The 60,948-nt window shown below is 43.9% G+C and overlaps 4 protein-coding genes across 4 annotated transcripts; 1 reads left to right on the top strand and 3 right to left on the bottom strand.

Moving 5' to 3' along the window:
* The first annotated feature begins 6,855 nt into the window (after window positions 1–6,855).
* On the top strand, window positions 6,856–8,513 carry LOC123051075 (1-aminocyclopropane-1-carboxylate oxidase homolog 1). Its single transcript, XM_044473836.1, has 3 exons — window positions 6,856–7,656; window positions 7,790–8,111; window positions 8,207–8,513. Exons 1-3 carry the CDS (start codon window positions 6,863–6,865, stop codon window positions 8,450–8,452), a joined length of 1,362 nt encoding a protein of 453 aa, XP_044329771.1. The 5' UTR covers window positions 6,856–6,862; the 3' UTR covers window positions 8,453–8,513.
* Window positions 8,514–8,700: 187 nt separating this feature from the next.
* On the bottom strand, window positions 8,701–12,901 carry LOC123051074 (uncharacterized). The gene is made up of 8 exons (XM_044473835.1): window positions 12,766–12,901; window positions 10,834–11,322; window positions 10,611–10,752; window positions 10,055–10,500; window positions 9,834–9,966; window positions 9,278–9,723; window positions 9,032–9,183; window positions 8,701–8,937 (listed from the first exon to the last, which is right to left on the bottom strand). Exons 2-7 carry the CDS (start codon window positions 11,302–11,304, stop codon window positions 9,061–9,063), a joined length of 1,761 nt encoding a protein of 586 aa, XP_044329770.1. The 5' UTR covers window positions 11,305–11,322; window positions 12,766–12,901; the 3' UTR covers window positions 8,701–8,937; window positions 9,032–9,060.
* Window positions 12,902–47,374: 34,473 nt separating this feature from the next.
* Window positions 47,375–49,988, bottom strand: LOC123048251 (1-aminocyclopropane-1-carboxylate oxidase homolog 1). Its single transcript, XM_044471388.1, has 3 exons — window positions 49,413–49,988; window positions 47,835–48,156; window positions 47,375–47,733 (listed from the first exon to the last, which is right to left on the bottom strand). Exons 1-3 carry the CDS (start codon window positions 49,946–49,948, stop codon window positions 47,479–47,481), a joined length of 1,113 nt encoding a protein of 370 aa, XP_044327323.1. The 5' UTR covers window positions 49,949–49,988; the 3' UTR covers window positions 47,375–47,478.
* A 5,983-nt stretch (window positions 49,989–55,971) lies between these two features.
* On the bottom strand, window positions 55,972–57,529 carry LOC101290675 (putative 12-oxophytodienoate reductase 4). The gene is made up of 2 exons (XM_044473833.1): window positions 56,769–57,529; window positions 55,972–56,660 (listed from the first exon to the last, which is right to left on the bottom strand). Exons 1-2 carry the CDS (start codon window positions 57,292–57,294, stop codon window positions 56,077–56,079), a joined length of 1,110 nt encoding a protein of 369 aa, XP_044329768.1. The 5' UTR covers window positions 57,295–57,529; the 3' UTR covers window positions 55,972–56,076.
* Between the last annotated feature and the right edge of the window lie 3,419 nt (window positions 57,530–60,948).

The raw sequence follows: 60,948 nt of genomic DNA, 5'->3' as shown, positions 1-60,948 counted from the left end.
ATGATGTCTCTTATCGAATTACCACTATCGTTTATGGGTTAGGCATTAGAGACAACCGCATTCACTTTAAATAGGCACCACGCAATTCCGTTGAGACGACACCGTATGAACTATGGTTTAGAGAAACCTAAGCTGTCGTTTCTTAAAAGTTTGGGGCTGCGACGCTTATGCGAAAAAGTTTCAGGCTGATAAGCTCGAACCCAAAGCGGATAAATGCATCTTCATAGAATACCCAAAACAGTTGGGTATACCTCCTATTTCAGATCCGGAAGCAAAGTGATTGTTTCTAGAAACAGGTCCTTTCTCGAGGAAAAGTTTCTCTCGAAAGAATTGAGTGGGACGATGGTGGAGACTTGATGAGGTTATTGAACCATGACTTCAACTAGTGTGTAGCAGGGCACAGGAAGTTGTTCCTGTGGCACCTACACCAATTGAAGTGGAAGCTTATGATAGTGATCATGAAACTTCGGATCAAGTCACTACCAAACCTCGTAGGTCGACAAGGATGCGTACTACTTCAGAGTGGTACATAATCCTATCTTGGAAGTCATGTTGCTAGACAACAATGAACCTACGAGCTATGGAGAAGCGATGGTGGGCCCAGATTCCGATGAATGGCTCGAGGCCATAAAATCCGAGAGAGGATCCATGTATAAAAACAAAGTACAGACTTTGGAAGAACTACTTGATGGTCGTAAGGCTGTTGGGTGCAGATGGATTTTAAAAGGAAGACGAACAATGATGGTAAGTGTCACCATTAAGAAAGCTCGACTTGTCGTTAAGATGTTTTCCGACAAGTTCAAGGAGTTGACTACGATGAGATTTTCTCACTCGTAGCGATGCTAAGAGTCTGTTCGAATTATATCAGCAGTTACTGCATTATTTATGAAATCTTGCAGATAGGATGTCAAAAAACATGGTTTCCTCGACGATTTTCTTGAGGAAAGGTTGTATGTGATACAACCAGAAGGTTTTGTCAATCCTAAAAGATGCTAACAAGTATGCAAAGCTCCAGCAATCCTTCTAAGGACTGGAGTAAGCATCTCGGAGTTGGAATGTGCGCTTTGATGAGATGATCAAAGATTTTGGGTTTATACAAAGTTTATGAGAAACTTGTATTTCCAAAGAAGTGAGTGGGAGCACTATAGATTTTTGATGAGTATATGTTGTTAACATATTGTTGATCAGAAATGATGTAGAATTTCTGGAAAGCATACAGGGTTATTTGAAAAGTGTTTTTCAATGGAAAACCTGGATTAAGCTACTTGAACGTTGAGCATCAAGATCTATAAGGATAGATCAAAAACGCTTAATAGTACTTTCAAATGAATACATACCGTGACAAGATTTTGAAGGAGTTCAAAATAGATCAGCAAAGAAGGAGTTCTTGGCTGTGTTACAAGGTGTGAGTATTGAGTAAGACTCAAAACCTGACCACGGCAGAAGAGAGAGAAAGGACGAAGGTCGTCCCCTATGCTTTAGACGTAGGCTCTACAGTATGCTATGCTGTGTACCGCACCTGAAGTGTGCCTTGCCATGAGTTAGTCAAGGGGTACAAGAGTGATCCAGGAATGGATCACATGACAGCGGTCGAACTTATCCTTAGTAACTAGTGGACTAAGGAATTTTCTCGATTATGGAGGTGGTAAAAGAGTTCGTCGTAAAGGGTTACGTCGATACAAACTTTGACACTAATCCGGATGACTCTGAGTAGTAAACCGGATTCGTATAGTAGAGCAGTTATTTGGAATAGCTCCAAGTAGCGCGTGGTAGCTGCATCTACAAGATGACATAGAGATTTATAAAGCACACACGGATCTGAAAGGTTCAGACCCGTTGACTAATAACCTCTCTCACAAGCGAGATATGAACAAACCCCATTGGTGTTGGATTCATTACAATCACATGGTGATGTGAACTAGATTATTGACTCTAGTAAACTCTTGGGTATTAATCACATGGCAATGTGAACTAGATTATTGACTCTAGTGCAAGTGGGAGACTATTGGAAATATGCCCTAGAGGCAATAATAAAATGGTTATTATTATATTTCCTTGTTCATGATAATTGTCTATTGTTCATGCTATAATTGTATTAACTGAAAACCGTAATACATGTGTGAATACATAGACCACAACATGTCCCTAGTAAGCCTCTAGTTGACTAGCTCGTTGATCAATAGATGGTTATGGTTTCCTGACCATGGACATTGGATGTCATTGATAACGGGATCACATCATTAGGAGAATGATGTGATGGACAAGACCCAATCCTAAGCATAGCACAAGGTCGTGTAGTTCGTTTGCTAAGAGCTTTTCTAATGTCAAGTATCATTTCCTTAGACCATGAGATTGTGCAACTCCCGGATACCGTAGGAATGCTTTGGGTGTACCAAACGTCACAACGTAACTGGGTGGCTATAAAGGTGCATTACAGGTATCTCCGAAAGTGTCTGTTGGGTTGGCACGAATCGAGACTGGGATTTGTCACTCCGTATGACGGAGAGGTATCTCTGGGCCCACTCGGTAATGCATCATCATAATGAGCTCAATGTGACTAAGGAGTTAGCCACGGGATCATGCGTTACGGAACGGGTAAAGAGACTTGCCGGTAACGAGATTGAACGAGGTATTGGGATACCGACGATCGAATCTCGGGCAAGTAACATACCGATGGACAAAGGGAATTGTATACGGGATTGATTGAATCCCCGACATCGTGGTTCATCCGATGAGATCATCGTGGAACATGTGGGAGCCAATATGGGTATCCAGATCCCGCTATTGGTTATTGGCCGGAGAGGTGTCTCGGTCATGTCTGCATGGTTCCCGAACCCGTAGGGTCTACACACTTAAGGTTCGGTGACGCTAGAGTTGTTATGGGAAATAGTATGTGGTTACCGAAGGTTGTTCGGAGTTCCGGAGGAGATCCTGGACATGACGAGGAGCTCCGAAATGGTCCGGAGGTGAAGATCGGTATATTGGACGAAGGGTATTGGAGTCCGGAATTGTTCCGGGGGTACCAGGCTATGGCCAGCATGTCCGAAAGGGGTTTCGGAGGCCCCGACAAGCGTTGGGGGGCCTTATGGGCCAAGGGGAAGGGGCAAACCAGCCCACTAAGGGGCTGTGCGCCCCTCCCAACCCCTCTCACGTAACCAGGAGAGGTGGGGGCGCCACCCCTAGGGCAGCCGCCCCTCCCGGCTTGGGGGCAAGTTTCCTAGGGGGTGGGGGCGCCCAAACCCATCTAGGGTTTCCCCTGGCCGCCGCCTCCTCCTCTAGATCCATCTAGAGGGTCCGGCCCCCTCTCCCCTTCCCCCTATATATAGTGAGGGGGTGGGAGGGCAGCCACACCCTTCCCTTGGCGCAGCCCCTTCCTCCTCATACATCTCCTCCTCCTGCTCCGTAGTGCTTGGCGAAGCCCTGCCGGAGAACCACGAGCTCCATTGCCACCATGCCTTCATGCTGCTGGAGTTCTCCCTCAACTTCTCCTCTCCCCTTGCTGGATCAAGAAGGAGGAGACGTCCCCGGGCTGTACGTGTGTTGAACGCGGAGGCGCCGTCCGTTTGGCGCTAGATCGGATCTTCCGCGATTTGAATCGCCGCGAGTACGACTCCATCAACCGCGTTCTTGTAACGCTTCTGCTTAGCGATCTTCAAGGGTATGAAGATGCATTCCCTCTCTCTCGTTGCTAGCATCTCCTAGATTGATCTTGGTGACACGTAGGAAAATTTTGAATTATCGCTACGTTCCCCAACAGGGAGGGAGGGAGGCAGGAGGGAGGGAGGGAGGAGAGAGGGAGGAGGCCGAGATGGAGGGGGGGAAGGAGGGAGGAGGGGTGGCGTATGGAGGTGGGGCAGTGTCTGGAGGGGGAGGAGGAGGGAGGAGGAGGGAGAGAGGATGAGGGAGGGAGGAGGAGGTGGTGGGAGGAGGGAGGAGGGCCGTCGGAGGGAGGAGACAGGAGGGCGACTGGAGGGAGGAGGAGGAGGGAGGAGGAGGAGGGAGGATACCTTGGGGCGACGGCAATGCGGCGGCGGCGGAACGCACGGGAGAGTTAGACTGGGAGTGGAGAGGGGAGAGTGAGGGGCGGCCGGTTGGAGAAGATAGGATGGGTTTAGCAGCAGCGCGCTTTGAAATAAAGCGCTACCGCTAAACGCCATAACAGTAGCGCCTTTTACCAGAGCAGCGCTACAGGCGCTACTGCTAAGGCTACGCGTCTAACAAATATCAAAAAAACATTGCTCATCAATGATTTCTTTGTAGAATCTAAATTGTCAATAGAAATCGGCCACGGATCCTACACATAGATTTCAATGAAGACCAAGTGGTTGTGATGGTTTGAGAAGTAACGTATTTAAGGTGACAAACACCCTATTCGCGGAGCGAGGTGGGAATAAATTAGTTGCAACGAGTGGACTAAACTTAGCAGCAGCGAGGGTGGGAGAAAAGCGTTACTACTAAGTTCAATAGCATTAGCGCTCTTAGAAAACCGGCGCTACTACTAAACCTACTCCGGCGGCAATGTCATGGCATTTGTTGTAGTAGCGCTGTTTTTTGCTAACGCGCTACTGCTACGAAGGTAGGAGTAGCGCTGTTTTTTACGCGTGCTACTGCTAAGTAGCAGTAACGCCTTATTTTGAACCGCACTGCTGGTAAGATTCTTTGTATAAGGTTTTCCCTAGTAGTGTCCATAGGGTGCAATAGAGCGAGGAGTTGTGGTCTTCTCGTGAGTCATGTTTGTCCCGCGAGATCTTGATAGTGGTGGGGTTAATCGGCGTGGCGGCAACCATCCAACTCATGCCTTTTTTCCTCCGGGTCCGCCTCTGTCTCGGGGTTGTGTCTACCTCCTCATTTGGTAGCTATGCGACGACCTTCGGGTCACAGTTGCTTCGACCACTCTCTCTTACGATGGCGTAACCGGATGGATTAATAATGGCACTGCATAAATCCCGTTTCATTCATATTTAGCACATAACTAGACATCAATGTCTCTTCTTTATTAGGGTTTATTCTCTTTAATTGTTTTAGCGCTCACGTGCCCATAATTTTTTTATTCGAGGCCAACCAACATATTCTCTTTTATTGGCACTTGCAAGCTAGCACCGGCAATAATTTATGGAGTCCCTCCTGCTGCTCATGGTTCTCGAGATAACTTTCTTATTTTGATACAAACTTCTTATTTTCAGACAACCTATGGACATATACAAACTAGCGGGGATTTACTATAATGTTCCAAGGCGATGCTATTCTCATCATAAATGCAAGATCGATGAGTTGGTTTTGTCCATCAACAGAGTAGGGAAGGTCCATAGTTCAAGTCCTCGGAGCGTAAATTTTTGTTGCTCATCTGTCTCATAGAAAAGAAATGCGTGGGTAGGCCCAGTTCATCCCACCACGGGGGACAAACAAATTTTTTTTTGGGAACTATGAGCGGTCGGAACAAAACCTATATGTATATTTAATAGAAGGACCAACCATTTTTATCTAACAAAGCCGCCCTAGTTCAGATGTGGATGCATCCGCCTGAGGATTGATGGGCCGGATGCGGATGACCCAGTAGGGGAGTTTGGCTGAGGCCCAATACTGCCTGTGTGATGGAGCACTTTTTTTCTTGGGCCAACTGTGTGGGGGCTATATATGATGCTAGTTGCGTAAAATAGCGCGTGGGGCGCACATCAGTTCGTGTATAGGCTAGCACACTGGTAGGCTCCAAGACGACCCGTGTTTGTAAGACGCGGAAAACATCCAAAAAACGATGAGTTGAAGGATTAAAATCTTGCCCTCAAAGACCCAACTACGTGTTGCTAGCCACTCGAAGAAATGAGTCCTACCAACCAATGGCCAGCTCGAACCTTTAAGAACTTACTCCAATGTTAGATTGGAAACAATTTTTGTTTCTTTGAACTTAAAAAAAATATAAATTACTGAATATTCTTGGAAACATGAATAATTTGGAAAATCCCAAACATTTTTTGAATTTCTTTACATTTTTAGAAATACACAGCAAGAATTGAAACGTTCAAAATTCACAATTTTATTTGGAAACATGAATTTGTGAATTTTTTTAAAAAGAAAATATATTTTGAACATTCAGAACAATTTTAGAAAATGTGTTTCTTTAAAATCAGAAATTATTTTTAATTTGCGAACATTTTACTAAGATAAGAATATTTTCGTATTTGAAACATTTTGAAAATGCAATTTTTTGGAAAATCTCAAACAACTTTGAAAAATCAAAGAAAAAGTGGAACTTTTTTTTTAAATTCGAACCAATTTGGGATAGTGAACATTTAAAATCTGAACATTTTTCAAAACGGGATATTTTTTGGAATTCAGAACATTTAAAAAATAAAAAATTTCTAAAATTGTGAACTTTTTTGAAAAAAAAATGAATTTCCAAACAAAAGGGAGAAAGAAAAATAAACTTGAAAGAAAAAAAGACAAAAGAAACAGGAATAAAAAAGAGAAAGAAATGGAAAAATAAAAATAGAAACATAGCACACAGAACAAAAAACAGCTCAGCCCAGCTTGTGCGCCCTGTGTGAATCTGCGACTATTTGATGCCCCATGCGATAAATACGGTTTTGCCACCTGCATGGGCATGAAAATAAATGGTCTGGCTTTGCTGGGCCACACTGCAGGCAGCCCATGTGCAAAATTCTGGTGAACGAATGAAGAAATCGGAGAAACGCACCTTACTTTATTAGTAGGTATAGATATAGATATAGAGGTATAGAGATATAGAGATATAGAGATATACATATTGAGATATAGAGATATAGATATAGATATAGAGGTAAAAAAAAAGTACAAAAACCTTAATTTGTCTGAACTTGATTCGAGTCCTAGTAGAAGACCAAACCGAATGCATACGTGCGCGCTGATGTTTCCGTCGCAGACTCCGTCCAAACACTGGACGCGGGAGCCGCCGGAGGCAACGTACGTGGCATCCATCCGTCGCCGGCTGCAGGTGCCGGGCCTTTCTTCTCCTCCCCGTCGCTGTCGCGGCAAAATTTCAGCACTAGCGGCTGAAGCGCGCTCACCGGTCACCGCTAAGCCGGCAGATAAGAACAATCCGACAGCCAAGCCGATCGCACTCGCGCCACCAACCATCCGAGCACCCACGGCCGTCGCCACCGTACCAACCATGTCGGCCGCCTACGACCGCGCAGCCGAGCTCCGCGCGCTGGACGACACCTTCGCCGGCGTGCGCGGCCTCGTCGCCTCCGGCGTCACCCGCGTCCCCCGCATCTTCCGCGTCCCCGACGACGCCCACGAAGCGCCGCAGGAGCCCACCGGCGGCCGGCAAGAACCTGCAGCCATCCCGGTGATCGACCTCGGCTGCAGCAATCGCGCGGCAGTGGTGGCCGCCGTGGGCCGGGCCGCGGCCGAGTGGGGGTTCTTCCAGGTGACGGGCCACGGCGTGCCCCTCGAGGTGGGCACCGCGGCGGTGGAGGCGGCCCGGGCGTTCCACGAGTCCCCCGGCGGCGAGGGCACCGACAAGGCGCGGCTCTACACCCGCGAGCCGGCCAGGGCCGTCAAGTACAACTGCAACTTCGACCTGCACCAGTCCAAGGTGGCCAACTGGCGCGACACCCTCTACCTCCGCGTCGAGCCCCACCCTCCCGACGCCGGCGACATGCCGGACTCCTGCCGCCGGTACGTGTTCCACTGAGCCTCCACTCCATTAATTTTAGCTAGCTCGACAATGCCCACATGTACTCTGGTTATTTTTGAGAAAGAAAAGTCTATCTGTCCACGTAGTAGTCAACTTTGACTTATATGCATGCAGTGACGTGTTCTTTGACTACGCCGAGCACGTGAGGGACCTACGGGACACGCTCTTTGCTCTGCTGTCCGAAGCACTTGGCCTCCACCCCAACCACCTGGCCGACATGGGTTGCAACCAGGGCCAGATGATACTCTGCCACTACTACCCTCCCTGCCCGGAACCCGAGCTCGCCATCGGCACCACCCGCCACTCCGACTCTGGCTTCCTCACGGTACTCCTCCAGGACGGCGTCGGCGGGCTCCAGGTCCTCCACGAGAACCGGTGGGTCGACGTCACGCCAACACCGGGGGCGTTCATCATCAATGTGGGCGATCTCTTACAGGTACCTATATATCTTCACAATTGGGTCACGCTAAAATCATTAAAATCGCAACCGTAAAATGCTAAAGGCATACATGTGTCTCTCCTCTCCACCAGATGATCTCGAATGACTGGTTTAGGAGCGTGGAGCACAGAGTCATTGCGAAGAACGATGCACCGAGGGTCTCGATCGCATGTTTCCCAAGCAATCCAAGTTCGGAGAGGATATATGGCCCCATCAAGGAGCTGTTGTCAGAGAAGAATCCGCCGTTGTACAGGGAGACACTCGCTAGGGATTACGTCGCGCACTATTACTCTGTCGGATTGGGTCCCAAGATGGCCATCAATGATTTTCGTCTATGAAATCGTCAGAAAAATCCTTTGTGATTTCGGAAATAATTGGACAACAAATTCCAAGTGTGCATGTCTTTTGTTAGACATATTCCAAGGGACTTTGTGTATTCAGATATGTTCGCTACCATGTGCTAAATCATTTGACAAAACGAAGTTGACCAATAACCTGAACGTGCACCTTGAAACAACGCGAGTATGCTCTCTCAAAACGAAAACATGAGGGAACTTCTTTGTTTGAGGGGAAAACATGAGGGCCGGCCGGGAACTAGCTAGTGTTCAGTAGATTTGCCCAGAGAGTGAAATCACATGAACAAAAGTACACACACATCACACTTGCGCCGTGAACACAAATATAAATGATTAAGTTGCGGCTTAACAACAACGGTAATTCCAACAAAACTCGATACGGAAAAAAATAAATTGGAAATGGACAAAGGCGCAGTGCAGCGCAGTTTATTTCATTTTATGACGAGCCCTGGCATGTGAATTTCTCCCTGCAAGCAGGCATGTCCATCGCACATCACTGAACATTCAGTCATACACACTAACTAACATATCACCGATGACTATCAGATATATTTATCTTACCTGGATTGAGAGCTTGGACTAGCTGACTTTCATGGAGCGATGAGTATGCTATCCAGCAGCTGCGAGAAGGACACCGATTCACTCGGCTTATTAGGAACTGGTTCAGGGTGAAACACTCCGCCTGGGGAATTCGCTGCCATGGCATGGAGACCCTAGCATATACACATGGTATGATAATATGTTGAATTAATAATTAACTAAAAGTTGATTATTATTTGGACTTAGTAATTCCGATATGATACTTACATGGTTATATGCACCTCCTGCGAGAGTAAACGTGTGCACCGACACTTTGGAGACGAAGTCCTCAGCTCCATCAAAGAAGTCACCCTTGTTAACCAAACCGTCGGAGAAGAGCAAGATGATGCCATTCAGGCACCCATGGTCTCTCATTAGTTTATGTGCCACGGGGAGGCCAGACGCCATGTTCTTCGTACATGGGTTCTTTCTCCAAGCTGAGCTTGCGGAGTAACCAGTTGTCTTTGTCTCCTTGGAGTCAACTAGTTTCACATCATGCGTGTACGTGTTAGGGGTCGACATGACATATGTGTAGCCGAGACGACTATCCTTGAAGTGGGTGAGTTTCTCTTGCACCAGCCAAAAGATCTCTTGTTCCATCTTGTCCCAGGCCAGGCTTGGGGTAATGGTGCAGTCAAATGCATACACAAGCACCACGTCCAGTGGCAACCTCCCTGTACATTAATTTTCATCTGTTAGCTCAATTGTATATATGTACAACCGGCATAATTTCATGATAGCCCCTTGTTTCAGACCAATCTATGTTTTTTGTTGATGTATATACCTGGAGAAAGCTTGGTGCCATTAAGGATGCTATCTAGAATTTGCGAGAAGGGCACCGATAGACTTGGCTTGTCTGGAACAGGGATGCGGCTGAACGTCCCACCCGGGGAATTCGCTGCAATGGCGCGAAGACCCTATTTCACATGCACAAAAAATAGGCAAGATTATACTATTAAGCTGATTAAGATTTGGACTTATGTGACTCTCTGCTTTGATACATACATGGTTATATGCACCTCCAGCAAGAGTAAATGTGTGAACCGGCACTTTGGAGATGAAGTCTTCAGCTCCATCAAAGAAGTCACCCTTGTTAATCAACCCGTCAGAGAAGAGCAAGATGACACCATTCAGGTGCCCATGATCGCTCATCAGTTTATGTGCCATGGGGAGGCCAGACGCCATATTCTTTGTGCATGGGTTCTTTCTCCAAGCCGAGCTCCCTGCATAGCCAGTTAACTTTGTCTCTACAAGGTCAACTTGTTTCATATCATACGTGCATGTGTTAGGGGTCGACATGACATATGTGTAGCCGAGGCAACTATCTGCAAAGTGCTTCAGCTTCTCCTGCACCAACCAAAAGATCTCATGTTCCATTTTGTCCCAAGCCGGGCTTGGGGTAGTGGTGCAGTCAAATGCATACACAAGAACCACATCCAGGGGCCGCCTCCCTGCACATTATTGATCATTCATCCACTCAATCATATGTATGTTTCCGAACAAGCATATTTTTTATACTAACTTATGAATTCACATGTGCAGGTTGTTTCTATATATCTACCTGAATTGGTACTAGGATGCTTGGTGCCATTAAGGATGCTATCCAGCACTTGCGAGAAGGGCAGTGATAGACTCGGCTTGTCCGGAACTTGGAGAGGGCTGAAAGTCCCACCTGGGGAATTTGCTGCAATGGCACGAAGAACCTGCAGCATACACACAATAATTAATTAATTAATTAATGGATGATCAATAGTTGGATGAATTAACTATGTCTTGACACTTACATGGTTATAAGCATCCCCGCTGAGAGTAAACGTGTGCACAGGCACTTTTGAGATGAATTCCTCAGCCCCATCAAAGAAGGCACCCTTGTTAATCAACCCATCGGAGAAGAATAAGATGATGCCATGCAAGTCCCCTTGATCATTGATCATTTTATGTGCCTGGGAGAGTGCAGACGGCATGTCCTTCGTGACTGCAATCCTCCTCCATGCCGAGCTTTCTTTATACCCATTTGCCTTTATCTCGGTAGAATCAACTAATTTCATATCAGATGTGTACTTGTTAGGGCTCGACGCAATATATGTGTAGCCAAGCCAGGTATCCGTGAAATGGGTGAGTTTCTCTTGCACCATCCAAAAGATCTCATTGTCCACCTTATCCCAAGCCACGGTCGAGGTGCTGCGGTCAAATGCATACACAATCACCACACCTAGTGGTCCCCTCCCTGGACCTCCACCGCCTGATCGACTCATAGTGGGTGTGGGCAAGCTCTGCATGGGTGTGTAGAGGCAGTGTGTCAATGATTTTTGGTCGATCCAGCTCAGATCGATGTACGTTCAGGTCAACAACAAAAAAATGACAACCACATACGAAAGGAGACGCAAGTCTACCGGTGTGTGCATGTAGAACGCGTACACAAACATGTAAGTGCACACAAGATATATGTGGATTCTTATATTTGAAAGCAATATTTATTACAATATTGATGACCGTGTGAATAAACTTGCACCAATTTTCATGTGTAGAATTATTGTGCAGTCTAAAACACATAGGCAAATCTTTTGCATCCGTTTGAAACAAACATACATATACAATCGTTTTATACTAAGAACATACCTCTCGGAATCACAATTTGGGACACTATGTTCAGTCAAACTCAATACACATACCACTTTATAATAACTCAGATTAGAACTTCTATCTTTTTATCTCAAAAAATATTTCTAAAAAAATTCTCTCTTCGTCCCATAATACAACACACATTGGTTTTCACAAAACTCAAGCTTAAGAAAATTTTACCGAGTTTATAAAAAAAAATCCAACTATCAAATATATACAATATAAAAATATATTCCATGATGAATATAATGGTATTAATTTGATATTCTAGATGTTGCTACATTTTTCTACAAACGTGGTCAAAATTTGAAAAAAATAAATCTAATATGGACTATATTTTGGGGTGAAGGGAGTACATATTTTTAAGCCTTACATATATTATAGACTTATAGAGTTATAGTATAAATTAATGGTCAAAGTTACATCTTGAACCAAAGGGTTCAGCCTATTATTTACATGTTATAATCATAAAGTACTTTATTATTTTGTCATACATCTAGAATATGTAAATAACACTCTCCTAGAAAATAACTGTGGATGATACAATTAAATCCTAAATTTTGAAGTTGACTCCTTCAAAAAATAAATCAATTTCAACGCCATTATTTCAAAGCATATATATAATCTGATTTTATCAAACAGTAAAGTAGATCTACTAGTATCGTGATCTTTGGACTGCCTACCTCTGCCTATAAATTGGCAGACATGCCATCTTAACCGAACCATTTGTTTTCTTTTATCAAAAACATACCATCCGTTTCTAGTATGACTATATTTTTTAGTATGACTATATACATTAGTATGTAAAGTCCATACTGAAATCTCTAAAAGGTCTTATAGTTAGGAAAGGAGGGAGTACAAAGTAAACCATATGTATTCTTTCTCAACTGAACATCTACACTTGTTTGAACATCTAGGTATACATATTTTTGAGATGATAAAGAAAACACAAGATAACAAAGCTCAACCGAGCACTAATAGAGAAGAACAAACTAGCAGAGTAGATTTGGACGATCTGCTTTCAACTGCAGATGAACTACTATGGAAAAAGGAAGGTAGAAGGAATTAGCAAGCAGCTACTTGAACTTATTTACCTGGGGCCGATGGATGTAGCCGCGCTATCCTGCAGGAACGGGACTGGTAGGGAGGAGGAAATGAGTGTGGTTTGCTTGCTGATCCCATCCACAACACCTAGCTAGCTCTTAAGTAGGAGAAGAGAAGCAGAGGGAGGTGCTGTGGTGTGTGGTTGGTGGCATGGTGATAAACAAGGTGCCCATGCACATCACGGCCGGCTTAGTTTTTCCCTCGCCCAAGGTATCTGTCGGCGATTCTATATATGAACTGAGTGACTCACATGACGACGTTGATCGAGGTAGCTAGCTAGTATCGCACGTGCAACACGTACGGCAGGTCTCGCATGCACGATGGACGGGCTAACGTACGGCTCTAGTATAATTTTGTATGTACACTGTTTCTTTTTCTTTTTTTGGAGTTTCGTATGTACACTGATCATGAATTCAGGTTCGGTATATAGTCTACACATGCCAATAGCCCAGCACATAATGAAACAAAAAGGAGAGAAAATAAATAGATAGTGAAAAATAGAGAACTAAAAAGAAAACAAAAAAGGTAGCAAAAAACCAACAAATCCTACTACCTCAGCTTTTTCGACGGATCGATCACTGGATTTAACATTCATCTCTGGCATACCTAAACAACACTGTGTGAACTACACGCGTCCATCTGGATTGTGGAGCATTTTTGGAGATTTGAGATGAACAAATCGAATCTTGTTGCAGACTTTAAATTTCCTTGCCACGGGCCGTCCAGACACATGTAGCGCGCGGCGCCCGGGGTCACACAACGGGCATGCAGGCGAGGCACAAGCTTTTGCCCCACCCCAGGAGTAGACATGTGCATGAGATGATCACGATGACTAGTCCAACGTAGGACAAGTAATCTGGACATGTACGCATAGTCCTACAGATGCTGGGGAACGTGAGCTGTCCAAATGAATTGCGTGCTCTGCGCACTGTTGGAGAATGGAAGGGGAAGGGGTGGTAGAAGTTTAGTGGCACCCGTTATCACTAATAGGGAAAACCCTAGTAGTAGCGCGGGTTTTGAGGCTATCAGCAGCGCGGGCTGCCGCGCTACTAATAAGGCGCTACAGCGAACTGTTAGTAGTAGCGCGGTCTGTACCCGCGCTACTACTATTCACTATATCAGCAACGTTTTTCCGGAACGCGCTACTATTAATTAGCTGTAGCGATTTTCTAGCCCCGCGCTACTGCTATATCTTTCATCATTTTCCCCTGGCTTCCTACCCTGTTTCAGCTTCAATAAATTGCAATTTCCAGATACTAGGTACTACTAGATATCAATTTCATAAAGCATTATAGGTACTAGGTAGTACTCCCTCGGTTCCAAATTACTCGTCGTGGTTTTAGTTCATTTGGAACGAAGAGAGTACTAGATAACAATTTCATATATACTCAACATGCATCCTCAAGCAGTACTAGGTGATATCGACGACGATCATCATATGTAGTTCTAGATGATATCGACGACGATCATCATATGTAGTTCTAGATGATATAGCCACACACGCATATGTAGTTCTAGATGATATCGACGACGATCATCATCCTCAAGCCTGGGCGGTGGGTGTTCCTGATAGTAATTAGGATGGCCTATCCAACACGAAGATTCTTGCCAACGAGGAATCTCTTCCACCCAACCGAGTTTAAGTGTGTGCGACCGTCTGTGTCCATGCGGTAAGTACAGGTGGTGACCGAGCCCCTTGCGGTAAGGCGTAGTCCAGCTGAGCCTTCTTCATTAAGCTTGATACCACAACTCACAGATAGGTTCTTTGACAATTTCTGAATAAGAAAAACATATCAGTTAATAAATAGCCCCGCACATACTCTTGCAAATATATTTCTATCAAGTATAGATTTCTACACTATCAAAAGACACAGTACTACCCATTTGTACTAATTAAGTATTAATTCTACTAATAAGTATATATGGATTATCTACACTATTAATAGTTCCTTGGATTCTACACTAATAAGCATGTGATCGGACTCTACACTAAAGCATATCATCGACTAGATTCCACACAGCATATCATTGGACTCTACAGTAAGCATATCATCGGATTCACTAAGCATATCATCGGATAATTTGCATTTGTAAGTATAACAATAAAGCATATATATATCATCAAATTACTACAGTCAGTATAACATACCATTTCATGCCGATCGACCATGGTACTTGTCAGGCGGGTCACGAATGGCACCCCGATAAAGTCATCACGTGGCGGAATTATGTCCCATAGGTTGCACACCTCCTCCTCGCTCAGCCCCATTCTTTGAGCTACGATGGCTTCATGAAGTGGGTTCTCATCATCTTCATCGAGTGGGTCCTCATTATCTTCATCATCTTCGTCATCTTCATCATCTTCCACCAGGTTGATATAAATGACAGTCAGCTTGGGTCTTTCTGCTCTGAAGAAGAAGCTGATCAACTCACCACCAGTAAGACGCATGCGGGCGAGGAAACGAGCCCATCCATCTCCTCCAATCTGCGACATATTGCGTCCTTTCTCGACCTCCATAGTGTACGGCCCCCCCAGGAGCATCAAATGTCACAGTGTCTCCTGTCAGCTTGTTGAATTTCAACCTCACATTGCATGGGACGATCTGTGTAAAAAAAGCAAAATGACATAATGCAGTAATGCCAACACTAAAAATGAAATAGTTGTTACATTTCATCTAATTTCTTACCGCCGCATGACGAAAACTCGCCTGGAAGTAGATGCCGAATAGCTTGCCAGTTGCAAGGCTGCTGGCGCACCTTGACTTGCACAGTCGACATGGTGGTGGTGGCGCCATTTTCCTAAAGCAATATGAGCAAAGGGTTAACGATCCACTTCACAGAAAAGAAAAATAGTAGCATGTGATATTTTTGGTTCTTCTTCAGCTATATTTTCATAGTTGAACCCGATCCCAAAAAGTAAACAACAAGCTCTCAATTAACTTACTAACACCTTCTATAATAGAACCAACAGCTAGCAGGCAAATGCCAAATCAGCCAACAAGACTCACAGCCAACAAGTTCTCAATTAGCTTACTAACACCTTCTAGAATATCTCTAGATGAAGAGATTCTTCCGCGAGAAGCAATTTGATGGACAATTATAATCCTAAGATCTAGCTAGTAACATACAAGATGACAAGGTATCACCTATGAAAGCATTTCAATGGCACCTATTGCCGAAAAAACTATTTGGCCCCTACCAAAGGTATAATCCTAAGATCTGTAGTAAGTTATCTACCAAATCAAGGTACCACCTACCAAGACACATTTCATCTAATTTGGCCCCTATTGCCTAAGATAACTGATTAAAAAAACAAGTGGCAAATTTAATTGGGATTAACTTAGCACTTGCAAACTAAATACTTGTATCAAAACCAATATCTAGCAGATCACGGTACCACCTACCAAAGCATTTCAACTAAATTGGCACCTACATTTTGCAAAAAATAACTTATTACAGAAAAACAAAAGCATCTAGTTATCCATATGAAGTTCGTAAGCCCTCGCTGCATCTAGGTAGGGCAGCCCTCGGGGGGTGCTGTCGAGGAGGGGGGATGGCATGGTGACCTCGGTCAGGGGTGCTGACGAGGGGAAGGCCGGTGACTTCCCTACGAGAGGGGGTGACGACAGCGGCCGGCGAGGGGATCGAGGGCGGTCGGCCAATGGCGCCCGGCCAGAGCTCGCGGGCGGCGACATAGTGGGCAGCGAGAGGGTGGAGGAGCAGCGGAGGGGCGGCGAGAGGGGGGAGGAGCATTACCTGCGGCGGCGGTGGCGGAGGAGAAACCCTAACCGTAGCTGCCGGCGTCGGGCGGAGGGGGACGATTGAGAGATGAGCGTGCGGGGGGCCGGGCCACATGTTTTGTTTTGCTTTAGCAGTAGCGCGGGTACACGGAGCGCGCTACTGCTCAGCCCAATATCAGTAGCGCTTTGTCCTGAAAAAACGCTGCTGCTAAGTCTAAGCATGTAAAAACATCAAAAATATACATTGGTCATCATTGATCTTTTTTTGTAGAATCTAAATAGTCAACATGAATCCTCAGAGTACCTGTATAGGCACTGGTGAAGATTCATATTGCAGCCACAAATCCTACACATATAGTTCAATGAAGACCAAGTGCTCGAGATAGTTTGAGAAGTAACATATTTAAGATGGTAAACACCTTGTTCGCTTAGCAGCATGGGACTAAACTTAATTAGGTGCAATACTTAGCAGCAGCGTGTTTTTGAAGAAAAACGCTGCTACTAAGTGTTGGGGAACGTAGCAGAAATTCAAAATTTTCTACGCATCACCAAGATCAATCTATGGAGTAATCTAGCAACGAGGGGAAGAGGAGTGCATCTACATACCATTGTAGATCGCGATGCGGAAGCGTTGCAAGAACGCGGATGAAGGAGTCGTACTCGTAGCGATTCAGATCGCGGTTGATTTCGATCTAAGCGCCGAACCACGGCGCCTCCGCGTTCAACACACATGCAGCCCGGTGACGTCTCCAATGCCTTGAGAGGGAGAGGTTAGGGAAGACTCCGTCCAGCAGCAGCACGGCGGCGTGGTGGTGATGGAGGAGCGTGGCAATCCTGTAGGGCTTAGCCAAGCACCGCGGGAGAGGAGGAGGACATGGAAGAGGGGGAGGGCTGCGCCAGAACTTGGGTTGCTGCTGCCCTCCCACCCCCACATATATATAGGGGCAAGGGAGAGGGGGGCCGGCCCCCTCAGATCCAGTCTGAGGAGGGGGCGGCGGCCAGGGGGGTTGCCTTGCCCCCCAAGGCAAGGGGGGCGCCTCCCATAGGGTTCCCCCAAACCCTTAGGCGCATGGGCCTTGGGGGGAAAGGCGCCCAGCCCACTAAGGGGCTGGTCCCTCTCCACATACAGCCCATAGGGCCCTCCGGGGCTGGTGGCCCCTCCCGGTGGACCCCCGGAACCCTCCGGTGGTCCCGGTACATTACCGGTGACGCCCGAAACTCTTCCGGTGGCCAAAACGGGACTACCCATATATAAATCTTTACCTCCGGACCATTCCGAAACTCCTCGTGACGTCCGGGATCTCATCCGGGACTCCGAACAACATTCGGTAACCACGTATATCTATTCCCTATAACCCTAGCGTCATCGAACCTTAAGTGTGTAGACCCTACGGGTTCGGGAACCATGCAGACATGATCGAGACGTTCTCCGGTCAATGACCAACAGCGGGATCTGGATACCCATGTTGGCTCCCACATGTTCCACGATGATCTCATCGGATGAACCACGATGTCGGGGATTCAATCAATCCCGTATACAATTCCCTTTGTCAATCGGTATGTTACTTGCCCGAGATTCGATCGTTGGTATCCCGATACCTTGTTCAATCTCGTTACCGGCAAGTCTCTTTACTCATTCCGTAACACATCATCCCGTGATCAACTCCTTGGTCACATTGAGCTCATTATGATGATGCATTACCGAGTGGGCCCAGAGATACCTCTCCGTCATACGGAGTGGCAAATCCCAGTCTCGATTCGTGCCAACCCAACAGACACTTTCGGAGATACCTGTAATGCACCTTTATAGCCACCCAGTTACGTTGTGACGTTTGGTACACCCAAAGCATTCCTACGGTATCCGGGAGTTGCATAACCTCATGGTCTAAGGAAATGATACTTGACATTAGAAAAGCTCTTAGCAAACGAACTACACGATCTTGTGCTAGGCTTAGGATTGGGTCTTGTCCATCACATCATTCTCCTAATGATGTGATCCCGTTATCAACGATATCCAATGTCCATGGTCAGGAAACCGTAACCATCTATTGATCAACGAGCTAGTCAACTAGAGGCTTACTAGGGACAGGGTGTTGTCTATGTATCTACACATGTATCTGAGTTTCCTATCAATACAATTTTAGCATGGATAATAAACGATTATCATGAACAAGGAAATATAATAATAACCAATTTATTATTGCCTCTAGGGCATATTTCCAATAGTCGCCCACTTGCACTAGAGTCAATAATCTAGTTCACATCACCATGTGATTAACACTCACAGGTCACATCACCATGTGACTAACATCCAAAGAGTTTACTAGAGTCAACAATCTAGTTCACATCACTATGTGATTAACACTCAATGAGTTCTGGTTTGATCATGTTATGCTTGTGAGAGAGGTTATTAGTCAACGGGTCTGAACCTTTCAGATCCGTGTGTGCTTTATGAATATCTATGTCATCTTGTGGATGCTACCACGCGCTATTTGGAGCCATTTCAAATAACTGCTCTACTATACGAATCCGGTTTACTACTCAGAGTCATCCGGATTAGTGTCAAAGTTCGCATCGACGTAACCCTTTACGACGAACTCCTTTTCACCTCCATAATCGAGAAAATTCCTTAGTCTACTAGATACTAAGGATAAGTTCAACCGCTGTCATGTGATCCATTCCCGGATCACTATTGTACCCCTTGACCAACTCATGGCAAGGCACACTGTATAGCCTATATACTGTAGATAGCATACTGTAGAGCCTACGTCTAAAGCATCGGGGACGACCTTCGTCCTTTCTCTCTCTTCTGCTGTGGTCAGGTCTTGAGTCTTACTCAATACTCACACCTTGTAACACAGCCAAGAACTCCTTCTTTGCTGATCTATTTTTGAACTCCTTCAAAAACTTGTCACGGTATGTATTCATTTGAAAGTATCATCAGGCGTCTTGATCTATCTCTATAGATCTTGATGCCCAATATGTAAGCAGCTTTATCCAGGTCTTACTTTGAAAAACTCCTTTCAAACAACCCTTTATGCTTTCCAGAAATTTTACATCATTTTGGATCAACAATATGTCATTCACATATACTTATCAGAAATGTTGTAGCGCTCCCACTCACTTTATTGTAAATACAAGTTTCTAACAAACTTTGTATAAACCCAAAAACTTTGATCACTCCATCAAAGCGTATATTCTGACTCCGAGATGCTTGCTCTAGTCCATGGAAGGATCGCTGGAGCTAGCATACCTTTTAGCATCCTTAGGATCGACAAAACCTTTCTGATTGTATCACATACAACCTTTCCTTACGAAAACTGGTAAGGAAACTTGTTTTTACATCCATCTGCCAGATTTCATAAATGCAGCTAATGCTAACATGATTCCGACGGACTTAAGCATCGCTACGGATGAGAAAATCTCATCGTAGTCAACTCCTTGAACTTGTGAAAAACACTCTTTGCCACAAGTCGAGCTTCATAGACGGTAACCTTACCGTCCACGTCCGTCTTCTTCTTAAAGATCCATTTATCTCAATGGCTTGCCGATCATCGGGCAAGTTCACCAAAGTCCATGCTTTGTTCTGATACATGGATCCTATCTCGGATTTCATGGCTTCTAACCATTTGTCGGAATATGGGCCCACCATCGCTTCTCCATAGCTCGTAGGTTCATTGTTGTCTAGCAACATGACTTCCAAGACAGGATCACGCATTACTCTGAAGTAGTACGCATCCTCGTCGTCCTACGAGGTTTGGTAGTGACTTGATTCGAAGTTTCATGATCACTATCATAAGCTTCCACTTCAATTGGTGTAGGTGCCACAGGAAGAACTTTTTGTGCCCTGCTACACACTAGTTGAAGTGACGGTTCAATAACCTCATCAAGTCTCCACCATCCTCCCACTCAATTCTTTCGAGAGAAACTTTTCCTCGAGAAAGGAACCATTTCTAGAAGCAATTACTTTTGCTTTCAGATCAGAAATAGGAGGTATACCCAACTGTTTTGGGTATTCTATGAAGATGCATTTATCCGCTTTGGGTTCGAGCTTATCAGCATGAAACTTTTTCACATAAGCATCGCAGCCCCAAACTTTTAAGAAACGACAGCTTGGGTTTCTCTAAACCATAGTTCATACGGTGTCGTCTCAACGGAATTGCGTGGTGCCCCTTTTTAAAGTGAATGCGGTTATCTCTAATGCCTAACCCATAAACGATAGTGGTAATTCGATAAGAGACATCATGGTATGCACCATATCCAATAGGGTGCAGTTATGATGTTCAGACACACCATCACACTGTGGTGTTCCAGGCGGTATTAATTGTGAAACACTTTCCACAATGTCTTAATTGTGTGCCAAACTCGTAACTCAGATATCTCTATGATCATATCATAGACATTTTATCCTCTTGTCACAACGATATTCCACTTCACTCTGAAATTACTTGAACCTTTCAATAATTCAGACTTGTGTTTCATCAAGTAAATACACTCAGTATCTACTCAAATCATCTGTGAAGTAAGAACATATCGATATCCACTGCGTGCCCTAGCACTCATTGGACTGCACACATCAAATGTATTACTTCCAACAAGTTGCTCTCTTGTTCCATCTTACTGAAAACGAGGCCTTTCAGTCATCTTGCCCATGTGGTATGATTTGCATGTCTCAAGTGATTCAAAATCAAGTGAGTCCAAACGATCCATCTGCATGGAGTTTCTTCATGCATATATACCAATAGACATGGTTTGCATGTCTCAATCCTTTCAAAAACGAGTGAGTCCAAAGATCCATCTACATGGAGCTTCTTCATGCGTTCTATACCAATATGACTCAAACGGCAGTGCCACAAGTATGTGGTACTATCATCACTATTTTATATCTTTTGGCACGAACATGTGTATCACTGCGATCGAGATTCATTTTAGGTGCAAGACCATTGAAGGTATTATTCAAATAAACAGAGTAACCATTATTCTCCTTAAATGAATAACTGTATTGCGATAAACATAATCCAATCATGTTTATGCTCAACGCAAACACCAAATAACAATTATTTAGGTTGAACACCAATCTCGATGGTAGAGGGAGCATGCGATGCTTGATCACATCAACCTTGGAAACACTTCCAACACATATCATCATCTCACCTTTAGCTAGTCTCCGTTTATTCCGCAGCTTTTATTTCGTGTTACTAACACTTAGCAACCGAACCGGTATCTAATACCCTTGTGCTACTAGGAGTACTAGTAAAGTACACATTCATATAATGTATATCCAATATACTTCTGTCGACCTTGCCTGCCTTCTCATATACCAAGTATCTAGGGCAGTTCTGCTTCAGCGACTGTTTCCCTCATTACAGAAGCACTTAGTCTCGGGTTTGGTTTCAACCTTGGGATTCTTCACTAGAGCAGCAAATGATTTGTCGTTTCATGAAGTATCCCTTTTTGCCTTTACCCTTCTTGAAACTAGTGGTTTTACTAACCATCAACAATTGATGCTCCTATTTGATTTCTACTTTTACGGTGTCAAACATCGCGAATAGCTCAAGGATCATCATATCTATCCCTGATATGTTATAGTTCATCACGAAGCTCTAATAGCTTGGTGGCAGTGACTTTGGAGAACCATCACTATCTCATCTGGAAGATAACTCCCACTCGATTCAAGCGATTGTAGTACCCAGACAATCTGAGTACACGCTCAACGATTGAGCTTTTCTCCCTTAGTTTGCAGGTTTAAGAAACTTGTCAGAGGTCTCACACCTCTTGACGTGGGCACGAGCCTAAAATCCCAATTTCAGCTCTTGGAACATCTCATATGTTCCGCGACGTTTCAAAAAATGTCTTCGGTGCCTCAATTCTAAACCATTTAACATTACGCACTGAACTATCACGTAGTCATCAAAACGTGTATGTCAGATGTTCGCAACATCCACAAACGACGCTCGAGGTTCAGCACACCGAGCAGTGCATTAATGACATAAGCCTTATGTGCAGCAATGAGGACAATCCTCAGTTTACGGACCCAGTCCGCATAATTGCTACTATCAACTTTCAACTAAATTTTCTCTAGGAACATAGCTTAAACAGTAGAACTAAAGCGTAAGCTATGACATAATTTGCAAAGACCTTTTGACTATGTTCATGATAATTAAGTTCATCTGATTATTTAATGAAGTCCCACTCAGATAGACATCCCTCTAGTCATCTAAGTGACACATGATCCGAGTCAAACTAGGCCGTGTCCGATCATCACGTGAGACGGACTAGTCATCATCGGTGAACATCTCCATGTTGATCGTATCTACTATACGACTCATGTTTGACCTTTCGGTCTCTTGTGTTCCGAGGCCATGTCTGTACATGCTAGGCTCGTCAAGTCAACCTAAGTGTTTCGCGTGTGTTCCGAGGCCATGTCTGTACATGCTAGGCTCGTCAACACCCGTTGTATTCGAACGTTAGAATCTATCACACCCGATCATCACGTGGTGCTTCGAAACAACGAACCTTCGCAACGGTGCACAGTTAGGGGGAACACGTCTCTTGAAATTTTAGTGAGGGATCATCTTATTTATGCTACCGTCGTTCTAAGCAAATAAGATGTAAACATGATGAACATCACATGCAAATCATAAAGTGACGTGATATGGCCAATATCATCCTGCGCCTTTGATCTCCATCTTCGAGGCGCGGCATGATCACCTTCGTCACCGGCATGACACCATGATCTCCATCATCATGATCTCCATCATTGTGTCTTTATGAAGTTGTCTCGCCAACTATTACTTCTACTACTATGGCTAACGGTTAGCAATAAAGTAAAGTAATTACATGGCGTTTTCATTGACACGCAGGTCATACAATAAATTAAGACAACTCCTATGGCTCCTGCCGGTTGTCATACTCATCGACATGCAAGTCGTGATTCCTATTACAAGAACATGATCAATCTCATACATCACATATATCATTCATCACATCCTTTTTGGCCATATCACATCACATAGCATACCCTGCAAAAACAAGTTAGACGTCCTCTAATTGTTGTTGCATGTTTTACGTGGCTGCTATGGGTTTCTAGCAAGAACGTTTCTTACCTACGCAAAAGCCACAACGTGATATGACAATTTCTATTTACCCTTAATAAGGACCCTTTTCATCGAATCCGATCCGACTAAAGTGGGAGAGACAGACACCCGCGAGCCACCTTATGCAACTAGTGCATGTCAGTCGGTGGAACCTGTCTCACGTAAGAGTACGTGTAAGGTCGGTCCGGGCCGCTTCATCCCACGATGCCGCCGAATCAAGATAAGACTAGTAACGGCAAGTAAATTGACAAAATCGACGCCCACAACTACTTTGTGTTCTACTCGTGCATAGAAACTACGCATAAACATGGCTCTGATACCACTGTTGGGGAACGTAGCAGAAATTCAAAATTTTCTACGCATCACCAAGATCAATCTATGGAGTAATCTAGCAACAAGGGGAAGGGGAGTGCATCTACATGTAGATCGCGATGCGGAAGCATTGCAAGAACGCGGATGAAGGAGTCATACTCGTAGCGATTCAGATCGCGGTTGATTCCGATCTAAGCGCCGAACCACGACGCCTCCGCGTTCAACACACGTGCAGCCCGGTGACGTCTCCCATGCCTTGATCCAGCAAGGAGAGAGGGAGAGGTTAGGGAAGACTCCGTCCAGCAGCAGCACGGCGGTGTGGTGGTGATGGAGGAGCGTGGCAATCCTGTAGGGCTTAGCCAAGCACCGCGGGAGAGGAGGAGGACATGGAAGAGGGGGAGGGCTGCGCCAGAACTTGGGTTGCTGCTGCCCTCCCACCCCCACATATATATAGGGGCAAGGGAGAGGGGGGCCGGCCCCCTCAGATCCAGTCTGAGGAGGGGGCGGCGGCCAGGGGGGTTGCCTTGCCCCCCAAGGCAAGGGGGCGCCTCCCCTTAGGGTTCCCCCAAACCCTTAGGCGCATGGGCCTTGGGGGGAAAGGCGCCCAGCCCACTAAGGGGCTGGTCCCTCTCCACATACAGCCCATAGGGCCCTCCGGGGCTGGTGGCCCCTCCCGGTGGACCCCCGGAACCCTCCGGTGGTCCCGGTACATTACCGGTGACGCCCGAAACTCTTCCGGTGGCCAAAACGGGACTTCCCATATATAAATCTTTACCTCCGGACCATTCCGGAACTCCTCGTGACGTCCGGGATCTCATCCGGGACTCCGAACAACATTCGGTAACCACGTATATCTATTCCCTACAACCCTAGCGTCATCGAACCTTAAGTGTGTAGACCCTACGGGTTCGGGAACCATGCAGACATGACCGAGATGTTCTCCGGTCAATAACCAATAGCGGGATCTGGATACCCATGTTGGCTCCCACATGTTCCACGATGATCTCATCGGATGAACCACGATGTCGGGGATTCAATCAATCCCGTATACAATTCCCTTTGTCAATCGGTATGTTACTTGCCCGAGATTCGATCGTCGGTATCCCGATACCTTGTTCAATCTCGTTACCGGCAAGTCTCTTTACTCATTCCGTAACACATCATCCCGTGATCAACTCCTTGGTCACATTGTGCACATTATGATGATGTCCTACCGAGTGGGCCCAGAGATACCTCTCCGTTTACACGGAGTGACAAATCCCAGTCTCAATTCGTGCCAACCCAACAGACACTTTCGGAGATACCTGTAGTGCACCTTTATAGCCACCCAGTTACGTTGTGACGTTTGGTACACCCAAAGCATTCCTACGGTATCTGGGAGTTGCACAACCTCATGGTCTAAGGAAATGATACTTGACATTAGAAAAGCTCTTAGCAAACGAACTACACGATCTTGTGCTAGGCTTAGGATTGGGTCTTGTCCATCACATCATTCTCCTAATGATGTGATCCCGTTATCAACGACATCCAATGTCCATGGTCAGGAAACCGTAACCATATATTGATCAACGAGCTAGTCAACTAGAGGCTTACTAGGGACAGGGTGTTGTCTATGTATCCACACATGTATCTGAGTTTCCTATCAATACAATTTTAGCATGGATAATAAACGATTATCATGACAAGGAAATATAATAATAACCAATTTATTATTGCCTCTAGGGCATATTTCCAACACTAAGTACTTTAGCAGTAGCGCGTCCAGGGAAGGGCGCTACTACTATATCTAGCCTGGAGGCAACGCCGTGGCAATTATAGTAGTAGCGCTTGTTTCACCTAGAGTTCTACTGCTACCGGGCTATTAGTAGCGCGGTTTCCTGAAGCTCGCTACTGCTAATTAGCAGTAGCGTTTGTTTTTAAACCGCGCTGCTGCTAAGATTCTGTGTAGAAGGTTTTCCCTAGTAGTGTATATATATGTTGGCTACCATTAGGTTTTCCTTTACCTCTGTAGATGTTTCGCATGCTTAAGTATGCTGACGAACTACACATGGTGATCGGTTGTAAAATTCTTCCTTGTTGATTTTTTAAAGGCTGGTTAAATTTTAAACATTGGTAACTAGCATTCATAAATATGAAGAGTGTTTTTTTATCATCCAATTGTAATGTACATATCTTAAACGACCAAATATCTCACTCTAGAATGGCATGTGTACATAAAATTCTATATAATTATCCATTTTTGTATTGCATATTGGAACGAAAAAACATTGTTGAAAAATGAATTGCAGTAAAGGTGAATAGCAAAAAGTTTTGCTAAAGCACATCTAGATGTGCCCTAAGTATTGCACACCTAAGCCCTATGTCATTGCTTTTACAGGGAGATTCATGCATGTATTTTTTTAATATTTATTTGAGTCACTTAAATATGCAATAACTAAGGCACATTTAGATGTGCCCTAAATATTGCACATCTAATTCCTATGTCATTGAATTTACATGGAGATTTGTCCAGGCATTTTTTTATATTTAATTGAGTCACTTAGATATGCAATAACTAAGGCACATCTAGATATGCCTAGACAGACCCTGTAGCAAATTGACTTCCATGTTATGATAATATTGGCCGCGTACATCTCTTGGATGCAGAGGCCATGGGTAATCCTCCTCTTCCAAAAACAAATGTTATGATAATATGTTACTCAAATTGTTGCTATGATGATGTAGAATTAACAATTTCTTATATTTTGCTACGAGTTGAGGGCCTGGCTGGGCGGCTGCATGCGTCGTGTGCTATTCGAAAGCTAGCATGCGCAGGAGTTGTTAGCTGGACGTGGCATGCATGTAGCTAGGAGTTTGTTACTGGATGCATGCGTTGAGTCTATAATTCGCGCTCGCCAACGCGCGATCGATTTCCGACCGGCCGTTGTCTTCTGGATTAGGAAAGTGTACAGCCTCTTTGTGTTTCGCTTGATTAGGAAAGTGCTACATGATTATATGTAAAGTGCTACGTGTCAGTTCAGGGAAACTACGCCCCCCACCTCACCTTTAAAATCAGGGGGGAAGAGATTATATGTTGATTACAGGGTGGGTCCAGCACGTTTAAAAGGGAAAGTAAAAATTTGAAAAGAAATAAAACAAGCTGTTGAAACCGATCTGTTAAGTGGGGCGATCCGCGCGTTGCGACGCGCGCGTGCGAAGGAGTCATATCGCTGTGCATGTAGGTAGTTGGTTAGTGGCCGAGCCCAGCGGCTGGCCGGTGCGCGTGCTATATAAGCGTGTAAGTAGTAGCCGTGAGTGTAGCTGAGAGGGCCTAAGGAGAGATGTAGTCTCCAGGTGTGTGCGCGCTCAGAGATGAGGAAGGTGTAGTCTCCGTCAGCGCCCAGCCGGCAGGAGAGCTCCTATGGATAGTACTGCGTGTGTGCTTGTTTACCTTCATGTTTGTGTTCGAGTCGTTGTGAGAAATAAAGCCAAGATACATGCATTTGTCGTCGGGAAAATTATGGTGTCTCCTTCATCTACCTCTGTCTTGTGTTTGTGTCGCCGCAAGGCCGCTTGGCGTGTGTCGCCGAGGAGGGTTAGTTTGCCCAGGGCCGTCTACAGGAATTTGAGGGCCCAATGCGAAATGTAAAATGGGGCCCTATAACTGAGAGTTCAGATAATCAAAGCATGATTTCATTTTGTTATATAACTTCAAATTGCTTGTTATTATTGGCATAAATATTATAATACTAAAAGAGGAAAGGAATATTTAAGCATATGTTCCACTGAAAAGCATCACCTTTCTAGTATTTTTAGAAATAAAATGTGCAATTATACGTTCGAAATTAATCGTCTCCGGAATGGAAGATTTAATCTTTGATTCAAGACTGAGAAAATAACAAATCACCCTTTACAATCAACAAGCAAATTACCCTTTCACTTGTTGAATTTGTTCGGTAACCGGTCTCACATTCAGTTAATTTAAGCCAAAAAATGATCAGTTGTGAAGGCAAAAGAATTGCATACCTTTGATTATACATGCGTTTCCTTTTTACTGCTTCTGGATAGCGTCCGCTGCCTCGTGGTCCCACTAGCGATTAGATTGAATCAGCCGGATACTCTTTTTTAGGACAATCAGCCGGATCCTAATCTTTTCGGTCTAACCCACTAAAGGCGCCCTTCGGAAATAATGTTTTCAGCCCACAACTTGACAAGCCCAATAACGTTTCATGGTTTTGCCTTCTTCCCCCTTTCTTTCTTCTCCACCACGACCAGTTTAGCAGGTTTTCATGGCGGCACGCAACTTCTCCTCAAATCCACTATGTATCTTCGGTAAGAACCTGAAAAATCAAGGCATGGAGACGCCCTTACCTAGTGCTCCTCCAGTGCAACGGTAAGATTTGGGGGGCCCTAATTTTTGGGGGCCCTGTGTGGTCGCACAGCTCGCACACCCTCTTGGACGGCCCTGAGTTTGCCCCAACAGGTGTGACATCAAACCAGCATAAATATTATCTCTAATATAGTTGTGATTAATCTCTACTATTAAAGGAGAATCGAACGTCGTGATGGTTCGACCTCCTCCCCCAGGTTATCCATACCTCCCACGCAGGCACCCACGTCCTCCCGCTCCCACGTCCCGCTTTTTTCCAATTACCCTCCCAAAACCAGCGGCGAGTAAACGAGAAACCGACCGGTTCACTTTGACCTCCTCTCGTAGATTCATACCCGCACGCAACTCCCGAATTAGCTGGGGCACTAGAAAAACCGCAGGTCACCCACGTCCTTCTCCGACCTGGAAGACTATCCCACGTCCCTCACACAACACGAAAGAAAAACAGCCCAAAATTTCCTCGTGATGGCCCCGACGGCCGCCGCGACCTCCTCCTGATGCTGCTCCGCCTCGAGGACGCCACACCACGATTCGCACCGGCGCCTCATCAGTCGTGCCCTCCCGGCCTCCCCACAGCCTCCTCTCCACGCGCCCCCGCGATGTCGTCCTGCGCACCACCGCTTCTCTGGGCGCTCAGATCCGGGGCTCCCCACAATTCCCGAGGCCTCCGCTGGTGATCCGTAGCGAGGAGGAGCCGGCGGCAGGGAAGGGAACGGGCACCATGGACTACACGTCGGAAGACAAGCACGGAGGACGTTCGCGGCATCGGGTACCACCCCGTCCCCGCCGGTTACTCGTGCAGGAGTCCATGCTCGACTGGGTACCGCTCTCTCCACCAGCTGCCTCGTCTGGGAGACCGCCCACTTTGTAGTTGGCCTCAATGTATAGAGCTCCTTCAATCAGATCGCCTCATATTTCTTTGTATTTATGCCAGGGAAAATGCCAACCCAGTCAGCTCCCTTCTGGATATCATGTTTTGGGTAGGTCTCCTACATATAAATTTATTGAAGTATCAATTACTTCATGAGCCGCTCTTTCTACTACCATGTTTTGCAATAACACAGGATATTTAATTTCATTATCAACAGTTCTGTGTGTCGCTTGCAGGATATTATTCCCAGTTAGCAACTGTGCTTTAGTATACCTCAGGTGTCCAAAAGAATGATTTAATTGATTATCCAATATTTATTTAGTATATGGTCCGGCTGTAGGCAAAGAAGACGCATAATTCCTTTGGGAAAAAATGACATGTATACTGGATGCTAACAAATTAGCATAGGTCATCTACATTCTGTGGTGTATCCGGCTGATGGATGTGCAACTTCTGATTATCTGAATATTAGAATAATAATAATTCTTAAGTAGCAACAACGCACAATGTATACATGGAGCCATGCTGAAACGAGATGCTTAAATAATTGCCCGTTTGATTTGAGGTGGAGACGCGGACAGGGGCCTTTGTCCCTAACGTCTGGAGTTGTCGATGGCAAAGCCACAAAGAGGACAGTTACATTGGGGCTCGCTGGCGTTAAGGATTGCATCTCTGGTTAAGGAAGGTGAAGAGAGCTGCAAAATGGGCAATGTATGGTCATTGACCTGGAGAAAAGCATGTACATGGCCAATCCCTGCGACAGCAATGGAGCACATGGGGTTGGCTTCACAGAAGGTGTGGATGTCATCTTCGTTACCATAAATGTTGGCTTAACGATGATTGAGCTCAAGTTTTGGGCCGGTGAAGAGGGTTAAAGAACCTGGGTCAAGCCTCCTCCTGCCCCCGTATATAAAGGAGCTCAATCATCAGGGGACTCCTATCATCGTTAATTTGTGTATGATAGGAACATAACTAGAACTAATATTTTGTGTGGTTTTACCATGTTTTAATTTTTGAAAAAAAATTAGAATTTGATTGTCCTTCGTGGGATGCTCATGTTGCATTGTTCAGTGACTGCTTCAGGATTACGGGAGGAAGTTGGAGTAAATCCTTGTGTGTTGGCTTCAATTTTTGGGTTTGGATATCTACCCAACATATAAACTGACTGCTGTACAAGGGAAGTTCTGTATTTATGAGATAAGTTTCTATAATGCAGAACTGCAAGAATAACCCTAGAACCATCTTTACAGTCTGATGTTACTTAATAATAAATAATTAGTTACATATACCAGAGGATTTAAATGCTTAGCATTTCATGTATTAGTTAGAAATTGATGTGTGATTTCAAGGCTCATATTGGCTTTTCATTATCCTTCTTTTTCTCTGAAAGGCTAGAGAGAAAGCGTTAAAGAAAGCTTCACAGTTCTGTCAATGATCAAAATTTTGTAGCTAATGATTATTTACCCATGTTTGCATGATGTTATGTAAGTGATTCTCTCTCTTTTTCTTTCTTTTCCACATTTTAAAATTGCAGATATTGACTATGAGATGAAATTGTCATTGTTCATAATTTAAATGTTTGACAAAAGGCCGGAGCGAAGAATGCTAGCTTCTTAATGCTACTTCACGGGTTTCCATGTCGATGTTGCCCCTTTTGGACGGAGATGGTTGTGTCAAAGGTGTCAATGGCACAGGTTCTTCGCCATATCAGGCCTCTCATGTGCCTACCTCATGAAGGTACGCCGCCAATACATTGAGTTTCCAATGGTTATATTTCTTTACCAATGTAAAGTAGTTAACTGATGTTTTGTTGTATACTCTTTGGGAAGCCATTGATCTGGTACTACATGGACTGAGGACGGGCTGAAGAAAATGTGAGCCATGGGAGGAGAGATTTACTGGAGCAAGGTGAACGACGGTGCAGCGACCAGATGGGAGACGCCGGGAATGCATGTTTTTCGTTCTTGATGCCTTGGCTGTCGTACACAAAAGTGGATGGGAGATCTGCAAGTTAAAGCAAATATCATGGTATTCCTCTCATGCACCTTGGCGTCACATATACCCTCATAACCTCTGCGTCTCTGCCTTTACCGTTCGTCGCTTCTCTGTTCCTGACAAGTATGGACTTCTCTTTCACTTCCTTGCTTGTGTATAGATGCTATGATGGATTGTAATATGGATTGGATTTCATATACATGTACTATATTTATTTTAAGTGTTACACACATGGCTCTTGGTCGTGTAACGACTCTTCTTCTAATTGATACGACAACATTTCTTGTTCATGCTGTAACTATGATCATGCTTTAAGTAATTTTTATTACTGATGTGAATGCACTCATGATCTGTGTGGCTTTGTGTTAAAGTGTTCCAATATTATTTTTGTATTGTTATCAAGTAGGTAGTTATGTGAATTTTTCTATTTGCCGATGGCGGTTTCTTTGACCTGGTGGATGATTCAAATCCATATAGCTTGTGAGGTGATGGCAGTCTTCGGCGGCATTTTCATCTGTATATGTTTAAATGTCTTTCCTATAGAGAAATAAAATTCAGTCGACTTAATTTTCAGAATAACTACTATTTGCGAATTGTATGTAATCCTTTGCAATTTTTGAATAGTTAACACAAGGCATTTGTTCATATCCTTAATTGTTCCATTTTGATGGTACTTGCATTACTGTCTGTCTGCAGATATATTCTTTTATGATTTGTTCATAATAATTTCTGGAGGACAACAATTTAGGTGGAAGAATATGCTAGGTGGTAACAATGCCCATCATTCACGATTGCAAAACTCTTAATAGATGACTTGTTAATCTCAAATAATAAACAATGATTAATTTCCTCAACATTCAGAAATGCAAAGTAAGCTATATGTCTTTACCCCAAGCAGTCTCGTCCATGAGGCTTGGCTACTAAAAGCAAGGGCCCCAACTCAAAAAGAAAAGAGCAAGGGCTCCGATCAAAATTATGGATCTCTAACCGGTAAAAGAACATTAAGGACTTGCACATATGTTCTCGCATTGATGGTGAGATTATGAAGGGAATTGAACTGTAAAAGGACATTTTAACTTGTTTCTTTTCACGCGGGATTTTTTCTGGGAGTTTTTAACTTACAAGAATCATGCCATCTACAATAGCATGTGTGGAACTATGTCTTCTTGTAAAGATATAGGAGAATAAGTATCTTCTTGTAAATAGGGATGGTTTAACATTATTTTTTTCTTGTTAAAGCATTTTTTTTACAAATATTTTTTTATCCCGTGGCAACGCACGGACATTCTACTAGTCTAATCTAAGTCGCACAAGTCGGTTCTACTTCAGTTACAGTTCTCGGAGTATAAGAGTCCGCCTGATGATAACATGCTCATTAATTTGTACTGAACTTTTTTATTTTTATTAACTAATTTTCGACCGAAGAATAGTGGGTTTCACCACACCCAAACAAATAGTATCACATTACCCCACAAATTTAATTTAAGTAGTTTTGCATGTGTATGTTTTTTTGTTGCATTTTAATTCCTTAAACTTCTAAAAAATAATCATAAATTGGATTCAGTTTTTGCATTAATGTGAGATTATCCATGCATAGTCACTTTATAGACCATAAACTATTTTTAATCATCTTTCATGCTTGGTGAGTATTCTCCATTGAAGAGGTGTCTATATTATTTGAACGATTGCACTAGACCACATCGTAGTGTTTTTATTGTGTATGTATCCATAATATCTTAAATATATATATAGAACTTGCTAGATTTTTTTAGAGTATATGAATCTAGTAAAAAACTTGGAAGAGGTTTAGGAAGTAAATAAAATGCAAGACAGGTTGTCGAAACACCGATTCATCACAATATTTTTAAAAAGATCATGTAGCACAAATTGTTGTCACGCATAAAATCGCAAATCACTGTGTCGCCCGTGCCAGCCCAGAAGTCATGTTGGCACGAGCCTTGACATACGTGATATCATACACACATAACTTATTACAAGACTGGTTCATGAAGCCATTCAGGATAAACATTACAATAGTGTAGGTGGCACAGAGTATAATAGTAACAGAGGACAAACTCGGGGCAGCACAGACTTGAGAAACACCAATCCACAGGGAATTGGTTGGGAAACACTCCTAGCAGATAAAACACTTCGACCTCACGCTACTGTAAGACGATACCTCAACAAATGTCCGACCAAAACAAAATGCTAGGTAGTACTTTAAAAGTACTCGCAAGAACAAACTAACATATATCACTAAGCAAAGCAATACAAGGCATAAAACATAATCATAGCAATTGTAGCTATTATGGCATATCAAACCTTATCTAGAAAATTTGAAGATAAGACATGCAAATATATAAGTATAATGTTTCAAATCTTTGGCATGATCATTCCAAGATCATAACAATAATACCATGGTCTCTGAGACCAACTTTACCATAGCCTTCCATGGCTCACACATGTCTTTCTTAACATAACATAAACCTAGCATTCCAACCGTCATAGCAGTGCAACATGTGTACTCCTCAGAATCACAAATCATATTTTTTACATGCTCAATAATTTATCTCTTGTCTTAATAAACATGCTCTTTTATTTCAATTTAAACCTCCAAGTTCGACAATGACCGAATAGTGTGACTTATACCGGCTCCATGCATACCTTAGAAACGACTATTCAAATAGTTTGACTCTGTAGTGGTCGTACAAAGTACCCATACGAAAAAACATCCTTTCCGGGGATGCCCTGTCAAGGTTATCCCTAGCCACACCTTTTTGCCACATATACCAGTAAGGAACCGAACCTCACTTTGAGTGAAAGTGACCATACCTTATCACCTTTACTCGTGATATCAAATATCCCTTCACTAGGGACTCTATTAAGTATTCAATTTGATGGGTCAAGTATCTCACCAGGTTAGTGTAAGTCTGGATGGATCATGTCACACTTCCCGCTCTATGGGAAACATCAATAAAAGGAGTGACCAAACACCTAATCCAGGTCCCCCAACACACCGTATGGTCGTATGAATTTAATCGGTTCAATGGCAGTATGACTTGATCTAGCAGATAGAGGAAGTTATTGTTAAGTTGTATTCTGTATGAATTTATCTCGGGATCAAGGTTCACTTGAGAATTTTTCATGGTTCCAGGGCAGAGAGCTTGCAAATTTACCAAGTTCATTCACCAAAGATTCAAATAAAATCCAAGAAAGTCAAAGTTTTAAAAAGAAAAAGGAAAAGGAGGGAGGTAGATTCACGTGCCAAATTTCATCAAGTGAGGTTTGGTCTTTGACAAGTGCAAAAAAAGTCACTAACCAATATACACTTGACACCATGATCACATTCACCACCGCTAAAAAAAAGCACAAAGCACCACACAACAGTATCATTAATCAAGCCCATGCCTCGTCACAAGAGGCTATTAGAGTAAACCAATATAGGAAGGCCCATGTGTACATGAGGCCCATTCGTAAAGTGTTGGAAAATCAAAAATCATGTAAGATTTAGTTCTCAGAAAAATAGTTAGTGTAGTTTCACATTGCAAAGACAAATATGTGGAAAACCAAGTTATAAGGTGGAGTTTAACTTGTGTTTAAACTACTAGTAGCCCACAGTGTATTGTGCTTCACACCTACCTGGAAACTAGCAAATAAAACTCACTTCTAATGAGATTTAAACTTACTAGTAGGTAATATTGTTGAGTTATATGATGTTCACTTATGGCTTATCTGTGGTGCACAACAAAGGAGAGAAACAGTAATCTCCGAGCATTTATTGTCGCAAGAAGTTGCATGGGTTATGTTATTGATGTGGATGAATTGCCACCTCCTATTGTAGTTGTTGTGTATTTCCTGCTACTGTTTCTGAACAACTATCTTTGGTTACAATGGATATTAGAGATATGATCCTGCAACATCATACTTGGCAGTCGATCACATTTGCTGCTTAAACAATTATCTAGGGTAGAACATTGTGTTGATCACGTGTTTCAGAGCGATTCGAGTTTGATGAGGGTGTACGTAGCGGCGGAGTTAGCAACTTGTCAGATCCCATGCATGTGGCAAGCTAATTGTACTTCACTTTAGTCTATCTATAATCACAAGTATCACATATTTAGGTAAAGATCATATGTAGTATATGCACTAATAGTTTCGCTCATGAAATCTTATAGTGTCAACATGAAAAAACTTTCCAAATATGAAAGTTGAACAAGTATAACTAGAAATGGTGACGATCAACCTTCAGTAGCGGAATTTCTTGATAAATTACAGAGAATGGGTCACCTAGTTGCCGCATGCCGCTAGTGTCCCTCGTCGTCACCGACCTGTTTGCTACCTTCTAGTTTTATCCTTTGCACCGGTTGGGAACTTGTCGGTGCTTCCCATTTTGCTACTACTAATTGGAGCCCTGAGGAGCCAACGTCCACGGGAGTAAAATTCCCATCTAAGGAGTTATTGCCTTAGTTGTCGCACTCGAGCATCCTTTTCTCATTGAAGCCGCGGTCTGATTAGAGCCGCTATTACCCGCCATCTCTCTGTGAGCCATCTCCCCGCCGCCTACAGGCATCGGTGCTCAGTCAAACTTAGGGCGCTGCCGTGCAACATGCATCATGTAGACAAACGGTCTAGGCCTAATGATTAGTAACCTATCGATTCGCCTTTAGTCTTCCCGTTTCTATATTGATTTTTTTGAGGATCTCCCGTTTCTATATTGATGGCTGTGTGGCCTCCTACACTGGCCTATGGTGGCCCAACAAAGTGAAATGACTAAATGAGCTTTCCCCTGTTGCTGCGACTAAGGCCCAAGAAGACAAAAAATAGCCGAGGCTAATTGCTTCATTACTTCACGGCCAGTTCTTGATGCCATGGTGTACTGCTCTCTCCGTTTCTTGTAATCTGCATATTAGTTTTGTCTTAAACTAAACTTTGTAAAGTTTGACAAAATTTATGTAAAAAATATTAATATATTCAATACCAGATATATAAATATAATGGACTCAGATAACTACCAAACGTTCTCATTATAACAATAGATCCGAACGAGTGTGATTTGCATGCATGCTTAGAGCAACTCCAACGGGCCGACCCAAACGCGGCCCAAACGGATGGCGTTTTTGTCCGCTTTTTGTTCGTTTGGGTCGGCCGCCCGCCCACACTTGGCAAAGACGTCGCCATGTGGTGCCACCGTTAATGGGACGTTCTGTCTGCTTTAGATTGGCGAACTCGGACATCGGTCTGCATATTCGCCAAGTGGCCGCTAACAAGAATTTGGCAAATGTAAACATTGTCGATGTTTTCCCAGCGGAGTCTTTGCCGGGTCTTTTTTCCAAGGTCGGAATTTGGGAAACACATTGCCGAGTTTATTTGGCCCTTTGTCCAGTACTGCTGGAACTCAACAAAAATGGCGACACTCGGCAAGAACTCGCAGAAAAAAATAGTTATACGAAACGGAGACGGAGACCGTGGTACCATGTGGCAGATAATCAGTAAACAGAGCACCACAGCGCGCCGCATGTCCCCGCCCTTTGCCGAGCGATGCCTAGGGTTTGACAGGTGCCAGCACGTGTATGTTTGCCGAGTGACGTTCGATTGACACTCGGCAGACCTTTCCATGAGCCACCATGAGCTAACACACTCGGCAAAAGTTTAGAACAGGTTTCTTTTTGTTGCATTTTCAAGTAGCCCTGCAATTCAAATATTTCCACACAATATCTAATGCAAATTCCTCTCCTTCTCAAGGGGCCAATCAAGAATTCGAGATACAGAAAGCACTAACCAAAGGGAATGTTGCAAAGGGAACCAAACCAAGGAAGACATATGAGACGAGAGCACAACAATACATCAAAATCTATGAGAAAACTATACTAGCTAGCTAGTAGCACATCTGTCCCATATCAGATCTGACGAACACAATACTAATAATTACTTAGGATAGGTAGATGATGGCTACGTACGATTCATCGCAGGCATCAACTTAATCGCTCTAATGACATCCAGCGGAAGATCAAGCCGGCGGGACTGTCGGCATGTTCCTGGCGAGCGGGCCGCACACCTTTGGGTCATGGATGAAGGAGTCATCCTCCTCCACCTCGGTGTAGGCGTAGCCGAGGCGGTGGTACTGCTCGAGGATCGCGGCGTCGCCGGCTCGCACCATCTCCCTAGCGGCCTCGCTGTGGTCCACGAGCTCCCGGACTTCAGCTTCACGGGGACCCTTGTACATGTCCAGGTACTCCCTGGACCTCGACGGCCTGTAGGCGCCGGTGCCGGTGGCTTTCTCCCTCAGCAGGGTGTCGATGTACTTCTGGCTCACCCTGGCGATCCTCTTCCCTTTGCCCGCCTCCGCCTTGTCGCCCTCCGCCAGCTTCTGGCACTTTAGGGCCGCCATGGGTGCCGTCTCGTCGCCTTCGCCGACGCTCGATCGGCGGGATGCGGTCTTGCTTGGCGTCTCTGCCGCTGACACCGCCTGTTTCTCCCTCTTAGTTTCCACCGCCGTCGTGCCGTGAGGTGGCTCTCGCAGGAGATCTAACTAGTCGATGCGATGTGAGCTGATCAGGGAGGGCAAATACATGCTTGCATATAAACATGCAGGCCAAACCCTAGCTAGGAGCCGACTACTAGATAGGGTATTCCAGAGATATTTTTCGAACAGTAGAGTACGACACAACGTACGTACGTCAGAGGCAGGGGTCATCCCTTTTCCAAAAAACAAAAAAAAATACTCCCTTTGTCCCATAATATATATAAGAGCGTTTTCAACACTAGTTTAGTGTAAAAGACACTCTTATATTATCGCATGGAGGGAGTACGTACGTGCATGTTCATGTTTTTTTGGATCATGTTGGATGCGGGTTCACCAGCACTGCATTACTTGTTTATTATTTTGAAATAACAATTATGAGAAGTGCCTTTCCAGAAAATATGAAAAGTGTATGTACTTTCTCTCATCCAAATTATTTGATGCAGTTTTGTACTCTCTCCGTAAACTAATATAAGAGCGTTTAGATCACTATATTAGTTTACAGAGGGAGTACAACTTTAGAGGGATTAATTAACTTTATGGTTTTGCTAATCCTTGGTTGCATGAGGTTTTCTTTCATGCCAGTCGACTTCCGGCGAAGCTACACGACTGAAGCCAGCGGTGCCACGGCGAGCGCTAGGTGTAGGGATGCTGGTGAGGCCTTGATCAAGAGCGACCAGTAGTTGGCAACAACTCGGCAACGGCGTCGTAGGTTGAGGGCTGTCAAAGGTGGACAAAGTTGGGTGGGGTGTGGGCTAGTGGGAGAAAATTTGGTGCATGTGTAGGTTTAGAAGGTTGCTCGGGGGTGGCGAAAACACGATAGAGGCAGAGGAGAGGGCATGGTGGTGAGGTGTGCACGGGTAGCGCCGCTAGCCACTAGGAGCGAGAGCATGTGGTCGAACCGGCGGTAAGCGAGAGAGCGAAGAAGAATTTGCAAGGACAGAAAAAGGAGGAAGATGAACATCAAAGGGCCTGACGGAGGTACAAGGAGATCCCTGCAGTTTATTTCATATCCAACCTTTCATGGGAATCGACTGACCCAATTGTTTTTCCAGCCAACTAAACAATAGGTGGCCCCTTGCTTTTAAGTTCATAAGAACATCTTTACAACTCGGTTTTGTGGCGTATGTCATCGTGTGGGACACGTCACGCCCCACTAGGGATTTGTTTGTGGGTTGTCATCCCTCGAGGTGATAACCTTCCACTTGTTTTGCGAACAAAACATGGTTGGATGGTTAGCTGGACAATGATATCCCCAGCCCACCAGGGTTCATGTCCTAATACTCGCATTATTCTTAGATTTATTTCAGGATTTTCAGCGATGCACATTCAGTGGAAGGAGACGTTCTCGTCAACTATGAGGCGTCTTTGTTGATTTCATCAATGTCAAAATGATATATCGGCTCAGTCTCTCGGATGTGCTCATAGGGGTAGAGTCTGCGTGTATTTCGGGGAGTAATGAGTAATGTGGACTTTGTTTAGACGAGATTCAGACAAAAATATCACATTTTCTCTCACCCGCCCTTGAAGATCCAACATCTCACATACTGCCATCTCTGAGAGCATGCCGCGACAATTCCAAGAAATGACTTCATTGTTGCCAATAGTAGGTGCAATGAGGAACGGCGAAGGCAAAAACTCTCAATGATAGGAACCGCCGGAGGATAGCAAACACTATCTATTCTTGCCAAGGGACAATAAATCTGAAGAGAAATTCACCCCATTAGAACATCAATCAGAAACTCGATTAGGATTCACGAGTGCATCACTGTACATGCGAAGCTAGCAAGCACATAGGCAATTCGATTGATTTTGTAATAGTAGCACATGCGCACACACTAGCACCCTTATGTACACATGAAATTGACATGGGCTTTCATCAACTGATTGATCCTTCTTAGCTGCTCGAATCCACCATCGTTCTCCACGGATGTCTCATAAAGCCAGCGCCACCGGTGGCGGCGACCCTAGCTTCAGTCTAGTTGGCTGGAATACTTGACATTCATTTGTCTTCTCACCTATCTGGACATCAAATCTAACAGTTGTTTATATTTATTTATATGACAAGCGGACACTCAATCTTATAGAAAAATAAAATAATTCTTCATACTCTTTGCTCATTGTTTTTTGTGCCATGTTGTTTCAATTCAAAATATTTATTGCAGGTGTCAAGACGACATAATCACGCTCTCGCCTATTTATACTAATTGTTTTTACTTTTTATTAAATGATTTACAGCAAAAGGAAAAAAAAATAGTAGGTTTGATCATAAATCTAAGAATTTTTTTCTCAGAATTAATGTATGCCATTTCTTTTGTATTATTCCATTCCATTTTCTTCATGAAACTTTCCAAGAAAGCCAAAAATTTTGACCAGTCGGTTTGAGTTTAGCCATGATATTGGTGATCAGTTCAAATAGATAATTTATTTTAAACTAGATTTTGTGTTTTTGTATTATTTTGATACTACTTTTGTGATTTGGTGAGTCGTATTGTATCTATCAATTGTTCTAGTCCCACATAATAGCATATTTGTATGTCCTCTTTTCCATAGTAGTTCCATGTATTAATATCCATATTTTTTAGTTGATCTCTAGAACTTTTTGGAGTGTATTGGAGTATAGAAGTTGTAAATAACTTACAAATCCAAAGATGCAAGATTATTAAGTTTAGGTGTGACAAGTAATAATCCTCAAATCCGCCTCATCTTTAGCTTGGTAATGATCGTTTCAAATTAAAATTCTATGGGTGGAAACTTATTACAATCACAAGGCACATGTACGATGTTGTGACTCAGTAGCGTTTATCATCTAATACAAATTCCGCTCCATCTTAGGGGCCAATTAACATAGCAAACACTGACAGAAGGGAGAGCACAAAACTATAGCACAAACTCTGAGCATACTATGCAGGCATGCAGCACAATTAACCTTTGTCCCATATTAGATATTTTGTTCCAATGTCCCATATGAGATCTGATCTGACAAAAACAATCGAACTAAACAAACTTAGAATAGGATAGGTAGATGATACAGGCATCAATAGCAAGTTTGCTAGGTAATCTATAAACACTGAAGTCTTCTCCAGATGAAGATCAAGCCGGCGGGACCTGCTGCCTTGACCTGGCGAGCGGGGCGCAGACCTTCTCATTGTCGACGAAGGGCTCCTCCTCCTCCTCGACCTTGGTGTAGGCGTAGCCGAGGCGGTGGTACTGCTCGAGGATCGCTGCGTCGTCGGCGGGGATCTTCTCCCTAATACCATTGCTGATTGCCACGAGCGACCGGAGATCAAGGGGACCCTTGTAGTTCTCAACGATCTCCATGGCCCTGTTCTTCCTGTACATGCCCGTCACGTTAGCTACATGTCAGGCGACTGAGTTTTCTATTTCTGGTCAGTCAAATTTGTGGCCGTTGATTCAAAGTGCTTTGTGACTGGATACATGTGTAGGAGGTCGACTGATCCTGTCACTTGTTCAGTCGATTTTTCTGTCTATCCTTGCTGAGTGCACGATGCGCTTCCTTGCATGCATGCATGTCTCCAATTCGTGTCTCTTGCACGCACATGCATGTATGAAATGCATCTCAATTTTAGTGTGTGTATGTTTTTTTTTCTCCTTGTGCTTGCTTTTGTTTTCTGCACATGTTTGTTTTCGTTTTTTATTTTTTATTTTTCAGTTGAGTTTTTTTTTCTTTGCATGTATTTTCAGGTGTTGAATGCGTGTAAATGTATCCACGCAAGTACTACATGTACAAATTATATTAGAGCATGGAAACATCACTCTTATATGTTTATTCTATATATTATGAGAATTGCATTTTTTGTGCTAATTGTTTGGAAATTTTTGTATTTTCTTTCTTTTTTAAGGGTAATACAAATGCTATTTTTTTGTGCTATTTTTTTGCTTCATTATTTTTTAGAGAAATATATTTTCTATTAATTTTTTTGTATATGTAAGCACACGAGTACTATATAATATGTGAAAATTATACTAGATAGCGGAAGTTGCATTAATTATATGTATTCACTGCATATTACAAAAGGTGCAATTTCACTCAAAGTTGCGGGCAAGTTCTTTTAGTTTGCTTTCTTCTTAAGAGTAATACCAATGTACCTAATTCATTTTCTCCTAGAAAAAATATATTATTTATTATGTTTTAGTTTTTATTCCATTTTCCTTTTTAAGGTTAATACCAACGCCGTCACTAATTCATTCCTTGTTTAAAAACTTCCTTTTTATGTAAATTTCACTATTATATGTTTATTCTTACATATACTAAAAAAAGTGCAATTAATGTGTAAATTGTGTGCATATTTTGTCACTATTTCTCTTTTTTCACTTTCTTTTTTCTTAAAGGGTAGTGCCAATGCCACTATACTTCATTTCTTCTTAGAATATGTTTTTTTATGTTTGTAAGTAAGTATATACGCAAGTATGATACACCATGTATGTAAACTATAGTAGGGGAGCAAAGATTGCACTTTATATGCTTATTTTTTGCATATTTCAAAATGTGCAATTTCAGGGCAAACCTTTATGCAATTTTTTAAATTTCCTTTCTTCTTAAAAGGTTTCATTTTTTCCTAGAAAACTTTATTATTTTGTTTTTGTTTTTGTTTTTTATTTTCTTTCTTCTTAAAAGAGTCATTGTTCCATAAAACAATTCTTGATTTTTTTGTTTTTGTTTTTTTAATTTCTTTCTTCTCAATGGTTCATTCTTCCCTAGAAATTAAACTTCATTATTTTTGTTTATTTTTTATTTTCTTTCTTCTTAAAGGGTTTCATTCTTCCCTAGATATTTTATTATTTTGTTTTAGTTTTATATTTTCTTTCTTCGTAAAGGGTCTGTATACACTCAAATACTATAATATGTGTGTAAATTATACAAGATTGCGAAAATTGCACTAGTATGTTTATTCTTTGTGTATTACAAAAAGTGCAATTTGAGTGTAAAATTGTTGCAATTTTTTTTCTTAAAAGGCAATACCAGCGGCACACATGCATTTTCTTAGAAAACTTTATTACTTTATTTTTTATGCCTATACCATCACTAAAGACATATACAAACGTGTATGTGCTTTTATTTTCCACGCACGTACTCATATCCATCAAACCTAAAAAGCCAAACTGTTAATTTGATGTAAGTGTGAATGTGACCCATCCATTATCCATGCATGTCATGCCGAACCATTGCATGCACGCAAGCATGCGTGTACCCAGCCAGCCATAGCGTTGCCACAGGGATAGACTTTGACTTGTTTTCTACTTCTACGGTGCAAAAAAGTGACTGACCCAAAATACAAAATCAGTCGACTTGTATGTAGTCAGTCCCCATGCCCGTGCCGGTGGATTTCTCCCTCAGCACGATGTCGATGTACTTCTGGCTCACCCTGACCATCCTCTTCCCCTTGCCTGCCTCCGCCTTGTGGGCCTCCCCCAGCTTCTGGCACTCCGAGTCCGAGGCCGCCACTGGTACTGCCGGCTTGCCACCATTGGCTGCGCCGCTTGCCGCCGCTGCCTGTTTCTCGGTCGTCTCCATCGCCGTCGCGCGCGCCGGAAGTTGCTGGTTCTCGACCAAGAAATGATCCAATAAAGTGCTTACGAGGATAGCCCCCGCGTCGTCCGCTCGGGCGACTCAGGCGGCGACTAGGGTTTCCGCCCAGCGCCGCCACCCCTCACCCCCTTCCCCCTCGTCGCCACCCGAGGTGGCCGCCGGCATGCCTGCGCGGTCGCCGGTGACGGTGGCGGCGAGGCCCTGCTCGCTCCGTTTCTGGCGGAGGACTCCGGATCTGGGGCGGCGGCCCTTGGCGCGGCGGCGGCGCCCTTCCGGCTGGCGGCGTCCGTGGGTGGTCCTAGCCGGCGTTCCCGACCACGCGGGTGGTGGGACGGCGGCGGGTGGTGGCTGCGGCGTGGAGATCCCCCTCCTCGTCAGATCTGAGGTTCGACTCCCCTCCCCTTCAGCTCCCTCATCCCCGCCGGATCCAGCAGCTTTGGTCGCCGGAAAGGTGTGGATGGGTGCCCGGTGGTGCGGTTTTGGGACCGTGGGAAACCATTGGTCGGCTGGTCCGGCCCGGCGGCAGCGACGCCCCTGGGCGCCGCCCTTCCTCCTTGGAGGTGCAGCTGAGATCCCAACCCTATCCACCCCCGTTCCCCTCCCGGGTGAAAGCCCAAAATCCTTCTTGGATTGGGCGGTGACGGCGCGCTGCGCGTCGTGCCCTCCTTGGAGGCGCCGCCTGGAGAGTGTGCGTTCGGGTGAGGGGCGGCAAAGGTGGAGTTGTTGGGCGGCTATGGTTATGAGGTGGCTGTGGTTGGTCTGGCTCGTAGGGAAGTCTGTCCCCGCTCCCCTCAAGTGCGGTGCTCCTCGGCGGTGGCGTGTTTGGCTCAGCTCCGGCGGTACGGCGTCTGCGATCCGGCGGTAGGGGATAGGGTTCCTCTTCCCGGCAGTAGCAGCACGTCCCTGGCCATGGACGCCCGGTGTTTCTCTTCAGCGGCCGACGACTCCTGCTCCTCGTCGTTCTGCGGCCTCTCCTGATCTCGTTCTTCAGTGGCTCCTCCCGGTGGCTTTCCCGCTGTTTTTCAGGTGTCCTAGGTTGCTTCGGTGTGTCAGATGAGGTGTGCTCATGTCCTAGGAGGCTGTGCTCTGTGACTATCCCAGGACTCGAGGTCGGCATCTCCCTTGCTCTAGGGTGAGCGTCTCTCATGTCCGTCGGTGGCGCCTTTCGATCCAAGGTGAGAGGGAAGGGTCCCTCTACGGCGAGAGCGATGGAAGATGCTTGGTTTCCTCCAACCTTGGACTCGGTCATGTCCACAACTCCACTCTGTTTCGGCAGGTCCTCGTTGTGCTCACGCTGCTCGCAATTCTTGGTTCTTGTTTGCTGCGGTCGGCGGCGTGTACTAGCTTGGGCTTCCTTGTTTTGAGCTAGTTTTCTGCGTCGAGTTGTAAGCTTCCTAGGGAGCTCCCTTGTATCGTTCGGCCGATGTGCTTGGTGTTGTGTTGTAATTCCTGGCCGATTGATGGCTTTGTTAATTCAAAGCTGGGCTCTCCGCGAGTCTTCGTTCTAAAAAAAAAGGTTGCTGGTTCTCTCTCGTTTTATAGATCTGGATGCGACGTACGTGAGCACAGGGAAGGTATATACGAACACTGCAGGGTTTTATTAAACACGGCAGGGATCTTTTTTCTTTGTTTCCGTGCTTTAGGAAAGTACGATGGCACACGTGCGGACCGTGATCACATGAGGCGATGTCGTCACCTGCCACGTGTCCGGGAGAATCAGCACGTGGCGGCTGGACGAACGTGTGTGCTTTTTTTTAAGCTAACGTTTGTGCTTGTTGTATTTCTCCTATTTCATACCTCGTAAAGTTTGTATAGCTCGATTGGTATTGTGAACAGCGCACTCGCACCCCACACACAAAGGACCCTAGCCCTAGTCGCTCAAGGTGTCATATGCTATAAATACAGTAGGCATGTTGTTGTAAAAAAATCGATTTTTTTTATGTTTTTCCTCCCAAAAAAATTGAATTCAAAATTTGAAATAAAATTTCATCCGAAATTTGCTTAAAATTTTGTGGTAACCATGGTACCCACGAGAAAAATGTTCTCTGTGCCAAAATATTGCTCGTATCAAGTTTCAGAGTTGAAACATTAAGCCTTTTTTTATAACTTGGCAAAAACAACTAGAACTCAAAATTAAAAGATTTTTTAAAACTCCTCAAAATGTATTTAAAACGGATCTTAGTTGAAATCCCTCCACATGAGAAACACAAATATGAAAACAGAAATTACTTTGGACTTTTCTTTCAAGAAATATGAAAGATTAAAAATCAGAAGCCAAAAGAAAAGACACGCATGAGGAACTTGGTTCTCCTGCATCTGTGTGTCACAAATCCTCTCACATATATCAATTGTTCGTTGCCTAGATAGCTGGGCAGCGAGGTTACTCAAGTTTTTTTCTTACACTTTTGTGTAGCTAGCAAAAGAGCCTAGCGTTGTAGGAACATTTTGATGGCGTTTTGGTAACGCCAGATTGAAAACGTCGTCCTAACGGCTATCTTTATGACGTGTTAATAAAGGTCCAGTGGTAGGTTGGATCCTTACGATCTAGACTTCTCTTCATTGGTGGCCGTTGTTGCTTTGGTGCGCTGGTCCTATGAGTCCTTAGCACGACAATTTTCCGAGTGTCTAATACAATAATGTTTTCCCGGCTCCGATGAGGGACGAGCAATGACGGCGGCGCGCCTTCGGCTTGCTCCAGTGCTTGTAGTCGTTGCTAGGTGTGGTATACGAACCTGTATGTACTTTTTACTTCTGGTGCTCTTAGTACTACGTTAACCGTTGATAAATAGACTGGAAGTTTTCTTGCAAGAAAATAAAAAATAAAGGTCCAGCTGAGTGGACGTAGCAGTGTTCATGATGTGCTTCATTATGCTGGCTAGCCGAGATGACCTTTTTGAAATGGGCTTGGGCCACCCCAAGCCTGCTGGGCTGACTCCTCATCTTGCCTACCCGGAGGATCCTACCTCATTATTTTATAAGGATAATACTAATGCAACTAACTCATTCTTTATTAGAAAACTTATTTTTTGTTTAGTTTTATTTTAGTTTCTTTACAAGAAAAAGATGGACAGAGGAAGAAGATGAACATCGGCAGTTGATTTTCAGTTGAATGGTTGTAGCGAATTTAACTGAACACCAAAAAAAAATCATTATGTCCCTGATGGATAGTCGCCCCTGATGAAATTTTGTTTGTTTGTGAAATCTATTCATTGGGGTCCTATGACACCGGTCTGAATATCGCATATTTGTGCGGAGGTTTTCATCCCAGAATCGGTTTAAAGATTGGATTCTGGAGAGTCAGTTCTGTCATTGGAAATTTACATGAAACACTAATCTAGGCTGAAGGGGCTCCTGTCCAATAGTCGCCCTCATTGGAGTGTCCGGTTGGCCTTTCCCCTGAAGACGCTCGCCGTCGATACCACAAATGAGAGCAGTTGTTCCCCTACTACATAGATATGTGGCACTCAACGGCGTATCTTGAAATGATGGCGTCAAAACATAAAGAAGATTATGGAAAGTAGGACTTGTAAGAAAATAATCATTTTACAAGAATGAATAAATTGTGGTTGTACCTAAGTATTTGGATGTGTTCTTCAAGATTCATAGAAACAAGAAGGCTACTAATGGTTTGAAATAAGAATGCAATAGCCTTTTGGGTGGAAAGTGAACCTTATCAACACAACAATTCATTTGAAATGTTTTGTTTACTACTACTATCAGATTATCATTTTACATACACAAGTAAATTTTTCACATATGGCTGTAATATTAGTGGATATGTGTGTTGCACGTGCACGCTTACTAGTCTTATCAAAAGCTACAACTCTTATCACATTGGTGCTTAGTTTTACATTCATAATTCTTTGTTTCACATGCTGTAGGGGTGTCACCTTGTATTGTGTGCTTGTATTATGGCATTGGGTATGCATTTCAAGCAGCAACACTCTATGTTCGTTGTTCTAAAGATCTTTTTTTCCTACTTTTGGTAACTGAATTCATGAATTTTGTTTAAGTAAACTTGCCATTTTTACAAAAACAAATTATACCATAAATGTTCATCCCGGCCATGTTCAATTCATGGATCCACCACTGGCTACCATGCTAGTTGCCGGAAAACTGCAATGTCGCATGTACGCAAGTTTACTATCCATTTCTTAGCATTGTACATTACTCAATTCTTCATGTTCTACATATACATGGTTTTTGTTTGCACAAATAGAGTGCAAACTCTCCTTCACATATCACAATTCATAATCGGTAATGAGAAAGAGCAGTTTTCGCATCTAACCCAATGGAGTAGTAATGTTTGATATAATCACCAGCAAGGGTTTCCCTATATAATGGTAGGTTCTCGTCAGACAACAACTCCTTAATTGGACTGTAAATCCTTGTCGATGTCGGATTGATGTGCGTTCCGAAGAAGTTTGCAATCGAGACCCGTGGAGCAACGTTCTTCGCCAAAACCCTATGTTCCACGCTCCTAAACCCATCATTGGAGATCAACTGCACAATTTTGTAACATAAAGGAAATAGTTAATGATCAGTACGAGCCCTTGCGTTGAACAAAACAAATAACTAAGGGTGACTGACCATGATTTAAATACCTGTAAGAGATCACCGATGTTAACAATGAATGCCCCGGGCGTTGGCGCGACGTCTACCCACTGATCCTCGCTGAAGATCTGAAGGCCGCCGATTTCGTCTTGGAGAAGTATGGTCAGGAAGCCACCATCTGAATGTCGGCTTGTCCCGATGGCGAGTTCAGGCTGTGGGCAAGGAGGGTAATAGTGACATAGTAAGACTTGTCCTTGGTTGCACTCTATATCTGTCAGGTGGCTCGGTTTGAGCCCAAGAGCTTCCGAGAGCAGCTCGAACAAAGTGTTCCCCAAACTCTTCACTTGGTGGGCATAGTCAAACAACGCATTGCTGAAAATTAACATTTGAGCGAGTTGTTTATTTCGAACATGCGATTTAAGTATAATTCCTATAAAAAACACAACCAAAAGATGTCCCAGAGAAAGTAATTTCACTGCACAATTTAGCTCTAATCAATGACTACTTAACAACCAAGAATGAACTAATACAAACAATACACACTTCATATAGGTATAAATTATATCACATATCTACTGTATATCAAAAAATGAGGAAGGAAAAATAGAGATGTGCTAGAAACTCTCAGAAAAACAAGTACATCCGGTCGAGGATTTGGTGAACCTATCACAATCACTAGACCTACATAAATGTATAAACATATTAAATCCATTAGATCTACAGAATTGATACATATTGTATCTGCTAGGTCTTCATAATTGTAGCATACAGTTTTTAATAGTTAGGTCTATTTAAATGTACTTAAACAGATTGTACCTTTTATATCGACATAGTGATACCTAAATAGACCATATCTGTTACATCTACATAATCATATCAAAATAGATCGCATATGTTACATCTTTTTGTATTTCATAAGTTTTCATAGCATGCTGTTTGACATTGATTTTGCTAATTTGTTTGATATTGATTTTCATAGCATGTTGTTTGACACTGTCAGCCTCACCGTCCCTAGACAGGCTGCCATGACAAGGCGCCGGGTAGCCCATTCATCGCATTTGTCCCCTTTTCTTTCTCCATCCATCCATCAGGTTCTTCAAAATCTGCTCTAGGTTCATGGCCCAGTTTACTTTTAGGCGTTCCGTATAAACTTGTTTTTTTCTCTCGAATACGCACAGCTGTGCGTATCATATATCAAAGGAGAAGACTGGTAAAGAATTTAATCCATCGTTTTCCCAGTAAAAGGTGTTGTGAGATGAGCGACGTTGAGCATAGGTTTTGCTGCTCCATGGTTCCATGCAACAATTTTGTTTATACTTCCTCTGTAAAGAAATATAAGGGTGTTTTGATCACTAAGGTAGTGATCTAAACGCTCTTATATTCTTTAAGGAGAGAGTATTTTGTTTTTCCTCCATGACAGTTTCTTTTCTGAAAGGGGGCAGCTCAATGAATGCAGGTTATATGAAAAATATTATTTTACCAATTTATAAAATAAAAAAAATTTGGCCTAGCTCTAGCTCGTGACAATCTTTAAAACCAGGCAGTTAACAGAATAGTATCGTCAAACTAGAAAAAAAAATCGAATTGTGCTACGAGGAACTACTGTGAGATACAGCCAGAGCACTCACCGGCAGTTGTCCGGCAGATCACCGGCATCAGGTGGGGTGGGCGCCATGCGGACGTAGAGCGTGTCGCGCCAGTTGGCCACGGGCGACTGATACAGGTCGAAGTTGCAGTGATACTTGACCGCCCTCGCCGGCTCACGCGAGTAGAGCCGCGCCTTGTCGCTGCCCTCGCCACCATCGGCCTCGTGGAATGCCCGCACAGCGTCCATCGCCATGGCCATCGTGTCCTCAGGCACGCCGTGGCCGGTCACCTTGAAGAACCCCCACTGCGCCGCGGCCCGCCGGACGGCAGCCACCACGGCCGTGTGGTCACCGCACCCGAGGTCGATTATCGGAATGGCTGCCGGTTCTTGGCCGGCGGGGACGGTGCCGTCCTGCCGTGGCTCATGGTGCTGGTCGGGGACGCGAAAGATGCGCGGGACATGGGTGACGCCGGACGCGATGAGGCCACGCACGCCGGCGTAGGTGGTGTCCAGCGCGTGGAGCTCAGCCGTGCGGTCATAGGCCGCGGGAGAGGACTCGGAGGAGGCGGTCGACATGGTTAGTGGCGTATGTACGTGATGATCGTGGATGGTTGGTGGCGTGAGTGTGAGTGTGATCGGCTTGGCTGCTCGAGTGCTCCTATATAGTGTATCTTCTAGCTGGTGAGTGCGCTTGCCGCACAGATGACCGTGCCGCGACCGCGACGGGGAAGAAGAAAGGCAAAAAACGTGGGTGGCTCCACAACTCAATAGCACGGTCCTCCACAGAGGCAGACGCACGAGCCGTCATGGCACGGTGACCCGGCCTTGCACAGCACAAGCCCGCGCGGACGCACGTTCTTCCGCGCGCGCTCCGGCCGTCGGGGTTAACGGACACGCCCCCCACGTGGTAGACGCTATGCCCGTGTGTATCCCATCAAATTTACCGGAATTATTCTAATTTAAGTTATCTAGCTTCTAGCGTGATGATGATTACTAGGCATCAATGAGTTTCAATTATGGATTATTTTTCTGGGCCACATACTTTAGTTTTATATAGTAGAACTATACAAAACTAAATCATCATAACTTGATTTTCATTTAAAAAAAGTTGCTTATAATTACCACACATACCATGTGGTGATGTATATGTGTATGCATGAAGATATATATATAAAAGTGCAACATAAAAAAATATTTTGGTTCATGCATGCAAACATCACGTGTGTAAAAGAAAACATGGCGGCCAATTTTTTGACCTTATGAGATTAATTAAGGAGGGCTTCTCACCCGCAGTTAGTTAAGGAGGGTTAGCCGGATGAAGTCACATCTCACATGTAGAACGTGCATGTTAGTTTGCACACGTGCTAGTGGACAGCTGCCTACCACTTGCATGGTTCGGCCAAACGCCTTGCACACGTGGAAAACAGCCCCCTTGCTAGGTTTTGCATGCAATCGTGTGCAAGCACATTTGTTATCATCTACTCCCTCCGATTCCATAATATAAGAGCGTTTTTGACACTATACCAGTATAAAAAACGCTCTTATATTATGGGGAGAAGGGAGTACTACTCTTTAAGTTAAGCCCACTTGTCGTTTGGAGTATCACATGTGATACTAGTGTATAATACTATCATCATAGTGCATAGTATCATGGATTAGTATTATAGATATTATTTATTGTCATGCATGACATGCATGACACGTAGTAGCATAATATTTACTCCAGAAGTCATTCCAGACATGGACCTATTCCCTGTTGCCAATCCGTCAAGTCCCTTCTTGAGTAGTTTCAGGCCATGATGTATAGCGTGCTACGTTGGTGAAGTGTTACCTGAGAAAACGGTATCCCGGAGTTCACTTTTAGGGTAATACTTCGCCTTAAGCACCTGGACATAGAGAGAATCCGGGTTAGTGAGCAGCCGCCACACTTGCCGAGCTAACAGGGCCCGACATCCTGTGCCCCCTTTCATTTTCGGTTGAGTCGCTTTCTCCCACACAACTCAATGTGTGTTTCTTGTCCCATCTTTTGAACCCCACCAAAAATTAATAACTAACAAGCCTTGTAAGATCGCCGCAAACCGTATATGGCAGCTTACATGGGCATGGCTTGTGCAACGATCTTGATCATAATTTCCTTTGTGGCATGTGACAAAGTGCCTCCCCACACTAAAATTCTGCTCGAACTCTCTTGCAGCATTTGAAATTTGACTTTATGCATCCTTCCATCCGGCGTTGGGAGGACAAGATACTTGCCCTCAGAATCAACTCGGTGGACCTCAAGAGTTTGTTTCACTTCTTGCTGGATATTTGCTGGGCAGTACTCCCCAAGCTGAATGGAGCAGTTTTGAGGATTTGTCAACTATCTCATTGCCTTCTCATAATTTTTATCCCCTCCTTTACTTTCCGTGTTTGGTTCTTTTTGCTTAAAAAAAGAGGAGTGTATTGTCAGCAAATAGAACGTGAGACACTCCAGGTGCACATGGGCACACCTTAACTGGATGAATGACATTTGATTACTCACCCTGTCTCAACAATGCCGATAACCCGCCGACAAAAAATAGGTACAAACATGGGGAGAGGGGGTCGCATTGCCAAAGACTTCGCGACGGTGCAAATGAATCCAAGCAGGCTCCACTAAATTTAATAGAGTGTCTCACGGTGGTAACACAAGTCATGATCCAACTTATCCACCAGTGAGCGAAGCCCAACTTTTGCATTGCTTGCTCCAAGAATCCCCAGTCAATACGGTAATACGCCTTTGACAGGTCCAACTTATAAGCACACAAGCCATTCTTTGGTTTCTTGTCCTACTAGATATGATGAAGGCACTCAAAAGCAAGCAGTGTGTTATCAGTTATCAATCGTCTCGGAACAAAGGCACTATGATATGGGGGAATAATCTGATTGAGAATCGGTCTCACAGTTCACTAGGCATTTAGCAATAATTTTATATATGACATTGCACAAACGGGTGGGGCGGAACTCAAAGAATTTTTTTTCTTTCGAAAAGGAGGTTCCCCTGGCCTCTGCATCAGAATGATGCATGCGGCCATTTTATTAATAAGCAAACAGTTCAACCAAGTCTCCAAGTCTCAAAAAGTAAAAGGTCTCACAAAGAGCAAAAAATATGAAAATGGGATAGCCACAACCGGCGGAATAAAGATAGATAAGAAAATATACACCTATCCTATTACATGACCGCCATCCAAACCGGTTGAAGATAGTCCGCGCTATCGTCTCCCAACGGATAGACCCAGTAACCATACGCTCCCTGGCATCCGTCGGAGTGAGTAGCGACCACATACGGATCAATATAGTTGCCCGGAAAATAACCTACAAGAAATGAATATGTGTTGTTCTGTTAAAATTCAAATCGTTCCTGCAGTTCCATATAACCCATAAAAGCACATACTCCTACATGGATATGTTTTGCTATTTCTGTCTCAACTCCATTCAGCCACGTCCCAAATAACGTGTGGATGCTATTTGGAGGAGTATTGTTAAACGCTATATGAGCAGACCGCCATATTATTTTGGCTATTGGGCAATCAAGAATGAGGTGTTTGATAGATTCATTATGATCACAGAAGCTACATCTTCGAGATCATGTCCAGTTACGTTTTGCCAAACTGTCCTTAGTGAGGATGACTTGTTTGTGGACAACCACATGAATACTTTAATTTTTAAGGGCACTTTGACTTTTCAAATATGCACAGATCGAGGGATAGATCCAGAGTTGATAATATCCAAATACATGGATTTTACCGAAAACACTCCATTCTTGGTTAGTTCCAGTGCAACTGATCTGCCTGCTGAGAAAGGTGAACATCCATCAATCTTCTCATAAGATGGAGCCAAGCTTCTCAACGGTTTCCCGCTAAAGTCCTCCTGAATTGAATATTAAGAGGAATGGACTGTAATACTGTTGCAACATAAGCCTCTCTACGCTGAACAATATTATAGAGAGACGAATATTGGATAAGAACTCAAAGAAATGGGATGGGTATTTTATTTTTGGAATAACAACAATCACCGTGTCATTCACGCCAGCCGGCATGACTCCAGTTCTAAAATATCCCTTTACAGCATACATGATTTCCTCCTTCAGAATAAGCCAGTTATGCTGAAAGAAACATGCCGGAAATCCATCATATCCTGGGCCTTCAGAGGACCGATCTGAAAGTGACTGTCTGCAATTTCCTTGCCAGTAAATCAGAGCATAATCGAGCATTCATATCCGCTGTCACTTTTTCCTCGAAAAGGTTCAGCAAGAGTTCATGGACTAAATTATCATCTCATATGAATACATTTTGGAAATAGTCGTTTAGCATACCTCCAATTACCTTCTGATCATTATGTGGTGTACTAGCATCATCGAGTAGGATCTTCACCTTGTTCTTTCAAGCCCTCCAAACAACCTTTTGGTGGAACAATTTCTTATTGCAATCACCTTCCTCGAATCCAGTCAACACGTGACCTTTGCATCCACATATGTTCCTCCATGTAAAGTAGTCCATGCAATCAGACACTTTCCTTATATCGTCACTACCTGCATTCATTGACATAAGTTGCTCCATTTGGCATCGAGCTTGCTCTATCTCACGGGCCACTTTCCCATACGTGGCCTTACTCCAAACATGCAGCTCGTCCATGAGGATTCCCAGCCACAACCTGGCATCCCTGATGTTAGCTTTGTGCCAGGTCTACCCCAAGCCGACTCAATCCTTTCAGCTAGACTAGCTTCTCTTTCCCACATGATCTTACATCTATTATACTTGACAAATGCTGTTGTACCTCTTCCCTTTCACACTTGAGTAGGAGAGGGATGTGACAGAAATCCAATTCGGCTCTTGGGAGCATATTCTCCTACCCATCAAAAATGTATTTTTTTTGCAAATGTCAAAAAATTTGAAAAAATAGGTGTGTTCTTTGTCACACTAAAATGCTAGCTGCAAATTTTTAGGAGAAACGTTTAAGTATTTTGATCTGAGCAAAAAAACAAGTCGAACGACAAATGTTACCTTCAAATGTTACACTTATTTTTTTTTCACCGACGAAGCACTGTCATCCCGTTTCACATGAAAATTGTCAAGTGCGCTTGTTACGCTAACATGAAGATCTACAAAAAAAATTAGAATTTTTAAATTTTATTTACTATTTATTTCGAAGTTACTGTTCATTAGGGAGCATATGCACCCCAGAGCCAAAACGGCCCTCCCTCACCAGATGAACTACTGAGGCATCAGAATAAATATCCCTTGCATTTGTTGTCTGCAACCACCCTATCAAGTCTCTCCTTTACATTGCGCCTTCCTTTCCATTTATTATCATATGTGTGTGCAATACATGAAAAGCCAATATCTGTCAACTCACATGCTTCAAGTACATCTCCGAAGGCAAGCATTTGGGCTTCATTCCTTGATGTCATAGAAAAATGCTGAAAAGACCACATAGCTTCGTTGAAATCCTCCATAAACATAACATGGCAGATCGGACTGCGCTTTCAAATTTTACATCAAAGGCCAGATGGTGTCGGTTCTCTGCCCGTGTCTCTCCATACACACATGTAATCCCCGCTGATTCTTATATACTGACATACTCCGACTATAAAACTTTTCTTGAACAGCTGTGAGGAAAATCCTAATCAATGTGATTGGAACAGCCCAGTTCCAATCTCTTGCACGTGAAGGTTTATGTTGAGTCATGTTATTATGTCTTGACCCGCGGACTCTGCAACCCCTCTGGATGCCCAGACCACATAACCAGGGCAACTCAGTTCATTCTCTTGTACCTCAAGGTTTATGTTGAGGCATGTAAAAAGTTGTGGGCAAAATATAGTGAAAATGCGTTATATTCATGTAGCAACCGTTTGGTTTGATATTCCACAAACGCTATTAGGAAAATAAATGAATTAAAGACGTAGAAAGCAAGAATTCTTTCATGGGAGCTTTCTCCAGGGCTGAGGGCTGATTGTAACTGAACTGAATTGCTGTTAAGTAATAATAAAGCTCCCTAATTCGATGCAAAAAAATCGGGGCCACTTGCAAAATTGAGAAATCCACTGAATTCATCCTAGTATTCAAACAAGGCAAACCAAATTAAGAACAAAACCTGGCTGACAAGTGCAAAGAGCACAAGCTGCAAATTGCCTCAAAACGCATGTATGATGGACCGGACGTAGATCTTTAGAGATAAACAACAGTAGGGTATCTGAAGAACTCTCCACGAACCAACATAGATCCAATGCCACGCCAACGCGCAGAGAGATGGTGATTATCGTTTAGCACGACGGCTAAACAGTATAGCATAATCATGACAATACTATTTAACAACACGCAAAAAATGTTATGAGAGGTATATGATAGTCATTACGATGCATCGTAGGCGTCAACTTCTAACCCTAATTAGTCTCTGAACCGAAATTATTTTCAGTTGATCCAGCCGGCACCCTGGCAAGCGGGGCGTCCAGCTCCTCATCGTCGCCGGCCTACAAAATTTATACACTCATAATTTTGCGACATTTTCACGACCAGAAAAATTCTACATAAAAAAGCCACATGTACCATGGGGCCTAGCGGGTAAAAAGGGAAGAGCTGGGATAAAGAAAAGGTTCCATTTGAAATTCACATGACAATGAGTGAGTGACACATTATTCACGGTAGAAATGACATAATATCAATCATTATCCATGGTTCAATGACACATCAAGGAAGAAACGGGTAGTCGGTGTAGCCGACGACGGGATCGGAGATGTAGAACGTCATCCTATTGTACTTGTTAAGCGGCGCGTTGAGCTCTAGCCTCTTGGGCAGGTCTGGGTTTGCCAGGAATAGCCGCCCAAACGAGACGAGGTCGGCGTACCCCGATGCGACCGCCTTGTCCCCATCCTCCCGGTCGTACCCGCCATTCGCAATAAAGGTGCCCTTGAAGGCCTCCCTGTAGGGAAGTAGTCGGTGCGGGACCACCCGCCGGCCGTCAACGAGGGCCATCCGGGGCTCAATCATGTGGAGGTAGAGGATGCCGTGGTCGTTGAGCTTCGTGGCCATGTGGAGACCGAGCGCGTGCGGGTCGGAGTCGTGGCAGTCCATGTAGTCCATGAAGGGCGAGAGGCGGATACCCACACGGTGGGCGCCCACCTCCTTGGCGACGGCGTCCACCACCTCCAGCGCGAAGCGGCACCGGTTCTCCAGGCTGCCGCCATAGCCGTCGTCCCGGTCGTTGGCACTGTCCTTGAGGAACTGCTCGATGAGGTACCCGTTGCCGCCGTGGATCTCCACGCCGTCGAAGCCTGACCCGTCCGCGTGCAGAGCAAAGCAGAGTGTTGAAATGTAAAGTAGAGGAAAGCAGAGTGTAAAATGCAAAGCAGAGGAAACACATGTTCTGATGATGGACGTACCGGCGTTGATGGCGTTCCGTGCAGCTTTCCTGAAGTCGTCGACGATCATGGGGATCTCCTCCACGGCCAGCCTCCTGGGCGGCGAGAACTCCTCGGTGGTGCCGTCGTGCCTGACCTGCGGGCCGACCATCCTCTGGGTGCTGGACACGGGCGCGGCGCCGCCGGGCTGGAAGCCGTAGGACGAGACGCGGCCGACGTGCCAGAGCTGGCAGAAGAAGAGGGCGCCCTTGGCGTGCACGGCGTCGACGACGGGGCGCCACGCCTCCGCCTGCTCCGCCGTCCAGACGCCCGGGGTGTCGGTGTACCCCTGCGCCGTGTCGGAGACCCCCGTGGCCTCGGTGATGAGCATCCCGCCGGGCGTGGCGCGCTGGCCGTAGTAGACGGCGGCGTGCGGCTGCGGCACGTTGCCGTAGGAGCGCTGCCGCGTCAGCGGCGCCAGCACCACCCGGTGGGCGAGGTCGAGCGAGGAGCCCATCTTGTACGGCGTCATCAGCGGGATGGGCTTGGACTCGGCATGCGGCTCCATTGCTGCGAGCTCCTGAGCTCCTGAGCTCTGATCTTTGATCAATGGAGGTGGTCGATGAAGGTGGAGGCATCCACTAATTTATACAGCACACTGCACACGCCATGGGATCTGTGAGATTGTATATAATATGAAAAAATGGTGTGAGATCGGACTGTCCACGTCGTATCCATACTAGTTGCGACTTTGAGTAAGGTGAGGAGAGTGGATCATGTGGCCGAGGGAAGGGGAGAAGAGAGTGGCAGGTGGCGACTGTAGTGGCGGCTATAATGGTCAAGAAAGGTGGAGGCTGCTGGGATCATGGGTCAAAATTATGCAGCTGCAACTTGCAGCATCGATGGGGATGCGTCATCCATGACCAATCGTCCTATCAAGGTCACTGTCAAGCATCATATCCTGTCGATTTGGCATAGAACAGTGATTAAAGAAGATGTTTTCTGCTTAACTGAACGTGCAGCTAAATTGATTCCTCATCTAGTGTTCAAGCATGCATAGCAGTTGGGTGAAACTGGACAGTCAAAGTGTTCATCCATGCTGGCATTCAGTTCCTGATACCGGCCTGTTACGGGCTGAACTTGCTTGTGCTTTAGATATGTTTTAGACCTCCGGTCGAAACCACGTAGGGTCACGTTGTAATGCCACCGTTTTTGGTTGTTGTATGTGGCGGGATCTGGACTGTCTTTATACATCAACAATAGTCTTTCCCGCGCACTTTGTATTTGCTCGTGCGTATCGCGGATCAATTTCTTAGTCGGTCATCCATCCTCAAATCGCTCCTAAAAAAAAGCAAATATTTACTCATGTGAGTAGTCTATCATTCGTATTAAGCTAGGATGGCACACATGTTCATTGTTGAAATGGTGGCAATAAAAACTAGAATAAATATAGTCTTTTGAATCAATACCAAATTGTACTAGTTTAATTTGACTAAATTTGTTATAATTTGAATTATGGCTAATAAATTGGAAACCATAGCATATGTAGACGTTCATTGCATCGTGGATTCGTGGTGATATTTATTTTGAGTTTGTCGGTCACACTGACTCATTATGATGCCCGATCTCTATCCAACCTCAGAGTGAAAAGTAGGGTGGCGAAATTAACTCTAAGTAAGTCGGTATAATGATGAAACTATTTAAAGATGATCCCAAATTAAGAAGTCAAGTCATGAATATTTTAAGCCAAAAAATCTGAATAAAATTTAAATAAACATATTTTTAGGGCAAACTCTATTATCATTTTATCCATTGAAATATTGTATTAGTTTTATCAAAAAAGTATTTGTTTATTTTTAAATGGCTTTTGGACTTCACTTGCATTTTTATCAACTTTAACCTATTTTTATAAATTAGGAAATAAATTATGGATATTTTGCTAATTTTTCTGCCTAACTTTGTTAGTTTAGTCGCTCTTATGAAATGTGAAGTTGCGTCCACATATACTCGAACACCACATAGGTCTTTTCTTTCGATTGAATACACCACCTTAAACTCAAGACTCATGATCGCAAAACCATTTTTGTTGTTCAGATGTCCTCAGTAGAGTTCGTTATGTAAGGATTAGAGTTACACCAGACGTAACTGTAGTTGCACCAATCCATTTTTAATTAATCCGGTCTAAATTCATTTATTGATGATGTTCCTTCGAATTAACTCTCGAATAACCTCCAACATGTCATTTATTATTCTCTTATGAGAATAATACATTAGGATATAGATAATAAAATTCTCGTTTATTTATATTGTACTTTTTTACTTGCACTTAACTCATTCTCTAATCAGGAGTGTAAACTGCGCTTCACACGTAAGAAAAACAAAAAAATTTCACATTATTCCACAAAAATAATTAATTTCAGTTTCATGTGTGCACTATATTCTTTTCCTTATTCTTTAGAAAATTTCTAAAGGAAAACCTCAATTACGTCCTTTTTGCACTAAGTGAGTTTAGCCATATTGTTACTCACTCTTTCATAGATAAATTTATTTTCCAACTACATTACATATTTTCTCGGAGTTGTATGAGATCTTTTAATGGCATATGTTATGTTAAAGAGATATCTATATGATCCGCAATCACATTAGACTACCTTTTAGTGTGTTTATTGTAGCTTCTATTTGTGCTGTCCTTAAAAATCTAAGGAACTATGTGGGATGTTTCAGAGTATATGGACCTAGTAATAACTGAAAAGGGTTTCTAAACTACAAGACTATTAAGTTTAGGTGGAATTTAATATATAATTTTGGGGTGTGTGAAATGCACCAATATGTACTTTGTATCTGTTGTAGCTCATTGGTAGTGCTTGTTTCATAATTAAAATATGTCACTAAAGCGCAAACTCCGATTTCTATTCCCACACAAAGGTAACATTTTTATTTGAAACCCACATTGCAATATATGGCTCGATTATTATTATGGTTTAATGACACACCAAGGAAGCAGCAGGTAGTCAGTGTAGGTGAGATTACAGGCAGTACAAGGTCATCCAGTTCTACTTGGTAAGTGGCCCCTCTGACCTCTAGCCTCTTTGGTAGGTCTGGGATTGCTACGAAAAATTGTATGAAGGAAATGAGGTCGGCGTACACCAAGGCGACAGCCTTATCACTCTCCTCGCCACCTCGCGGTCGTACACGCCGTTAGTGATGAAGGTTATGTCCTTCATGTAGGGCAACAACCTGTGTGAAACACCTGCCAGCCGTCAACGATGGTCATCTGGCTCTCGATCATGAGGAGGTAGAGGGTGTTGTCATCGCTGTGTTGCATGTGAAAGTGGGGAGTCATGCAATCCATGTAGCCCATGAATGCCCATAGTCGAATGCCATGTGGATTTTTATTATGATTTACAAGAGCTTTTTATTTATTATGATTTACAAGAGCTACAGTGACTTTTTAGGCAAGATAGAGCTACAGTGATGGACCGGGGCCAATTGACCTGATGAACTCGGCCCAAAACCCTATATATACATATAGCCCAGCAAGAAAAAAGACCCGAAATCACGGGTACCCACCTTGCAAAGGTCACTCTCATCCCCCCAGATTGCGACAAGTGACGCGTGTGCGCCACTTGTCACCACCTGAGAGTTTTTTTCTTCTTAGATTCTTTTATACAAAATATTTTATCTCTTAAACCATGCGTCCAAATCACGATTTTTTTTTCACTGTTGTATTTCTCGCGTCAAGATCTTCGAAACTAGATCCTATGTTGATAAGTATTGCTGAATTTTTTTTCACAAAAAAAGGAACCAGAAGCATGATTTTCTTGACTTTTTTTTCTTTTTCCAAAGAGGCACAACTATGCCTCTCGTGAAAGCAAATCTGTACCTTCGAGAGAAGCAAATCTATGCCTCCTGTGGAAGAAAAAAAAAGAAAACACATGTTTTCGTCAGGCCTATCGCATGAGCAAATATGTGCCTACACGAGAAGTAAATATGTGCCTCTCGTGAGAAAAACACGTTATTTTCTTTTTCCTAGAGGCACAACTTTGCCTCTCGCGGAAGCAAATTTGTGTCTCCACGGAAAGTAAATTTGTGCTTGTCACATTTGTTTTTGGGCAAAGTGGAGATAAACATAGGAGAGATAGGCAAAATTTTGTGTTTTGACCCTTTTGCTCAAGTTAAGCAGGATCTAACCCCGGTTTGGTCTTTTTTTGTGATCTGACCC

This window comes from Triticum aestivum, chromosome 2D (genome assembly GCF_018294505.1).
Source record: "Triticum aestivum cultivar Chinese Spring chromosome 2D, IWGSC CS RefSeq v2.1, whole genome shotgun sequence".
NCBI lineage: Eukaryota > Viridiplantae > Streptophyta > Magnoliopsida > Poales > Poaceae > Triticum > Triticum aestivum.
The sequence above is the reverse complement of the archived record's forward strand: the minus strand, read 5'-3'. Positions and strand labels throughout refer to the sequence as shown.

Coding starts and splice junctions, on each gene's coding strand:
- LOC123051075 (XM_044473836.1), top strand. CDS start 6,863: ATGCATACGTGCGCGCTGATGTTTCCGTCGCAGACTCCGTCCAAACAC. Junction 7,657..7,789: donor ATGCCGGACTCCTGCCGCCG/GTACGTGTTCCA, acceptor ATATGCATGCAG/TGACGTGTTCTTTGACTACG. Junction 8,112..8,206: donor ATGTGGGCGATCTCTTACAG/GTACCTATATAT, acceptor CCTCTCCACCAG/ATGATCTCGAATGACTGGTT.
- LOC101290675 (XM_044473833.1), bottom strand. CDS start 57,294: ATGGAGCCGCATGCCGAGTCCAAGCCCATCCCGCTGATGACGCCGTAC. Junction 56,661..56,768: donor ACGGAACGCCATCAACGCCG/GTACGTCCATCA, acceptor CGGACGGGTCAG/GCTTCGACGGCGTGGAGATC.
- LOC123051074 (XM_044473835.1), bottom strand. CDS start 11,304: ATGAGTCGATCAGGCGGTGGAGGTCCAGGGAGGGGACCACTAGGTGTG. Junction 10,753..10,833: donor GCGGGGATGCTTATAACCAT/GTAAGTGTCAAG, acceptor TGTATGCTGCAG/GTTCTTCGTGCCATTGCAGC. Junction 9,724..9,833: donor TGGCACCAAGCTTTCTCCAG/GTATATACATCA, acceptor ATTAATGTACAG/GGAGGTTGCCACTGGACGTG.
- LOC123048251 (XM_044471388.1), bottom strand. CDS start 49,948: ATGTCGACCGCCTCCTCCGAGTCCTCTCCCGCGGCCTATGACCGCACG. Junction 48,157..49,412: donor GATCTGCCGGACAACTGCCG/GTGAGTGCTCTG, acceptor GTTAATTTTCAG/CAATGCGTTGTTTGACTATG. Junction 47,734..47,834: donor ACATCGGTGATCTCTTACAG/GTATTTAAATCA, acceptor AAAATTGTGCAG/TTGATCTCCAATGATGGGTT.